This window comes from Rhinoraja longicauda, chromosome 24, assembly GCF_053455715.1.
Source record: "Rhinoraja longicauda isolate Sanriku21f chromosome 24, sRhiLon1.1, whole genome shotgun sequence".
NCBI classification, from domain to species: Eukaryota; Metazoa; Chordata; class Chondrichthyes; order Rajiformes; family Arhynchobatidae; genus Rhinoraja; species Rhinoraja longicauda.
In genome coordinates, this window is record NC_135976.1 from 5,472,042 (window position 1) to 5,528,486 (window position 56,445).

Sequence of the window (56,445 nt, forward strand, 5' to 3'; positions counted from 1 at the left end):
TGCAGAAGAAAATCTAAGGAAGAAATGTTCCATCATTGGCGCTCCTGGTGCGAAGCTCTATGTCAGTGGTTCGCTCCTGGTCAGTGTTTAGCCCAGAGTTCAGATAAAACAATGGATGATTCCAGTTGTTGATTGTGCAGCTGATGACAGAGCCTGTTTAAACAATTAGAGCCTTTGGATAACCACTATATTACATTTGTAGGTCTTCTTTCACTCTCATAATCCCAGCTATTTACAATTTATAGCACATAGAGACAAAGGGCTTTGAGAGTCAAAGGTCAGTTCTTTGTTAATCTCTTGACAGCTGGGTTAAAAAAAAAAGATTTAAATCCAGGATGGTTTTGTCTCCAGGACTGGACAGGAAAAAAAGGATTTATATATCGGAGAGAGCCAGAATCCACTGTTGGACATGCATCGATTAGACAATGCATGTCCGTTGACAAGTTGAGCCCTGACTTTTATCCAAAGCCAGTCAAAAGCTGAGGATGCACTTGCATTATTCCATCTCTCCCACTGTGACGCCCTGTCCATCGGATGCTCTGATTATTCTGCACAATACAGGGATGGAAGTCTCAAATTCACTCCCTCTGAAGGCTGCAAAAGCTGGGATCCACTGAAAATTGCCATGACTTAGTTTAATAGCTGTTTGCAAATACAGGGAATTGAGGGGAAATGGTGTTGGGTTGTTATTGCACTGCGTACCGAGAATACAAAGACAATCTTTGATGTGTGTGTTATCCAGGCAAATCAAACCACACGTAAATATATCAGGTAATGAAAGTATCAGGTAAATATATCAGGTAAAGAAATAATGGAGTGTAGGAGATATTGTTACAAGTACAGAGAAAATGCAGACGAACAAAAGTGCAAGTACTGTTGCAATTTGTTAATTGGAAGCTCAGGAATTCATCCTTAGCATATTGGGTTAGGAGGAGAGATAGATCAGCCATGATTGAATGGTGGACTAGACTTGATAGGCCAAATGGCCTAATTCTACTCCTATTTTTTATGACCTTATGAGCACATGGCAGATCTATTTGATAACAGCAGAAAAGAAGCTGATTTAGTTTTAGTTTCGTATCACTAAGGAAGATACAAGCAATCTGCCTGATGTTCTAGTGGCCAGAGATGAAGGAAATTACGGAAATCCACATTAGGCAGGAAATGGTGTTGGGTAGACTGATGGGACTGAAGGCTGATAAATCCCCAGGGCCTGATGGTCTGCATCCCAGAGTACTTAAGGAGGTGGCGCTAGAAATTGTGGACGCATTGGTAATCATTTTCCAATGTTCTATAGATTCAGGATCAGTTCTGTGGATTGGAGGGTAGCTAATGTTGTCCCACTTTTTAAGAATGGAGGGAGAGAGAAAACGGGAAATTATAGACCAGTTAGTCTGACATCAGTGGTGGGGAAGATGCTGGAGTCAATTATAAAAGATGAACTTGCGGAGCATTTGGATAGTAGTAACAGGATTGTTCCGAGTCAGCACGGATTTACGAAGGGGAAATCATCTTGACTAATCTTCTGGAATTCTTTGAGGATGTAACTAGGAAAATTGACAGGGGAGAGCCGGTGGATGTGGTGTACCTTGACTTTCAGAAAGCTTTTGACAAGGTTCCACATAGGAGATTAGTGGGCAAAAGTAGAGCACATGGTATTGGAGGTAGGGTACTGACATGGATAGAAAATTGGTTGACAGACAGAAAGCAAAGAGTGGGGATAAATGGGTCCCTTTCAGAATGGCAGGCAGTAACTAGTGGGGTACCGCAAGGCTCGGTGATGGGACCGCAGCTATTTACAATATACATTAATGACTTGGATGAAGGGATTAAAAGTACCATTAGCAAATTTGCAGATGATACAAAGCTGGGTGGTAGTGTGAATGTGAGGAAGATGCTATGAGGTTGCAGGGTGACTTGGATAGGTTGTGTGAGTGGGCGGATGCATGGCAGATGCAGTTTAATGTGGATAAGTGTGAGGTTATCCACTTTGGTGGTAAGAATAGGAAGGCAGATTATTATCTGAATGGTGTCAAGTTAGGAACAAGGGACGTACAACGAGATCTGGGTGTCCTAGTGCATCAGTCACTGAAAGGAAGCATGCAAGTACAGCAGGCAGTGAAGTATAGGAGCACAGAGGTCCTTCTGCAGTTGTACAGGGCCCTAGTGAGACCGCACCTGGAGTACTGTGTGCAGTTTTGGTCTCCAAATTTGAGGAAGGATATTCTTGCTATTGAGGGTGTGCAGCGTAGGTTTACTAGGTTAATTCCCGGAATGGCGGGACTATCATATGTTGAAAGACTGGAGCGACTAGGCTTGTATACACTGGAATTTAGAAGGATGAGAGGAGATCTTATCGAAACGTATAAGATTATTAAGGGGTTGGACACGTTAGAGGCAGGAAACATGTTCCCAATGTTGGGGGAGTCCAGAACAAGGGGCCACAGTTTAAGAATAAGGGGTAGGCCATTTAGAACTGAGATGTGGAAAAACTTTTTCAGTCAGAGAGTTGTGAATCTGTGGAATTCTCTGCCTCAGAAGGCAGTGGAGGCCAATTCTCTGAATGCATTTAAGAGAGAGCTAGATAGAGCTCTTAAGGATAGCGGAGTCAGGGGGTATGGGGAGAAGGCAGGAACGGGGTACTGATTGAGAATGATCAGCCATGATCACATTGAATGGCGGTGCTGGCTCGAAGGGCCGAATGGCCTCCTCCTGCACCTATTGTCTATTGTCTATTGTTTTAGAGGCACAGCCCTTCAGCCTCCTGAGTCCGCGTCAACCTGCAAACACTCATATCTAGTTCTATCCTACACACTAGGGACAATTTACACAAGCCAATTAACCTACAAACCTTCACGTCTTTGAAATGAGGGAGGAAACCGGAGCACCCGCAGAAAACCCACGCGGTCACAGGGAGAACGTACAAACTCCATACAGATCGCAGCTGCAGACAGGATCAATCCCGGGTCTCTGGCGCTGTAAGGCAGCAACTCTACCGCTGCGCCACTGTGTGCGTTCTTGAATCAGATGGTACGGGTGTTTTAAGCTTTTGCACCTTCTGCCCAACGGGAAAGGGGATAGGTCAGAATGGTGGAGAGCTGAATGGTCCTCGGTTGTGTTGGTCGTTTTCCCAAGGCAGTGTGAAGTTTCGATGGAGTCGATGGGGGGGATGTGGGTTGGGGGGTCGACCGAGACTGATTTGCACGATGGACTGCAGTATGTTCACAACTCACTGCAATTTCCAGCAGCCTTGGCCAGAGCAGTTATAGTACGTGATGCACCCTGATAGAGTGCGTTCTGTGGAATAGATTAGGGCTTTGACCGTTGCACCAGATGAATGAACAATTATCTAATGATTTGGTGGAACATTTCCACGAGGCTGAATAGCCTCTCTCTGTTTCTCTGATTTTTTTGATTATAGGTCAGGGACGAGCTACTGCTTTTATTTAATCTGTCTTTGCTGAAAGATGGACGTCTCCACAAGAGGATCTGTGTGGCTGATGAGATTTCAGATTAGAGAGAGGGCACTTCTTGTCTGAGATGTCTGCTTAATTCCTGCACAGGCCATGTGGGGAAGGCAGGCAGTGTCAGCGAGGACCTGCAGTTCATTAATCCCCTGCCAGGGAGGGGAGCTGGGGCAGAGTTCAAGAATAATCACTCTCTTTGGAGATTTGCAGTAACCTCTAGACCTGTTCAGTCCTCCATACAGCTCTTCAGGGATCTAATCAGCCATTGCCACCTGACACCATGTTGATTTTAACCCACACTCTGCTGAACAAACATGAATTGGCACTGTTACCTTTTAGCTTAGTTTAGAGATACAGCGTGGAAACAGGCCCTTCGGCCCACCGAGTCCGCGCCGACCAGCGATCCCCGCACATTAACACTATCCTACACGCACTAGGGACAATTTACATTTATACCAAGCCGATTAACCTACAAACCCCTACGTCTTTGGAGTGTGGAAGGAAACCGAAGATCTCGGAGAAACCCACGCAGATCACGGGGAGAGAGTGCAAACTCCGTGCAGATAGCACCCGTAGTCAGGATCGAACCTGGGTCTCAGGAGCTACAGACTCTACCGCTGCGCCACCCCGTACCTCATGACATGAGTAACTCAGGCGTTGCTGAATAAACAGCAACTCTGCAACTACACAGGGAAGAGATATCCTTTACCGCAGCAAATAAATAAACGCTGCGCAGTTAAACTCCTATAGTCCATTTTCCAATCATTCGGAAATCCCAATGGGAGTCGGCACCTGGCTCATTGTTTGCTGATACATGTTCCCTTCCACTCACAAGGGTCTCCGTTCCCATGCTTCTTCCCACAAACTGGGCTCCGCGTTCCCACCAGAGATAGACCCAAAAAGCTGGAGTAACTAAGCGGGACAGGCAGCATCTCTGGAGAGAAGGAATGGGTGACGTTTCGGGTCAAGACCTGTTCCCACACTCCCACCAGGATCTCACTTCCCATATTCCCTTTAAACTAACCTGGCTCTGCTTCCTGTGATCCTTTGAAACTTCCCAGAGCCTTCTTCCGCGTGCTCCCGATAAACCTCGTGGTTGACTGGAACATTTTGTTATTCATCTGAAATGAAGGTGTGTCGGGCAGTTAGTGGGCTATGCAGTGGTGTATAAATCCAAGTCTCGCACTACCAGAGGCCCAAGATGGACACATTGACAGTGTTGTACTGGACTTCGTGTGTCAAGTCACCATTCGTTATCGGCTTAGCAACAATAGTTCGGTCATGTGAAGCCTTACATGTACATATACAATCCGGTACGGTTTAGGGTTGCCAACTTCCTCGCTCGCAAATAAGGGACAAAGGATGACGTCACCGCCCCGCGCGCCCCACATGACCTCACCCAGCCAGAGGCCACGTGCTCCCGCTCCACCAATGGCTGCCGCCATTGGTGGAGCGGGAGCACGTGGCCGCTGGCTGGGTGAGGTCACGTGGGGCGGTGACGTCACCCTTTGCGCCTTATTTGGGAGTGAGGAAGTTGGCAACCCTACTAATACGGGACAAGGGCGGTCCTGTGCGGGACAAACCAATTTAGCCCAATACGTCCCAGATGCCCCGGCTAATAAGGGACAGTTGGCAACCCCAATACAGTTACACTGCATTGCTGTGTGGCTCATCGGCAGGGAGACATCCATAGATTTACAGTGGCGGTAAAATTGCTGCAAGTTATCTCCAGTACCACCAGGGGCATAAAATACTTGCATGCAATTATGAAAACAACTGTTGCTGTATGATTGGAAATCTAGTCACATCCAGAGTGCAGCAAATTTGCGCCCAGTTGGGTCTTGGTGGCCAGCAGGAAATTTGGCCCCTGACCCTTCATTTGCATTTTTCATTTGCATTTATTTGCATTTGCCCCAGTGTTAAGTTGCCTCTAATTTTTGTAATTTTTACAAAATTTAGTTTATTTGTCATTCCACTCCTTACAGATCATGCAACGAATGGGACAAAACAGAGTCCCATAGTGGGGCCATAGTGCAAAACAAATGAATGAATGAATGAATGAATGAATAAGTTTATTGGCCAAGTATGTGCATATACAAGGAATGTGCCTTGCACATGCAAAACGTAGACAACGTTTACAAACATATAGAAACGTATTACACAAATGCAGAACGTATAGACAGGGGATGACAGTGCAGTACAATGCGAGACAGTACAATACAGTTAGACAGTGCCATACAATATAACACATATAGACAGGGGATTAAAGCATGTAAACGGTAAAAGGTAAAGCATTTAACCTGGAGTTTAAAGCATGTAAACAGTGAATTTAAAACCATCAATGGGAGCAGGTAAATGATTGATTGCACATTAAATGAGATTATAAAGTGCAGAGTGCTAGGTGAGGTGCTACCCCCTCCCCTCTCCCCCCCTCTCCCCCCCCCTCTACCCCCCCCCCCCCCCCCCCGAGTCAGGTGGAGCAGTTCAGTAGACGAACAGCCTGAAGGAAAAAGCTGTTCCTGAACCTGGTGGTTCTGCAGCTAATGCCCGTCAGCGTTCTTCCGGAAGGCAGCGGGTCAAACAGACCTTGGAAGGGGTGAGAGGAGTCCCTCATGATGCTGCAGGCTTGGGCATGGATGTGGATGCAGCAGACAAAATTTACCTCCAGAGAGAGTTTCGACCTTCATTGACCTGATAAATGATCGATGTATAACTTCAAAAACAATCCGATTTAACCAGTCCCTTCCACCTGCGGGGTTAACATTCTGTATCCTCACTGTGACCTATGAGCTCAAGTCCCTCATCAGGCTGCAAAGGTAAAATGCTAGAGGGCATTGCTAGAAGGCGAGAGGGAGATAGTTTAAAGGAGCCATTCGGGGTAAGTCTTGACACAGAGTGCGGTGTGCGCCTGGAACTTGCTGCCTGGGGTGGTGGTGAAAGCAGATGTGATAGTGGTGTTTGAAAGACGTTTAGATGGGCACATGGATATTCAGGGATTAGGGGATATGGATGACATGCAGCAGAAGCGATTACCTTGAGTAGGCATCATGTCCAGCATGGACATGTTGGGCTGAAGGGCCTGTTCCTTTGCTGTATGGTTCTGTGTCCTGTTTTATTAGATGTAAAGCATTTGTTTGATTATTGAAAGCAACAAAAACCCTGTCCCAACTCCAGCAGTCCGTACTCTGACCTCACGTGTCTTTTCTTCCCCCAGATTCGACTTCACAGCGCGAGGCATCGTGATACACAGACTGAAGATCTCCATGAAGGGCTGACCATTGGGCGTTCCCTCCCCCCGCCCCCCCCTCCCCGTCCCGCGGCCGGCTGGACGTTCGGAGCATGGAGCTGAAGGTGTGGGTGGATGGGGTTCAGCGAGTGGTCTGTGGCGTCAGTGAGAAGACCACGTGCCAGGAGGTGGTGATTGCTCTGGCTCAGGCCATGGGTAAGGAGAACGTACACCCAGCTGCTACTGTGAGATAACTGTGAGATAAGGAGCACGGTTGTGCAGCGGTAGAGTTGCTGCCTTACAGCGCTTGCAGCGTCGGAGACCCGGGTTCAAACCCGACCACGGGTGCTTGTCTGTACTGAGTTTGTACGTTCCTCCTGTGACCTGCGTGGGTTTTCCACGACGTCTTCGGTTGCCTCCCACACTCCAAAGACGTACAGGTTTGTATGTTAATTGGCTTGGCATAAATGTAAAAATTGTCCCGTGTATGTAGGATAGTGTTAATATGCGGGGATCACTGGTCGCCATGGACCCGGTGGGCCGAAGGGCCTGTTTCCGCGCTGTATCTCTAAACTAAACTACATTAAACTAAACAAACAAGAAGCTGAACAGCAAACATATAGGGTCGCCTTCATCAGGAGAGGCGACAGGCGGGTGGCATGGGAAGTGTAGCTGGGGGTTAATTGTAGCCAGAAATGATGGTGCTGCTGTAATTGTTCACTGTGGATTTAACTCGTGTCTGCATTGAGCTACGCATGAGGTGGGATCGATCATGGTATACAGTCCAGGGTGAGGCACAGAGTATACTTAGTCTGCACCAAACATTAATCACCATGATTCCATTTTCTGCTCTGCACGTTCACATCCACTCCCCCCCTCCCACATTCATCCACTCACCTACACACTTAAAGCAATTTACAGTAAAACAATTACCATGCGAGACATGGTATAATCAGCACACAAGAGTCAATTCAAGAAGCAGGAGTGTTTGTTTAATTGTGATATGTACCAGCAATGGAACAATGAAATTCTTACTAGCTCAATAGACGTCATATTTTGCTTGGGCAGCTTACAACCAGTGGTATGAGTTTTGCTTTCTCTAATTTGAAGTAACCCTTGCATCCCCTCTGTCTCCGTCCCTCCCCCACCCTCAGCGGCCTGCTGCTTTCATTGTTCGTAACCCTTCGTTATCATCTCATCCACAGCCAAATGTGGACCATTGTGTATCATTGGTGCTGGCACTGATTTGTTCTGTATCTTTCCTGACCTCTAGTTTTCCCTCTCCCCTGAGTCTAAGTCTGAAGAAGGGTCTCGACCCGAAACGCACCCATTCCTTCTCTCCATAGATGCTGCCTGACCCGCTGAGTTACTCCAGTATTTTGTTTCTCTTTGACCCCTTACCCACCCCTCTTTCTTCCCCGGCCCCTCCTCTGTGCCCCACCTGCATTCGTACCCATTTCTCCCCTCCCCCTCTCCCTACATTCCTTCCTCTGGCTTCACAACTCCCAAATACACAATCCTTTTGTCTCACATCCCGGTTTTTTTCTAGTCTGGCCTGATGGAAATGTCAGCTATCCATTTCTCCAGAGATGCTGCCTGACCCGTTGAATTGCACCAGCACTTTGTGTCTTTTTTTTTGCAAACCAGCATCTGCAGTTCCCTGTTTATACATTTCTAGTCATTTTGCTGGAAAAATCAAATGGCCATTTACCAGAACGTATTAAATGTGGTGTCTTGATCCTTCTCAGCTAGACCTACGTATAAGCAGGTTCTCTTGGGCTGTAGAATGGTTCTGCAGAGCCAAAACAGTCGTGGACTATGTTTAAAATGGCACGTATCCCATGTGCACTTACATGGTACACAACTCTCTGTACGTTGTTTCTTTTCTTTTTTTTTCCTAATCAGATGTGCAGCACTTTGGTCAACGTGGGTTGTTTTTAAATGTGCTATACAAATAAAATTGACTGGACTTGACTTGACTCTCAGAAATAAGGACAGTAAGTACTGGAAACACCCAGCGGGTCAGACAGCATCTTAAGTGGAAAAATGGCAATTAACGTTTCAGGTTGAATGAGGTCTGGATGTTGGGTCTTCTGCATGAAATGTCATCTCTTCCTCTCCTTCCCACAGCTGCTGCCTGATCTGTTGAACAGAAATGTCTGTTCCTGACATTTTCAGTTTTTATTTAGATTAGACCCAGAGCCTACGGTATTTTTGAGTTTAACTGCGGCCAATTTGTGGCTGTGGAGTTAGTATGTTTGAGGGAAAGGAGTTTTTCACACAACCAGTGTGAATTGATTTCTCTAACATATATTTCCCCGGTGTGGGACGAATAAAGGAATATATTAAATATATGTGTTACCCATACGTGAGAGCATTGGCTGTGAGGTTATGTTGAGGAGCATTCTAAACATGATGATGATGAGACTTTATTCTCATTTGTACCCAGCGAGGTGCACTGACAATAGACAATAGACAATAGACAATAGGTGCAGGAGTAGGCCATTCAGCCCTTCGAGCCAGCACCGCCATTCAATGCGATCATGGCTGATCACTCAATCAGTACCCCGTTCCTGCCTTCTCCCCATACCCCCTCACTCCGCTATCCTCAAGAGCTCTATCCAGCTCTCTCTTGAAAGCATCCAACGAACTGGCCTCCACTGCCTTCTGAGGCAGAGAATTCCACACCTTCACCACCCTCTGACTGAAAAAGTTCTTCCTCATCTCCGTTCTAAATGGCCTACCCCTTATTCTCAAACTGTGGCCCCTTGTTCTGGACTCCCCTAACATTGGGAACATGTTATCTGCCTCTAATGTGTCCAATCCCCTAATTATCTTATATGTTTCAATAAGATCCCCCCTCATCCTTCTAAATTCCAGTGTATACAAGCCCAATCGCTCCAGCCTTTCAACATACGACAGTCCCGCCATTCCGGGAATTAACCTAGTGAACCTACGCTGCACGCCCTCCATAGCAAGAATATCCTTCCTCAAATTTGGACACCAAAACTGCACACAGTACTCCAGGTGCGGTCTCACCAGGGCCCGGTACAACTGTAGAAGGACCTCTTTGCTCCTATACTCAACTCCTCTTGTTACGAAGGCCAACATTCCATTGGCTTTCTTCACTGCCTGCTGTACCTGCATGCTTCCTTTCATTGACTGATGCACTAGGACACCCAGATCTCGTTGAACTCCCCCTCCTTCTAACTTGACACCATTCAGATAATAATCTGCCTTTCTATTCTTACTTCCAAAGTGAATAACCTCACACTTATCTACATTAAACTGCATCTGCCATGTATCCGCCCACTCACACAACCTGTCCAAGTCACCCTGCAGCCTTATTGCATCTTCCTCACAATTCACACTACCCCCCAACTTAGTATCATCTGCAAATTTGCTAATGGTACTTTTAATCCCTTCGTCTAAGTCATTAATGTATATCGTAAATAGCTGGGGTCCCAGCACCGAACCTTGCGGTACCCCACTGGTCACTGCCTGCCATTCCGAAAGGGACCCATTTATCCCCACTCTTTGCTTTCTGTCTGTCAACCAATTTTCTATCCATGTCAGTACCCTACCCCCAATACCATGTGCCCTAATTTTGCCCACTAATCTCCTATGTGGGACCTTGTCGAAGGCTTTCTGAAAGTCGAGGTACACCACATCCACTGACTCTCCCTTGTCAATTTTCCTAGTTACATCCTCAAAAAATTCCAGTAGATTTGTCAAGCATGATTTCCCCTTCGTAAATCCATGCTGACTCGGAACGATCCCGTTACTGCTATCCAAATGCTCAGCAATTTCGTCTTTTATAATTGACTCCAGCATCTTCCCCACCACTGATGTCAGACTAACTGGTCTATAATTCCCCGTTTTCTCTCTCCCTCCTTTCTTAAAAAGTGGGATAACATTTGCTATCCTCCAATCCACAGGAACTGATCCTGAATCTATAGAACATTGAAAAATGATCTCCAATGCTTCCACTATTTCTAGAGCCACCTCCTTAAGTACTCTGGGATGCAGACCATCAGGCCCTGGGGATTTATCAGCCTTCAGTCCCATCAGTCTACCCAAAACCATTTCCTGCCTAATGTGGATTTCCTTCAGTTCCTCCATCACCCTAGGTTCTCCGGCCCCTAGAACATTTGGGAGATTGTGTGTATCTTCCTCAGTGAAGACAGATCCAAAGTAACGGTTTAACTCGTCTGCCATTTCTTTGTTCCCCATAATAAATTCCCCTGCTTCTGTCTTCAAGGGACCCACATTTGCCTTGACTATTTTTTTCCTCTTCACGTACCTAAAAAAACTTTTGCTATCCTCCTTTATATTATTGGCTAGTTTACCCTCGTACCTCATCTTTTCTCCCCGTATTGCCTTTTTAGTTAACTTTTGTTGCTCTTTAAAAGAGTCCCAATCCTCTGTCTTCCCACTCTTCTTTGCTATGTTATACTTCCTCTCCTTAATTTTTATGCTGTCCCTGACTTCCCTCGTCAGCCACAGGTGTCTCTTACTCCCCTTAGAGTCTTTCCACCTCTTTGGAATAAATTGATCCTGCAACCTCTGCATTATTCCCAGGAATACCTGCCATTGCTGTTCTACCGTCTTCCCTGCTAGGGCCTCCTTCCAATCAATTTTGGCCAGCTCCCGCCTCATGCCTCTGTAATCCCCTTTGCTATACTGTAATACCGACACTTCCGATTTTCCCTTCTGCCTTTCCATTTGCAGAGTAAAACTTATCATGTTGTGATCACTGCCTCCTAATGGCTCTTTTACCTCTAGTCCCCTTATCAGATCAGGATCATTACACAACACTAAATCCAGAATTGCCTTCTCCCTGGTAGGCTCCAGTACAAGCTGTTCTAAGAATCCATCTCGAAGGCACTCTACAAACTCTCTTTCCTGGGGTCCATTTCCAACCTGATTTTCCCAGTCTACCTGCATGTTGAAATCTCCCATAACCACAGTAGCATTACATTCTTTCTTTTTGCATATAAAGTACAAGAAAGAGTCGCCACAAAGGCACTGACAAAGAAACAAAAAGTATATCCCTCCTTTATCCCCCACAACGGGTCTCCCATTGTTCTTGGCGACTAGGGTTGCCAACTTTCTCAATCCCAAATAAGGGACAAAAGGTGACATCACCACCCCGCACCCCATGTGACCTCACCCAGCCAGTGGCCACGTGCTCTCGCTCCAACAACGGCGGCCGCCCGGGCCGGGAGGCGGGTTGCTCCGCAACCTCCGTCAGGCAGCACCTGGGCCTCCGGGCCTACACTGTCCGGGCCTACAGCGGCCCCCGGGCCTACAGTGTCCGGGCCTACAGTGTCCGGGCCCGGACACCGTATGCCTGAACACTGTAGGCTACAGTGTCGAGACTCTTCTTCAGACTCTGACGTTTCGGGTCGAGACCCTTCTTCAGACTCAAGAAGGGTCTGAAGAAGGGTCTCTACCCGAAACGTCACCCATTCCTTCTCTCCTGAGATGCTGCCTGACCTGCTGAGTTACTCCAGCATTTTGTGAATAAACTTCTCCCCTAATTAGCACCATTAAAGTGGCTCCACGTTTAGGAATAGGAATACTTTATTGTCACATACTTTATTATCCGCACAGTGAGGTTCTTTGCTTGCGTACACAATGTATACAAATGCACTGCTGGAATATGTGGGTTGTTAGGTTCATTGGCAAGTGTAAATTACCTGTTAGTGAAGGATCAAGAGCTGATGGCCAAGTGCAAAAGAGAATATTAAACAAAACACAAGGTGCTGGAGTCACTCAGCGGGTCATTCAACTTCTCTGCAGTACAAGGAGAAATGACAATACGAGCCAAGACCCTTTGTCAGGCTGGTTGTAGTAGGGGGAAGGAGAGAGCTGGAAAAGAGATGGGGCAAGTGAATGGTGCATTCAGAGAGGGGTTTTGTTGAGCAGATGAGTAGACAACGCCCGGAGATAAAGATAAAAGGTATGGTAAGGAGAGAAGTGAAATGTGAAGCCAGGGGAAGGGATGTAGGTGGAGTGAGATAGAGGGGAAGGTGAAAGGCGGCCATGAAAGGTGAGCACCTGGGTGCGGAACAGGGAACAGAGGGGGGGAAAGGGGGGGATGGGGGGCAGAATTGGGAGCATTCAATGGTCATACCATTGGATCATATTCCCAAATGGAATATGAAGTGCTATTCCTCCAGTTTGCATGTGGCCTCACTCTGATAATGGAGCAGGCAAGAGAGAATATGTTGTTGGTACAGAGGGATGCAAGGGGGAATGGGATTGTTGGGTTTGCTCTCCTTTCACCTGCCCTGAAATTCTTTGAGGAGTTTGACTTTATTAGAAGGTAAAACTGAAGTAGGTCACTTAGGGTTGCCAACTTTCTAACTCCCAAATAAGGGACAAAAGGTGATGTCACCGCCCGATCCCCACGTGACCTCGCCCAGCCAGCGGCCACGTGCTCCGGCTCCACCAATGCCGGCCGCCCGCAACCCCCGTTAGGCGAACACACTCGGCCCCGCTCCCCGAACACACTCCGTTAGCCTACACTGTCCGGGCCTACAGTGTCTGGGCCTACAGCGCCCCCCCCCCCCCCCCCCCCCGGGCCTAATACGGGGCAAGGGCGGTCTCTTACAGGATAAACAAATTTAGCCCAAAATACGGGATGTCCCAGCTAATACGGGACAGTTGGCAACCCTAAGTGGGTGTATCATTAGCAGCAGATCTAATCTGTTCCTCTAGTTGAGGGGACATCTTGGAGCCTCACGCTCTTAAACATGCCTCCACTTGCTGGCAGATAGAGATGGTACATCGGCAAAACATGAAGAGGGAACAACGCCATGTTGCCAATCTAATGTTGCTGTGACTGGATAAGGTGGCATGGGCTCCCTCTGCTGGAACCAACAGCCACTGCAACTCAAGCAATCACTAGAGCATCTGGGAGTGGTCACTCATTAGGAAATTAATTGTTCATATCACCACTTATCACAAATTCCTGTCAGCATTAATGGGGAACAGAAAGGTTTGTGGGCCATTATGGCATTCTGTTGACCATTTTAATGCCAGTGTTGAGGCATTTGTTTTGAATGGGACCTTTCATCAGCTAATATGAAGGACCAAGGTGAATCTTATATCTGCCTGCAGTGTTTGCCTTTTAGGTTATTCCTAAAATATTGTGTGGCAGAGCTGGAAATTCATAAAGGAAATGTTCAGAATAGCAATCAAATCGATTAGGCCCAAATGTCTAACTGTCGTATCTGATATATATAAACATAGCACAAAAAGTAAGGAAATTTGTGTTTGGTAGATTATTTCTTTGTTGTAACAATGCTTCTTGGCAATAAATCTTATACCGTTGGAAAGCCTGTTTATTTCCCTTTTAAATGGTGCCACATTTGTAAGGAACATGCATTTGTGGGATGAGCAGCAGAGCTGAGTATATGGGTTGCGCCCATGAAAAATTTACCAAATCTTCTCTGCCAATGCCAAACAGCTTATTCTGCTGTTGCTATTGACTCTTGTTTTGAGCTTCTGGTACCCCCAGGTGCTGACAATCAGGTGCCTGATTGGCACCTGATTGGCAGCATCTGTGAGCATGGGCCCTGCTACAGTGGTCAGTAGGTGTCTGCTCCAAGAATCGGCATGCCACGTTTGACTGATCTGGATAGGGCCCGTGCGATAGGGCAACTTCAAGCTGGTGTTCCGCAAAACCAAGTTGCGGCATTATTTGGAGTGAGCCCTAGTACCATCTCCAAAGTGAAGGCCGTTCCATATAACGGGGGATGTCAGAGACAGGCCGCGAAGTGGGCGTCCCAAGAAGACGACACCCGAAGAATACCGTTTCCTCACCCTGTCAGCACTTAGGAACCGTAGGCTGTCTTCTACAGATTTGCAGTCAAGGTTTGCAGGACGATATGGCCGACGGCTCTCTGCCCAGACAATTCGGAACAGACTGCACGCAGCCGATCTCCGGTCTCATATGGCTGCCAGGAGGCCTGCCATGACTGCCCTTCATCGTCAGGCCCGTTTGCGCTGGTGTCGGCAACACGTGCACTGGAACCTGAACATGTGGAGGAACGTTATGTTCAGCGATGAGTCCAGATTCTGCCTACGGCAGTTGGATCATAGGGTCAAAGTGAGGAGAAGACGCGGAGAACGCTATGCTGATTGCTGCACCGATGGAGTAACATCTTTTGGTGCAGGCAGTGTGATGGTGTGGGGCGGCATCTCCCTCACTGGAAAAACGAGGCTTGTCATCATTGGAGGCAATCTCAATGCAGAGAGATATCGAGATGAGATTCTGCAACCAGTGGCAATCCCATATCTCCACAGTCTGGGACCGAACTCTATCCTCCAAGATGACAATGCTCGCCCCCACAGAGCAGGGTTTCTCAGAGACTACCTCCAGAATTTGGGAGTGGAGAAGATGGAATGGCCTGCCAGCAGTCCTGACCTCAACCCCATTGAACACTTGTGGGATCAGCTTGGGCGTGCTGTTCATGCCAGAGTGACCAACACAACCACGTTGGCTGACTTGCGACAAATGCTGGTTGAAGAATGGGATGCCATCCCACAACAGTGTGTGACCAGGCTGGTGACCAGCATGAGGAGGAGGTGCCAGGCTGTTGTGGCTGTGTATGGTTCTTCCACACACTACTGAGGCTCCTGTTTATTAAATTAATAAATTGTTAAATTGCCAATATGTCTTGTTTCTTCAGCAATCATGCAATCCACCAAACAACACTGAACAAGAGTCAATGGCAGAATAAGCGGTTTGGCATTGGCAGAGAAGATTTGGCAGATTTTTCATGGGCGCAACCCACATACTCAGCTCTGCTGCTCATCCCACAAATGCATGTTCCTTACAAATGTGGCACCATTTAAAAGGGAAATAAACAGGCTTTCCAACGGTATAAGATTTATTGCCAAGAAGCATTGTTACAACAAAGAAATAATCTACCAAACACAAATTTCCTTACTTTTTGTGCTATGTTTATATAAATGACTTGGACGTAAACGCAGATGGGTTGTTTAGCAAGTTTGCAGATGATACCAAGATTGCTGGGGTTGCGAACAATGAGGAAGGTTTTCAAAGCGACTACAGAAATGGGCAGAGAAATAGAAGATGATGTTTAATCCGAGAAAGTGTGAGGTGTTGCGTTTTGGGAGGTCAACTGTAAAGGGAAAATAAACAATTGATGGCATGACCCTTATCAGCATTGATGTCTAGAGGGATCTTGCGGTCCTTAAATCCTGGAAAGTGACGACACAAGTCAATAGAGTGGTAAATAAGGCATGTAGGAAAGGCATAATGTAAATAAGGCATAATGTATGTGTGGCTTCAGTGGTTGGAGCATTGAGTATGAGAGTCTCAGGAAGTCGTGTTGCAGCTTTATAGGACTTTGGTTAGGCTACATTTGGAGTGTTGTGTGCAGTTGTGGTCACCACATTACAGGAAGGATGTGGAGACATGGGAAAGGGGGCAGAGGAGGCTTTCCAGAATGATGCCTGGATTAGGATGTTTTGGCTGCAGGGGATAGGTTGGACAGATTTAGATTGTTTTCTCTGGAACGTTGGAGGTTAAACGTGGAGAGACCTGATAGGAGTATGTCAAATTATGAGGGACGGAGATGGGATAGACAGTCAGAGCCTAATCCCAGGATGGAAATGTCAACTGCTCCAGGGCACAGCTTTAAGGTGAGAGGGAAAAAGTGTAAAGGAGATGCTGAGAGCGAGTTTTGCTTTACGGAGGATGGTGTGTACCTGGAACGTGCTGTTGGGGTGATGGTGCAGGCCAATACGATAATGGCGGCAGATAATATAGTGGCATTTAAGGGAAGTTTGGATTGGTCTTCGCATCCTGTTCAGCACAGACACTGTGGGACAAAGGGCCTGTTTTGTGCTGTATTTTTCTATGTTTTAAGGCTAGGCTCCTAAACAATGAGAGCACATAAAAACAGGGACATTCACTGACTTAAACAAGGTTAGATTCACTGGTGTTTTTGTTTCATTGAGATATAACAGATCCCATATTATAATTTTACACACAAAGAGTGCTCTGAATGCCACCATCAATCAACCCGTTCCCGAACCAGCACCGTTAAACTTCCTGACCTAGATAATTATTTATTTCTCTGAGTTTCACAGGTGTGAGTTCATGACTCTCCTCGGACATAATAAAAAAACTGCAGATGGTGGAAACAGAAATAAAACAGAACATTTTTTAAATACTCAGCAGATCTGGTGAAATAAAGTTAACGCTTCAGGTTGAAGGATCTTTGCTAGAACATGTGCAGGGAGGAACTACAGATGCTGGTTTACACCAAAGGTAGACACAAAATGCTGGAGTAACTCAACGGCTCAGGCAGCATCTCTGGAGAGAAGGAATGGATGATATTTCGGGTCGAGACCCTCCTTCAGACCATGTCAGAACATTCCGTCTGATGAGAACACTGAGCTCTGATGAGAGGGAGGTTTTTTAGATTTTTTTTAGATTTAGAGATACAGCGCAGAAACAGGCCCTTCGGCCCACTGGGTCCGCGCCGCCCAGCGATCCCCGCACACTAACACTATCCTACACACACTAGGAACAATTTTTACATTTGCCCAGCCAATTAACCTACATACCTGTACGTCTTTGGAGTGTGGGAAGAAACCGAAGATCTCGGAGAAAACCCACGCAGGTCACGGGGAGAACGTACAAACTCCGTACAGACGCCGCCTGTCCTGCTGAGTATCTCTAGCATTTTCTGACTTTACCAGCCCAGAGGCAACGCTCTCTGCTGATGCTTGACACAGGGTACTGAGGGCAAACTGCACTCCACCCGGATGGAATGTTAAATAAGATCCCAACCACTCCCTCTGGTGACCATAACCATTGCCATGGCATCTTATTGAATTTTGATTATTATACTTTTGTGTTTACAGGCCTGTTATGCTGCTGCAAGTAAGAATTTAGTTGTTCCACCCTTATGACCATTAAACACTCATGACCCTTTGAGGAAAAACAGCCGTAGTTTTCTCTGATATCTTGGTCAATGCTTCCCCTTCACTAGATCATAGACCAGATAATTGGTCATTTATCTCGCTGCTGTCGCCAGGGTCTTGCATTATAGGGAAAAAGTAACTTTCGAAGCAAAGCACATTTCCACAGTGCCTCACTTTCCCTGAACCGTATTGGGTCATCTCAGCGTTGCAAAAGGTGCTTCAACAGTAAAACTCCAATAATCTACTATCCGGTTGTTCGGACCCTGATGATTCAGCGACTACCCACCCTGCTTCTCATCCTACCACAGTGCTGAGCTACTATCTACCTCTTTGGTGACCCTCGGACTATCCTTGATTGGACTTTGCTGGCTTTACCTTGCACTAAACGTTATTCCCTTATCATGTTTCTGTACACTGTAAATGGATCGACTGTGATCATGTATTGTCTTTCTGCTGATTGGTTAACACACAACAAAAGCTTTTCACTGTACTTCGGTACACGTGACAATAAACTAAACTCAACTTTCCCTCAAAAGCCACCTGGTTTTGTTTTCCACACCTCCTTGAGAATTTCCTGGCTTTCTGTCCCCCATTCCATTGAAGCTTACCAGACCCACTGGAAATGTTATTATTCTGCCACTGAATCTATATACTAAAACTCTCGTTTGTTTGTTTATCTGTGATCGAACTACAGCCAAAACGGTACATGATAGCGCGGCAATTTTAGGCCCACCTTACTCACCGTCATCACTTTAATGGTAAAGCAAGTAGTTTTATTGAAATCGTGTTATATTTTTAAAGTTATTCACATTTTAAAGTTTAAATCTATCTCCTAGGGAGGGAGGGAGGAGGGAGGGAGAGGGAGGTGGGGGGGGGAGGGGGTGAGGGAGGGAGGGGGTGGAGGGTGGATAAGGGGTGGAGGGTGGATAAGGGGGGTTGAGGGGATGGAGAGGGGGAAGGGGAAGTGGGGAGGGGAGGGGGGTAGGAGGGGTGCTGCACCAATGCAGGAGAGATTTCGGCCCAACGGGTCCACTTGGTCTAGTATCTTTTAAAAGAGTGTTGGAATTGGAATAACATCCTATAGTGCAGAAAATCTGCTGGTTCAGCAACACTAAATGCTGAGCGTGCTGGATGAATGGAGTTTTACTGTGAATGCAACAATACTCTTCCCCTCTGGGAAGGGTACTCCATGGTTCTCTCTTCTTCGTATTGTTTAATTTTAATTTTAATTTTCTTATTTTATATATATATATATTTTTTAAATATTATTTTTATTTATTATCTACATACGAAAACTCTCGTTTGTTTGTTTGTTTGTTCCTGAACTACAGCCAAAACGGTACACGATAGCGCGACAATTTTAGGCCCACCTTACTCACCGTCCTTACGCACCATTTGGTGCTAATGGAAGAAGTTTCATTGAAATCAGTGTAATATTTTTAAAGTTATTCACATTTTAAAGTTTAAATCTATCTCCTAGGGAGGGGGGGGAGAGGGGGGGGGGAGAGGGAGGGAGGGAAGAGGAGGGATAAGGGAGGTTGAGGGGAGTGGAGTGGGGGTGAGGGGAAGGTGGGAGGGGAAGAGGGGAGATGCAGGGGAGGGCGAGGGGGTGAGGAGAGGGTGCTGCACCAATGCAGGAGAGGTTTGGGCTCAACGGATCCACTTGGTCTAGTTATATTTAAAAACCAAAATGCTTTTATTCCATGGTTCTCTGGGAGCTGCCTGCCCCTTTTCTGGGGCTACGTCCGCGCCTGGGTGGTTTTAGAGAGGGACTACACGCTGTCCATGGGCACCCTGGGGGAATTCTGGGACTGCTGGGCACCACAGGTGATGGCATGCATCCTTAATAAGGGTGGGGAAATAGTTTAATAGTATATTTGCTATTGAAGAATATTTGTTTTGCTTGTATTATGGTGGTGGGTTCTGGTTTTGAATTATTTCGTATTGTAAAACGTTTAGTTTAGAGATACAGCGCAGAAACAGGCCCTTTGGCCCACCGGGTCCACGCCGATCAGCGATCCCCGCACACTAACACTATCGTGCACCCACTAGGGACAATTTACAATTAAACCAACCCAATTAGCCTACAATCCTATATGTCTTTGGAGTGCGGGAAGAAACCGAGAAGATTACAGAGAAAACCCACGCAGGTCACGGGGAGAACGTACAAATTCCGTACAGTACAGCACCCGTAGTCAGGATCAAACCCAGGTCTCCGGCGCTGCACTCGCTGTAAGGCAGCAACTCTACCGTTGTGCCACTGTGCTGCCCATAGTATTGTAAATACGAATAAATTTAATTTTGGTTAAAAATAGTATTTCTAAATACTTGAATAAATCTAATTTTGGCTAAAAAAAAAAAGGTCCTCGGGAGGGGTATCCCATGATCCTCGGGGAGGGGTATCCCATGATCCTCTGGGAGGGACATCCCACCATGATACCAACAGTTTTCCACTCTTATAAACAGGTCGCACTGGACGATACATACTGAAGGAAAAGTGGAAAGACGTGGAAAGACATTTGACGCCAGATGAGAAGCTCTTGCCATCGCTCAGTAAGTGGGGCCAGCAGGCCAAGGATGTCCAGCTGATTCTTAATCGCACAGGCCCCTCTCTCGGCCTGCGACCCGCTCCAGAGAAGGTCCAAGGGACCGAGAGAAACATCCACCGCCAGAGCCTCCCGCCGCTGGCAAAGCTGTGGAATAAAAGTGACAGAAGCAGCCACTTGAAAGAAGCCAAGAGAAAGTCACTGAACTTCGCTGAAGGGGCCCGAGAGTGGCTGGAGTCCTTCGGGAAGGGCAAGGAAACCAAGGCCAACATTAAAGATGCGGAGACTGGGAAGGAGGCCTCAGGTGTTGCTCAGTCCCCTGGAGAGGACTTGAATCAGCTGCTCCACGTTCAAAAGGAGAAGCTGCAGAGCCTCCAAGCTGAGCTAGAGTCAATTGAGGCAGAGATCAGGCACCTGGCCGAGGATGGCCATTCCGAGGTGAACAAGCAGATCACCAGACTCCAGGATCTGGTCAGCACGAGGAACACCGAGGCAGAGGAAGTGGAATTCTGGGAGAACGAGCTAAAAGCTGAGCAGCTCCATGGGGAAGAGCTGAAGGAGCAGATGGAGGAGGTGAGGAAGAAGCTGGCGGAATGCGAGGAGAAACTGAGGGACTGCCTGCTGGAGGCAAGGGTCCTGGAGGCCGGCACTCTGACTGCCTGGTCCCAGAGGGAATGGCAACAGGTCACATCCTGCCCTGGCCTGAGGGATGAGGTTGTGAAAGTGAAGGAGGAGATAACGGCAAAATGCCAGGAGGCCGATCAGTTGGAGGAGAACGCGAGGCTGGTGGAGGCGGCCACTGGGAAGGTGGAAGATGAAATTCAGGTCAGTCTGTGCAAGGCTGTGGGGCAAGGACAGTGCCAGTGGCCTGCCTGTGTTTGTGTGGCTAACTCGGCCATAGCAATTCCATAAAGAACCATGGCAGGGATTTCGTCTGGCCGGACTTTCCCTTTTATCTTCGTGCAGTATTACAGGGAGGACCCTCCCTCAGTATATTCTCCATGGTAACAGTGTTAGAGAATTCTTGCTTGCTTCTCCTAAAGACGTCTATGTTCCTAGATACCAGGTCCTTGTTATCAGTGAGGTATGGACTTCCTGCAGATAACAAAACAGCATGGCTGCCACTAAGGTCCTCAACTTTGTACCCTGACATATCCCACAAATATGTCCTATAGAGCTTTAAAAGCTTTAACTGTCATCAGTAAACACAATTAATAAACTTTATCATAGCTAACAATCTACTTCCATTGAATATATTGAACTTGCACTGAAATGTAGAAAATAGGTGCAGGAGTAGGCCATACCACCATTCAATATGATCATGGCTGATCATCCAGAATCAGTACCCCGTTCCTGCTTTCTCCCCATATCCCTTGATTCCGTTAGCCCCAAGAGCCACATCCAACTCTCTCTTGAATACATCCAGTGAATTGGCCTCCACTGCCTGCTGTGGCTGGGAATTCCACAGATTCACAACTCTCTGGGTGAAAAAGGTTTTTCCTCATCTCAGTCCTAAATGGCCTACCCCATATTCTTAAACTGTGACCCCTGGTTCTGGACTCCCCCAACATGAGGAACATTTTTCCTGCATCTATCCTGTCCAATCCCTTAATAATTTGATACGTTCCTATAAGATCCCCTCTCATCCTTCTAAATTCTAGTGAATATAAATCCAGTCTACCCATTCTTTTACAAGCAGGGTTGGGTTTTGAAACTACAAAGTGATGCCGTGCCAACAATGACCACCCTTCATTAGAAATGAACAGAGGAGGGAGCTACATAACACAGGCGGTCTGGAAACTGATCACATTTATACAGACATTGGCTAGATGCTCATTGTGTACGTGTATGGAAACATACTTGTGGGAAAAGATGGGACATGGGGCTAATCATGGGGCAAGTGTGCTTGTTCAGTGGGTTTCCCACCACACCCTCAAGATGTGCAGGTTGCCTAGTTAATTGGCCACTATAAATTAGAAACATAGAAACATAGACATATAAACATAGAAAATAGGCGCAGGAGGCCATTCGGCCCTTCGAGCCAGCACCGCCATTCAATGTGATCATGGCTGATCATTCTCAATCAGTACCCCGTTCCTGCCTTCTCCCCATACCCCCTGACTCCGCTATCCTTAAGAGCTCTATCTAGCTCTCTCTTAAATGCATTCAGAGAATTGGCCTCCACTGCCTTCTGAGGCAGAGAATTCCACAGATTCACAACTCTCTGACTGAAAAAGTTTTTCCTCATCTCAGTTCTAAATGGCCTACCCCTTATTCTTAAACTGTGGCCCCTTGTTCTGGACTCCCCCAACATTGGGAACATGTTTCCTGCCTCTAACGTGTCCAACCCCTTAATAATCTTATACGTTTCGATAAGATCTCCTCTCATCCTTCTAAATTCCAGTGTATACAAACCTAGTCGCTCCAGTCTTTCAACATATGATAGTCCCGCCATTCCGGGAATTAACCTAGTAAACCTACGCTGCACGCCCTCAATAGCAAGAATATCCTTCCTCAAATTTGGAGACCAAAACTGCACACAGTACTCCAGGTGCGGTCTCACTAGGGCCCTGTACAACTGCAGAAGGACCTCTTTGCTCCTATACTCAACTCCTCTTGCTATGAAGGCCAACATTCCATTGGCTTTCTTCACTGCCTGCTGTACCTGCATGCGATCATGGCTGATTGTCCCCAATCAATACCCCGTGCCTGCCTTCTCCCCATATCCCTTGATTCCACTAGCCCCTAGAGCTCTATCTAACTCTCTCTTAAATCCATCCAGTGATTTGGCTTCCACTGCCCTCTGTGGCAGAGAATTCTGCAAATTCACAACTCTCTGGGTGAAAAAGTTTTTTCTCACCTCAGTTTTAAATGGCCTCCCCTTTATTTTAAGACTGTGGCCCCTTGTTCTGGACTCGCCCAACATTGGGAACATTTTTCCTGCATCCAGCTTGTCCAGTCCTTTTGTAATTTTATATGTCTCTATAAGATCCCCTCTCATCCTTCTAAACCCCAGTGAATACAAGCCTAGTCTTTTCAATCTTTCCTCATATGACAGTCCCGCCATCCCAGGGATCAATCTCCGAGTGCACAGGAGCGTGGTAGAATCTGGGGGAATTGTTGGGAATGTGGGGGGAATAAATATAATTAGTGCTAGTGTGGTCTAAATAGGCACAGAGCCAGTGGATTAATGATCGTTTCTGTGCTGTCTGACTCTAAACCAATTGGATCGGTAATGTGCAGTAAATACAAACCAGTTCACCCCTGGTGCCTTCGTGTCCCCCCTTCAGTTCAGGTCCCTGGGACTGATTCCGTTGCCATTTGATTTCCCGTCCACCCCTCACTGGCCCAGAAGTGGCCACACCTCTGCCCCCAATGCAGGACAACCAGCTCAGGGTGATTGATGACTGAGACTGCAGCCACACCCCTCTCTCTGGCTACATAAACTCTGCCCACTTCTACAGGCAAAGTCCCAGGTGAGGTGTATATCTTTCTGTAGTCTAGTTATCCAGTGCAATGAAATGTAGACTATTTTGTTCTCTGGATGCTATTCCTAGTGCTTTGTATGCTGTAATATGGTTGTGGACTAAGTTTAAACGTCACTCTATTTCCCTTCCAAACTCCTGACCCTATAAACAGGCACCTATGGCTGTTTTCAAAACTGGACCTGTGTACTTCAAACTGATACACAATTACTCCACAGTAATTATGAGCTTGTATAATATAACCATTGATTTTGCGACAGTCTGTATTACGCTTCGTTTATGGCAAGTTTCTTGCTAATGATCCTTTAAGTTTTAATAAAGCGGTGTTCCATTTTTAAAACCATCAAAACATCAATTCCTTCCATTTAAAATTCAAAATCTTTCAAGATGTTATTGCTTAGATTGGATCCTCTCTTGCAGGTTCTCCACTAATAAAAGAAATAGGGGCTTCTATGTTTCACAGAGGGAATCTTCTTCTGTTCATGTTGTGACTGTGCCCTATTCTGGCATTTCCAGGCACGATCCAAGGTGTTTATTCCTTCTGCAGCAGTCTGCTTATTGTGCCTAATGGGGCGTCAAGACCAAGCCTGCTTCATCCATCCTCCCATAAATGCTCTTCATCAAATTGGAAGCCCTTATTTTCTCCCTCCTTGTCTTAATTTCGTGTTTCGCCTTCCATTTTCCTCTGTTCTGCTCTTTCTACATCTCGCCCTTCAGGGCAGGTTAGTGACGAAGCAACCACCTTCCTCATCAATGCAGTTTGAGAGATGCCATGGGGGATCCACATTTAGACAAAGGGATCACTGTCTCAAAGTAAGGGAGTCACCCATTTAAGACATGTGATGAAGCACACAAGTTTCTCCGAAGGGTTGTGGAACGTTGAAACTCTTTTGCACAAAGGTGCTGAATACAGTTATTTAATATTTTTGAAGCAGAAGCGGCTAAGCAAGGGGGTGAAAAATGGGAATGCAGAATTGAAAATATAATCAGATTAATCATGTTCTTACCAAATGTCAAGAGCAGTCACAAGAGGCCAAATAAGAAACATCTGCCCCTATAGAGTCAGAGCGTTGTACAGCACCTTCCACCCAACTCCTGCATGCCCAATCAAGGTGTGTACCTGAGCTATCCCATCTGCCCACATTTGACCCCTAGAAACCTTTACTGTCCATAAGTCCATAAATGGTGATAGAGAGATGCACCTTGGACAGGTCATCAAGTCCACACCAACCATCATCACTAGCTTACCCTAATCCCATATTACTCCCATTTTTAATTCCACCACATCCTCATCAACTCCCCTCAGGATCGACCGCTGATCTACAGCAGGGGCAAGTTACAGAGGCCAACGGGAAAGGGAATGGCCATTGGAATTCTCTAATCAGGCAGATGTGGCCGCAGGTTAACATGCCGTTCAAAGGAGCAAGGAATAGGAAGTGAAGTGCATCCATATCTGAGTGCGGGAAGGAATGAAAATAGAATGAGTATGGAAGTTGAGAGGTCATGTTGCAGTTGTATAAGACGTTGGTGAGACCGCATTTAGAATATTGTGTTCAGTTCTGGGCACCATGTTATAGGAAAGATGTTGTCAAGCTTCAAAGGGTTCGTAGAAGATTTATGGGGATGTTGCCAAGACTAGAGGGATAGGGAGAGGTTGAGTAGGACGGCCCTCTATTCCTTCGAGCGCAGGAGGGTGAGGGGTGATCTTATTGAGGTGTATAAAATCATGAGAGGAATAAATCGGGTAGATAGTAGGGGGATCCAGAGGACATGGGTTCAAGGTGAAGGGGGAAAGATTTAATAGGAATCTCAGGGGTAACTTTTTCACACAAAGGGTGGTGGGTGTATGGAACAAGCTGCCAGAGGGGATAGTTGAGGCTGGGACTATCCCAGCGTTTAAGAAACAGTTAGACAGGTACATGGATAGGACGAGTTTGGAGGGATATGGAACATTCAAACTCCTCCCAGGTGAAAATTCAGGTAAGCATATATTAAAACATAAATAACAATTGCCGTGAAAACTTGGGAGCGTCTGTGGAAAATGAAAGAGTGTGAAGGTTTCAGGTTGAAGACCCTACATCCGAACTGGGATAATGAGCAAAAAAGTCAGTTATAAGTGAAGATAAAAAGGTGATTTTAAGTCTATATTTTATCTGATTGGTTTGCACCTGGCTGATGGCCCACTAGATAGTTCTTGCTTCCAGTGTTTGCAGTGATTTTTCTCAAAGGTTTCTCAGACCATCAATTCTGATGTGCAAGTCACAAAATGCCTTCTTCATGTGCTGCATTTTTTAATGTTATTTACCAATGTGCTTGGCAGCACACACCAGTTGTGCAGATGAATATCTCTTGTTCCATATTTTACATTTAGAAAACGCAGCCAGTTTCTCAACCCACACCTCTAATAATGCACCAGGTACTCCCAGTAAGGGCTGGACAAGTTCTCTTGAATACCAAGGAGTTGTAAAACAGGACTTAAACCCAAATCTTTGCACCTCAGAAGTGAAACACAACTAACCTGAAACTTAGTGTGCAGGAAGGAACTACAGATGCTGGTTTAAACCGAAGATAGACACAAAAAGCTGGAGTAACTCAGCAGGACAGACAGCATTTCTGGAGAGAAGGAATGGGTGACGTTTCAGGTCTGCAGAAGGGTCTCGACCCAAAATGTCACCCATTCCTTCTCTCCAGAGATGCTGCCTGTCCCGCAGAGTTACTCCAGCATTTTGTGTCTATCTAAGCTGACACTTAAGCAAACCACCAAAAGTCAGATCCTGCCATTCAATGCAACTTGTGGTTTTTGAACATTTACAAATTCAAAGCTGTCCTGAAAATCCCAGAAAATGAGACTTCTTTTTGCAGCACACATTTATTGATCACAAAATTCCCATATTGTCTACTTTAATACATCCTAAAAATAGTAAGAAATGATTCTGGTGCAGAAGGCATCCATGGACTGTACTCAGCACTGATATGAAAATTTTGTTTAAGATCGCCTTTTGTCATCGTCCACTCTCTGTTCAGTTTTATCTTCATGTGCTGTAGATTGATTGCTTCACAATATTCTCATATTTCTCACAATGTTGGAGTAGGCTATTTAGTCCAACAAGTATATGCCCCCCCTTTGTTATGGACGTTTGGGTAACAAAAAATTGCCCTTATAGAATTCACAAATCAGTAACCAAAATTTTAAAATATGAGATGAAATTTGTTCTTATGGAATTTGTGGGAAAAAAAAGTAAATGAATAAATACAAAATATATATTTTCAACGAACATGCACAGATTATGTAGCTTCACGTTAAAGTAAAATAACAAAATGGACTATTTTCTAGGAATGCAACCACATACCCCCACAACCCCCTAACACTTGCACAGTCAGAGAGCCATGCTCCAGTTGAAATATGTGTCGTTACCTGTCTTTTTATTGAGGTTGATGGCAAAGCTAATTTTGGACTATCTAATGTTGATGAGGAGCTGAAGGAGCAGTCTTGGAGTCCTGGAGCTGTGTGCCAAGCTTCCTCCAAAGCCAAATGAACCGGCCATTCTTATGGTGCAACAGTACATTGGCTGCCTAACAGTGCCAGAGACCCGGGTTCGATCCTGACTATTGGTGCTGTCTTTCTGGAGTTTGTATGTTCTCCCCGTAACCTGCGTGGGTTTTCTCCAGGATCTCCGGTTTCCTTCCATGCTCCAAAGATGTATAGATTTGTAGGTTAATTAGCTTGGCATAAATGTAAGTTGTCCCTGATGTGTGTAGGACAGTGTTAGTGTGTGTGGATCGCTGGTCAACGTTAGGAGTGCCAACTATCTCATTCCCAAATAAGGGACAAGGTATGTCACTGCCCCACGTGACCTCACCCAGCCAGTGGCCACATGCTCCTGCTCCACCAATGGTGGCTGCCCAGGCCGGGAGGTGGGTTGCTATGCAACCTCCATTAGGTGGTGCCCGGGCCTCCGGACCGACACTGTCCGGGCCTACACAGTCCGGGCCTACACTGTCCGGGCCTACACTGTCCGGGCCTACACTGTCCGGGCCTACAGCGTCCGGGCCTACAGCGTCCGGGCCTACAGCGTCCGGGCCTACAGCGCCCCCGGGGCCTAATACGGGACAAGGGCGGTCCCGTATGGGACAAACCAATTTAGCCCAAAATACGGGATGTCCCGGCTAATACGGGACAGTTGGCAACCCTTGTCAACGTGGACTAAGTGGGCCGAGGGACCTGTTTCCATGCCATATCTGTAAACTAAACTCATGTTGTTGGTGACTCGTGCGCAAGTTGGCTGCATTTGCCAACGTTAGGACAGCTTCTGTTCTTCAAAGTGGCACATTGGCTGTGAGCGTTGTGGTGTCAGCTACTCTTAGACGATACTGCCTAAACGTGTAATTACTTTCATCAGATTCAGTACAAATAGTTGTGATGTACAAGCTCACACTGCTTTCCCCATCTTTCACAAACTTGCACCATTTCCAAACAAACTGCACGAGATAACCACTTATGAGGTGTTTGCACAGTAATCAACCAGAATCAGAAGACCGTCAGTCATCCAGCCATTCCAAATCTTGGTTCTCCTTCCCCGTCAGGAGATGAAGTGAACACAATGTCCTGTAGATCTCTGTACTCTCTACCTGACTGGAATAATATTATTAATCAGCTACCTGATGTCAGAATAAATGAGTCGGCACTGAATGTTCATTATGCACAGCCTTTCAAAATGAAGGATTACATTAAAGGTTTCTTCCACGTTATAAGGAGCCCAGTAACGGACCTGTCATTAGCCCATGAAATTAGATTCTTTAGTATTGTATATTTAAACATCGTAACGGGTGAGCGTTAACTTTCAGATCCAATGCATGATTTACAAAGGAGATTAAAGGACTCAGCTGATTAGATCTGAGCTGGTATTCAGGTCCTCATTACGTTAAAGACCCTATTCACATCGGTGATCTCTGGAATTTAGGGCCATTTTCACAGTGGGTTAAATAATAATGTAATCAGACCATTATTATCAACATGATGAACAATCACTGTGCAACAATTGAGGCCAAGGCTTCGTTCTGAATTCAGATAAAGCCGTACGCACTTTCTGGCCCCTTTCTCTTCTATCATCAATGCTTCTCTGAACTCTACTATTCAGATATTTTGTAATACCCTGTGTAGGATGGAGCTACAGATGCTGATTTACACCGAATATAGACACAAAATGCTGGAGTAACTCAGCGGGCCAGGCAGCATCTCTCGAGAAAAGGAATAGGTGACGTTTTGGGTCGAGACTCTTCTTCGGAAATACTCTGCTCCACTGGTACAACTCCACTGGGCAGCACGGTGGCACAGCGGTAGAGTTGCTGCCTTCCAGCGCCAAAGACCCGGGTCCAATCCTGACTATGGGTGCTTGTCTTTATGGAGTTTGTACCTTCTCCCTGTGACCTGCATGGGTTTTCTCCGGGACCTCCGGTGTCATTCCACACTCCAAAGGTACAAGTTATGTGGGTTAATTGGGTTGTATAATTGTAAATTGTCCATCGTGTGTGCAGGATAGCATTAGTGTGCGGGGATTGCTGGTCGGCGCGGACTCGGTGGGCCGAAGGGCCTATGTCTGTGCTGTATCTCTAAACTAAACTAAACTAAACTCATCTCATCAGCAGCCTACATTTGCCATGCAATGCCTGCGAGCCCAGAATGAATGCAGATGGACAAACATAGCCCATCCCCACCAAAGATTTCCTTCAAGTCGAGGGGCCTCCCAACAATGCCTTCAATGGCATCTCCTGATACACTGCTTCAGTGTGCTCTGAAGGTCTTTGACTGTTTGCATAAGAATAAAGTAAAATAAAATAACTCAAATTCTTGCTTTTCATTTTACCCAGAGTGGAGATTGTAGTGGGTCTGGACGCGTTCGGAATCAGGCAAGACGCCAGGTAAGTATTAACAGTAATATAATGCAGCAACAGAACATCCACTCTCTTCAGTCTAACGCACGAGTTATCTCTCTAGCCCCTACGGGCAAACCCCGTAGCATTAGACCCTCCCCCAGCCCTGTCCACTCAGTACCGAGGGGGATGATCCAGGGAGTGGCCTAATCCCCTAATCGCCACAGGACCCCCCCCCCCCCCAAGAACCAGAGGCACGATACGGACAGGGGGACGTATGAGACGACCAGCCCGTGTGCGCACCACGGTGGTCGCAGGAACCGGAACCACACTGCCAGGCGAAGAAAGCCGCGGGGACGCTGAGGGTAAGGGCCAGGACGGAGGACGACCCCGAGGGCGAGGCCGTGCCAGTAGGACCGGCTGGCTAACGTCCACGTGCGCGGGCTTCAGCCGCGCAATAGAGACCGTCTCAGGACGACCCCCCCAAGTCCAACATGAAGGTGGCAGAGCCACGCTCAAGCACCTTGAATGGCCCTTCATACAGACGCTGAAGGGGCGTCCGGTGTGCATCCCGGCGCAGGAAAACAAACGGACAGTCCTGCAGAGCGGAAAGGACATGCGACTGAACCGAACCGTGGCGAGACGTCGGCACCGGTGCCAGCTTGCCCACCGTCTCCCGAAGGCGTTGCAGGGCGGCCGATGGTTGTTCCGCCTGACCCTGGACTGATGGAATAAACTCACCGGGCACTGTCAGCGGAGCCCTGTACACCAATCCAGCCGAGGAGGTGGCCAAGTCCTCTTTGGGCGCAGTGCGGACGCCCAGTAAAACCCACGGCAACGCGTCGACCCAGTCCGGGTCAACAAGCCGGGCCTTCAGGGCAGCCTTGAGCTGGTGGTGGAAGCACTCCACCAGGCCGTTCGCCTGCGGATGGTACGCTGTGGTGCGGTGCAGGTTAACCCCCAGTAGCTGAGCCATGGCCGACCACAGTTCAGAGGTGAACTGCACCCCCCGGTCGGACGTAATGTCGAGCGGCACCCCAAATCTGGCAATCCAGTGAGCCGCCAAAGCAAGGGCACAAGTAGAGGCAGAAGTGTCCGGCAGTGGAACTGCCTCCGGCCACCGCGTGAAACGGTCAACCACGGTCAGGAGGTGGGTGAAGCCCCGAGAAGGCGGCAACGGCCCCACGATGTCCACATGGATGTGGTCGAACTGCTGGCGAGGGACGATGAACTCCTGGAGCGGCGCTCGCACATGCCGCTGTACTTTGGCAGTTTGGCACGGGATGCAGGTGCGCGCCCAATGCCCAACCTGTTTACGCAACCCGTGCCACCCGAAACGGGAAGCCACGAGGGTCATCGTCGCCCGAATGGAAGAGTGGGCCAGCCCGTGGAGCACCTCGAACACTCTGCGCCGCCAGGCAACGGGAACGATGGGCCGTGGCTGCCCGGTGGATACATTGCACAGCAGCGTCGCGCCCCCAGTGCCACAGAGAACGTCCTCCAACCGCAGATCCGAAACAGCGGTACGATAGGCGGACATCTTATCATCCGTCAACTGGGCCGCCGCCAGGGCTGAGTAGTTGATGCCATCGGCCACTTGCAGGACGGCGTGGACCACGGTTCGAGACAAGGCGTCGGCCACTCTGTTGTCTTTGCCCCCGATGAAACGGATGGAGGTAGTGTACTCCGAGACGAAAGCTAACTGCCGCTGCTGGCGAACTGACCACAGGTCGGACACCTTGGCAAACGCAAAGGTGAGGGGCTTGTGGTCCGTGTACGCGGTGAAGGTTCGCCCCTCAAGGAAGTAGCGGAAGTGGCGGACGGCAAGGTAAAGGGCCAGGAGCTCATGGTCAAAGGCACTGTAGTTCCGCTGTGCGCCGCTGAGGTGCCTGCTGAAGAAAGCGAGAGGCTTCCAACACCCATCAATCTGCTGTTCCAGCTCAGCCCCAACCGCCACATCCGAAGCGTCAACCGTCAGGCTGGTTGGTGCATCCGCCCGTGGGTGCACGAGCATCGTGGCCGCAGCCAGGGCGTCCTTGGCGTGTTGGAACGCCGCCACCGCATCGTCAGTCCATTCAACCTCCTTGCGCTTGCCCGCCATGAGGTGGAACAGTGGGCAAGTTGGTTGCAGATCCTGTCCGCAGACGGCACAAATCGGTGGTAAAAGGCCACCATTCCAACGAACTCCTGGAGGCACCTCACGGTGGTCGGGCGTGGAAACTGGCGCACCGCGTCCACCTTGTCCGGGAGCGGCAGTGCCCCATGCGGAGTCAAGGAGTCACGGAGAAACGGCATTTGGCGATGTTGATGGCCAGCCCGTGATCGCTGAGGCGCTGGCATAGCTGGCGGAGATGGGTAGCATGCTCCTGTCTCGAGTGGCTTGCCACCAAAATGTCATCGAGGTAAACGAAAACAAAGTCCAGGCCACGGCACACACAGTCCAAAAGCCGCTGAAAGGCTTGCGCCACGTTCTTAAATCTGAACGGCATACGGAGGAACTCGAAAAGGCCAAATGGCGTCACGATGGCCGTCTTGGGGACGTCGTCTGGGTGGACGGGAATTTGGTTGTAGTCACGCACCAGATCGACCTTGGAAAACACTGTGACCCCAGCCAGGTGTGCGTTAAAGTCCTGAATGTGGGGGACCGGATACCTGTCAGCGATGGTAGCATCGTTAAGCCGACGGTAGTCTCCGCAAGAGTATTGTCTGCCTTGGGGACCATATGGAGCGGGGACGCCCATGGGCTGTCTGTGCGGCGCACAATACCCAGCGACTCCATAAGGTGGAACTCCTCCTGAGTGAGTCGGAGCTTGTCCGGTGGAAGACGCCGCGCCCGGGCGTGCAGGGGCGGGCCAGTGGTGGGAATGTGATGCTCCACCCCGTGCTTCGGGGCGGAGGAGCGGAACTGGGGGTCAAGGATTTCGGGGAACTCAGACATGAATTCTCGAGAAGGTAGCGTCCACGGACGACAGGGGCCCATCAGGCAGCACGACCGGGTCGCCCACGCGGAGGGAAACAGGCCGCAAGGTGACGGAGTGCTGCAACCGCCGCTGCTTGACATCTACGAGCAGGGAATGTGCCTGTAGAAAGTCCGCACCCAGCAACGGCTGGGACACATCTGCAATAACAAATGGCCACGAGAAGCGGCCATCTCCGAAGTTGAGGGAGAGCATGCGCTATGAGCGGATTGGTGTCCTGCTTGCCTCGGTGAGGAAGGGCCCGCGTTTACCATAGCGGATGTCATCATTCGAAGGGGGAAGAACGCTCACCTCAGCCCCTGTGTGCACAAGGAAACGAGCACCGGTGCGGCGATCCCACGCAAAAACGCGATGAATCTGGCCGGCCGCTGAAGCAATCACTGACGGTCGGCCCCTGCGTTTCCCAGGAATGAGCAGGGCTGCCGGCATTGACGAGCTGAAGGTCCCCAGCGGCGGTGAAAGTAGCACCAGCCCCCTCTGCTGGCGTCTGAGGAAACGGGCGGCTGTGCGGGCTGATCCGACCACCAGTGACCTCTGGTGGCGTGCGGAGGAACTGACGGCAGGCTGCACGGGAAAGACGCGCTGGCGGCCGGAGGGCCATGGCAGTCGGATCCCGCCGCGAAGGGCGTCGAGGCACCGACCTGCTGATCGCCGTCTGTCATCGGTGAAACGTCCAGCGCGTCCAGGGCCAGCTAACGTGCCATCCAGAGTTCATCAGCGCGCTCGCCCACCGCCTGCATGTCGGTAAACGGGTTGCCAGTGAGCTGCTGGCGGAGATCCGACGGCAGCTGCTGCAGGTAGCGTGCTTAAATATAAAGCAGGGCCAGTCATCCGTAAGATCTGGGTCGCCCGCTCGGCCTCGCCGAGACGGAACTTCGGTAGGAGAAGGGCCTTGAGGCCCTCATACTTATTATCCGCCGGGGGGGTGCGGAGGAAAGGTCTGACCCATCGCGCAGTGGCCTGGTCGAGGGCGCTGATAATGTAAAAGTATTTGGTTGCGTCGGCTGTCACTGCCCGCAGTGCAAACTGCGCCTCGGCCTGGTCAAACCAGAAATCAGGCTCGTCGGTCCAAAGGGGAGGCAGCTTCAACGCCACGGCGTAGAGAGCAGCGCAGTCGATAGGGTCCAAGGGGTGGGGTCCGGCAGGGTCCAGAGGCGGCTGACCAGCAGGATCCAGAGGCGGCTGACCAGCAGGGTCGAGGCGGCTGACCGGCAGGGTCCAGAGGCGGCTGACCAGCAGGATCCAGAGGCGGCTGACCAGCAGGGTCCAGAGGCGGTTGACCGGCAGGGTCCAGAGGCGGCTGACCAGCAGGATCCAGAGGCGGCTGACCGGCAGGGTCGAGGCGGCTGACCGGCAGGGTCCAGAGGCGGCTGACCGGCAGGATCCAGAGGCGGCTGACCAGCAGGGTCCAGAGGCGGCTGACCGGCAGGGTCCAGAGGCGGCTGACCAGCAGGATCCAGAGGCGGCTGACCGGCAGGGTCCAGAGGTATTTGACCGGCAGGGTCCAGGGGCAGTTGACCGAGTAGTGCGTGTTGAGGAACGTTCAGGTCCATCGCGACTTGCGAGGGAATGTCGAGGGTCACCAGTGTAGTGGATCTGGACGCGGTCGAATTCAGGCAAGACGCCAGGTAAGTATTAACAGTAATTTAATCCAGCAACAGAACATCCACACTCTTCAGTCTAACGCACGAGTTCTCTCTCTAGCCCCTTCAGGCAAACCCCATAGCACTAGTCTCTCCCCCAGCCCTGTCCAACCCGTGCCGAGGGGGATGATCCAGGGAGTGGCCTAATCCCCGGGTACCGCCACAAGATCACAGATTGAAATGTGTGGTGCTGTTGTCAATAACAAGCCCTCATCTGAGGGGCAGGATATGGAATTAGGTTGTACAGTAGGGTTGCCAACTGTCCCGTATTAGCCGGGACATCCCGAACATTGGGCTAAATTGGTTTGTCCCGTACGGGACCGCCCTTGTCCCGTATTAGGCCTGGACAGTGTAGGCCCGGACAGTGTAGGCCCGGACAGTATAGGCCCGGAGGCTGCCTAACGGAGGTTGCTTAGCAACCCGCCTCCCGGCCTGGGCAGCTGCCATTGGTTGAGCGGGGGCACGTGGCCTCGGGCTGGGTGAGGTCACGTGGGGCGCGGGGCGGTGACGTCACCTTTTGTCCCTTATATGGGAGTGAGAAAGTTGGCAACCCTATTGCTAGTCTACACTACATGTCAAAGACGTACAGGTTTGTAGGCTAATTGGTTTTGGGAAAAGATTGTAAATTGTCCCAAGGATGGTGTTAGTGTGCGGGGATTGCTGGTCGGTGCGGACTCGGTGGGCCGAAGGGCCTGTTTCCACACTGTATCTCGAAACTAAACGAAATGTGGGATAAATTTTGTTAAAGGAACTAACAAAACTAACAAATCAATTCTATGGCTGACAATATGATCTATCAGGAGGTTGTTTCTCATCATTTCTCAGGGCACTAAACAACTTCCTGGTGTATGAAACCTTGGAGGTTAATTGTTGACTTGTTTGTGGACCGCTAGCACATTAGCACTCTGGAATTGTTCTGGATTCCTTGGGAATTAAAGATCAACTTCCCAGATATTGCTGGCTGCAACTCAGAGAGGAATATTTTGCAAACATATATATTTTTGGATCCTGGTGTTTTTTACACAAATATTGAAGATAGGAAAAAAGGTCATTTGATTGGGTTTATTTGAAGGCTGAAGGTCATTGAGATGACAACTCAATAGAGAATTCTGTCATTGAGTCTGAATTACACAATGACGCCTCAGTAAAAAAATCTGCTATAGACAATAGGTGCAGGAGCAGGCCATTCGGCCCTTCGAGCCAGCACCGCCATTCAATGTGATCATGGCTGATCATTCTCAATCAGTACCCCGTTCCTGCTTTCTCCCCATACCCCCTGACTCCGCTATCCTTAAGAGCTCTATCTAGCTCTCTCTTGAATGTATTCAGAGAATTGGCCTCCACTGCCCTCTGAGGCAGAGAATTCCACAGATTCACAACTCTCTGACTGAAAAGCTATGTGGTGTCTCATCGATATTTAGCCAGATTAGTACCTTTAAAAGCTCAGTGGTGTCATTACTTGCTGTGCTAGTCATTATAAATACTCCACCATACGAGTCCATCCAGGTATCTCAATGAGTAGCATGTGCTGTGGTGAGATTGCTTGCAGAGAATTAAAAAGCCTGGCATTTGGAAGTCAGTGCACCAGTCTCCCATAGCAGCTGACAACCCCCACCCCCCCCCCCCCCCCCCACGACCAAACTTATTAAAAGTGCATATTTAGGGATACGTATATCCTGATTTCCATGGAAAGGAAAATCAGCTGGTGTAAAGCAGCCTGGCAATTTGGCCAATTGCATTCCCATTAACAATGTAATAACATGCATTTGCAGATGCTGGCTTACCAAAGAAGGACACAGTGTGCTGGAGTAACTCAGCGGGTCAAGCAGCATCTCTGGAGAACATGGGTAGGTGATGTTTTGGGTCGGGGCCCTTCTTCCTCTTGCTGAAGACTGAAGAAGGGTCCCCTCCCGAGACCTCGCCTATCCATGTTCTCCAGAGTGACCCACTGAACTACTCCAGCGATTTGAGGCATTCCCATTGATTCTGGATAAATCATGATTGCCTTCACTACCCTATCGCCAGGAGTTTTCACCATAAGAAAATTCCAAGGCCAATGGAAAACTAGATTGGACAGAATCAAGTATCGTCCTTTCAGTTCTGTAAATGTAGAAACAAAACCAGTAGGGTATGGAGCCTCTCGAGCGGACTTACCAACCAACAACCACATTCACATTCTTTGTTCCAAATGTCGCGACTTCTTCAATCTTATTCGGTTTCTAAGCTCCAAGTAGCCTTGATATTCAGAGCTCTGTGGAGGGAGTCCTACTTTTCCACTGATCTTTATATGAAGAAGTACAGTGCAATTTTCCTTCTGAGTGGCCTTCCTCTAATATGACTTTATTCTCTTGTCCCTGATTTAAGAAATGTGCCAGGTTTAGCTCGGTGGAAGCACTCTCACGTTTTTGCAGAACCTTGTGAATACAAGCTCGCCATGATGGCATGAGCAAATTTGGTTTAAAACTGAGGAAGTTCTGCATTACTGGAGGAGCAGATTTTTGTGGGGAAGTGGAAGGGAAGCGGGGGGAAGGGATGGAGGAAAAGAGGAAGGGGAAAGGGGAGGGGGAGGGGATAGAAGGAAAGTGGAGGCGGAAAGGGATGGGGAAGAGATGGGGAAGAGGGGGAGGGGACAGAAACGAGAAGGGGAAGAGGAAAAAGGTTTAGAATGAAATCCGGTGTGCTGATGTAGAATTAATAGCACATACATCCTATATATTTCCGAGGTGCAGGCAATTCTCTCAATATCCTGAGCAATATTTATAACTCAGTCAGCTTCGGTCATTGTTAGTGTGAGTTTGCTGTATAAAACGGGCCGTTTTGTTTCTTACGTTACAGTAATGTTCATACTTTAGCTGAACAGAAGTTTGTGAAGGCTAGGAGATTGTGCGAGAGCCACACAAGACTTCCTTTCATTTACTTTCCCAGCAAACAAAATAATTTTCCCACATCTGCTCTAACAGATCTTTTAACACTGTGTACAATTCAACCAAAATACTCTTTACATTTGAAAAATGATAAGGAATTAAATTATCTGTTCTCTTTGTGTAAAACACTGGGTCCTGCTACCATTCTGGTGATGAGAGACTTTGCTCACCCCTATTCATTCTGGCACAGTGGCCCAGTGGTAGAGCTACTGCCTGACAGTGCCAGAGACCCGGGTTCCATCCTGGCCATGGGTGCTGTCTGCATGGAGTTTGTACACTCTGCGTGGGTTTTCTCTGAGATCTTCGGTTTCCTCCCACACTCCAAAGATGCACAAGTTTGTAGGTTGTGTAGGAAAATAACTGCAGATGCTGGTACAAATCGAAGGTAACACAAAAAGCTGGAGTAACTCAGCGGGTCATGCAGCATCTCAGGAGAGAAGGAATGGGTGACGTTTCGGGTCTTCAGTCTGAAGAAGGGTCTCGACCCAAAACGTCACCCATTCCTTCTCTCCTGTGATACCAGGTTGGTAGGTTAATTGGCTTGGTATAAATGCAAAATTGTCCCTAGTGTGTGAGCGGCAATCGCAGGTCCGTGTGGACTCGATGAGCCAAAGGGCCTGTTTCCTCGCTGTATCACTCAACTAAACTAAAGTAAACCAACAATTTATTTTCCCCTCATGCAGAGGAAGCGCTGTGAACTGGAAGATCTGACCAAAGAGCTCCGCCAGGCAAACCTCCTCCAGTTCATTCAGAGGACAGGCACTAGGATCAGCATCCTCCCTGCACAGGAGGCATGTACTGAGGCCATAGGTGAGTGAGAACAAGAGAAACTGGATCAAGAGGACGCCTCACTGACTGTCAAACTGACCCACCATTTAATAATCCTGCCTCATCCTCTGCCTCAGCCATTTTTGTTCCCAAATGGTGTACCCACCAATTTATGGAAAGGGCAAAATCTAATCTCTCAGTCTTGAAAATACTCAACAGCTAAACGTCCATTCTCCTTGAAATAGAGAATTCCGCAGATTTACCAACCTGTGAGGTGAGGTGAGCACCTAGAGAGGGTGTTCTCCTCATCTCACTGTTAAATGGCAGTTCTTTAAAAATCTATCCCCCCCTATCTTTTGCGGGACAAGTTTATTTATGCGATGAGTGTTGGGTGCCTGGAACATGCTGCTGGGGATGATGGTGCAAGCAGCTACAATGCTGGAGTTTGAGAGACTTTTCAATACATGCATTGATTAGACAGGGAATGGATCATCAGCAGGCAGAAGGGATTGGCTTAGTTTGGTGTCCTGTTTGGCACAGGCATTGTGGGCCAAAGGGCCTGTTCTTGTGCTGTACCGTTCTATGTTCTAGTTTTGAATTCTTCAGCTAGAGGGAAACAGCCTGTCAATTCCTCTCAGAATCTCGTGCGTCTCATTGAAACCACATTTGCTAGGAGCACACCTCCTCTCATCAGCCACTGATCCACCTGGTCTGAGATGCACTCACATCGATGTCAGTAAATCCTTCCACAGAGATGGAGATCAAAGTTGTAGGCTTATTGAAATCCTATACAATTTCACCAAGGCTTCCTCACTTTTATATCCAAAACACCTTGCAATAAAAGCTCTTCTGTCCCAAACATTTCCATTTGTCTTCCTAATTTCTTGCAAATTAACATTCTGCGAACTAGATTACCAAGATCATCCTGTGGGACATTTATAAGTGTCCCACCATTTAAGAAATAAATTCTTTCAACCAGATTCATTTTTCACACACTATACCAGATGCTCATTCACGTTAGCCACACACATTATCGTGCAGGCTCTTTTTTTTTCAGTCAGTTTCAGTCAGTTTAGTTTATTGTCACGTGTACCGAGGCACAGCGAAAAGTTTTTGCTGTGTGCGGTCCAGTCAGCAGAAAGACAATACATGATTGCAATCGAGCCGTTTACAGTGTATAGATACATGATAAGGGAATAACGTTCAGTGCAAGGTAAAGCCAGCAAAGTCTAATCAAGGATTATCCGAGGGTCACCAAAGAGGTAGATAGTCGTTCAGCACTGCTCTCTGGTTGTGGTAGGATGATTCATTGCCTGATAAATTGCTGGGAAGAAACTGTCTCTGAATGGGAAAGGGGAGAAAAGGGTGCCTTTGTATTCTCCTCTCAGTTCAAATGTTCCACATAGCTTTGTGTTATCAGCAAACTTGGAATTGTTATACTCTGTCCTTTCCCATGTATGTTGTGAATAAATGAGTACTTCGGAATGGTCCTTATAGCATTCCACCAATCACTCTGCCAACCTGAAACCAACCCATTTACTCCTATTTTATTTCCTAGTCCTTTAGCCAAACCCTTACCTGTTCTCATAGGTTACTGCTTCCCAATCCAGTAAGCACTAACTTTAGCCAACAACCACTGTGTAGAGTTTGCACATTTTATCCACGATCATGTGGGTTTCTTCCAAGTGCAATGTTTTTTTCTCGCGTCCCAAAGACGGGCACAGTGGCGCAGCGGTAGAGTTGCTGCCTTACAGCGAATGCAGCGCCGGAGACCTGGGTTCGATTCCGACTACGGGTGCTGTCTGTACGGAGTTTGTACGTTCTCCCCGTGATCTGCGTGGTCTCCGAGATCTTCGGTTTTCTCCGAGATCTTCGGTTTCCTCCCACACTCCAAAGACGTACAGGTTTGTAGGTTAATTGGCTTGGTAAATGTCCCTAGTGTGTGAGGGATAGTGTTAATGTGCGGGGATCGCTGGTCGGCGCGGACCCGTTGTGCCGAAGGGCCTGTTTCTGCGCTGTATCTCTAAACTAAAAACATGTGCATTGGTAGGTTAACAAACCTGTACTTCTTTGGAGTGTGGAGTTTCTTCTTTGGAAACCAAAGATCTCGGAGAAAACCCACACGGTCTGGGGGAGAACGTACAAACTCCGTACAGATAACACCCGTAAGCAGCAACTCTCCCCCTGTGCCACTGTGCAGAGGCACAACATTTCCCACCCTCCAGTCTTCTGGCATCTCACCTGTATTTAATGACTCATAAGTTTCAGCCAGGGCACCTGCAATTGCCTCTGTAGCTTCCCACAATGTTCTCGCATATATCTGATCAGGCCCAGGAGATTTATCTACCTTCATACACGTTAGGACCTTCCGCACCTCCTCGGCCCTAATACTGACTGACATCAAGACACTCCCATTGACTGCCCCAGGTCCCCTAAAGGTGATCGAAATGTTACACCAGAATGAGAGGATTTCAGCAAGGTATTTGACCAGGTTCTACATGGGAGGCTGCTCTGGAAGGTTGGGTCACCAGGGATCCAAAGAGAGCAAGCCGTCTGGATAGAAAATTAGCTTCATGGAATGAAGCAGTAGGTGTATTGATTGTCATGAAGACAGTTAGTACATGTTCATTCCAATTAAATTACTGTTTTGTCATTGTGATGAGTTTTATCATTATTGAATTACCTTAATTTCACATGCCTCAGTCCTTTACGTTTTAGTTGCTGTTGGAGATTTTTTCTTAAAGTAAATCATTTAACTTTTGGTCTTCTTTATCTTTCTATAAACCAATTTTTTATTCACTCTCTGATTTATTTAATGACTCTGATTTGACTGAACTAATGGCTTAATTGGCACTTCCTGGTAATATGTTTTTCATTAATTATTATTCTATCTAATTGGTCTGGGATCCACGCGTTTGTTTGCATTGGTCACTTGGGTCCCAAATCTCCCGAAGATGACATTGTGCATTTGGAAGTCCTGCAGATAGCACGTTTCCACACAAATCCTGATATGAAGTTCATGGGAAAATAAAAGCCTGTGAAATGTGATTTCCACTTACAGTAAAACCTGGCCTGTTGTGACAGTGCATTATTAGAGGTCGCACTTCTTTGGGCTGCAACAGATTTCTAGTATCCCAGACAAATCTTTATTTTACATCATTAAACCTCGACACATGATCCAATATTCCTGAAGTTCAGCCTCTTTGATGTACATGCCAGGCTAATGCATCAGGAGTTTTGTACAAAGAAGTATAAGTAAGTACAATGGGAGTTCAAAAAGGACATGGACACATTTCTATCTCCATGGTGATTTGAAGAGTATTTATTCTTGGACCCGGCTGTAATGATCCAATCAATAAGGTCGGTTTTAAATAGCTATTTAAAGTTGACTTTCGTCCAAATTCCAGTTCAGAATTAAGGAAATTACTGACATTACTGACTGAAATTATAGAGTTATAGAGTGATACAGTGTGGAAACAGGCCCTTCAGCCTAACTTGCCCACAACGGCCAACATGTCCCAGCTACACTAGTCCCACCTGTCCGCGTTTGGTCCATATCCCTCCAAATCTGTCCTATCCATGTACCAGTCTAACTGTTTCTTAAATGTTGGGATAGTCACTGCCTCAACTACCTCCCCTGGCAGCTTGTTCGATACACCTACCACCCTTTATGTGAAAAAGTTACCCTTCAGATTCCTGTTAAATCTTTTCCCCCTCACCTTAAACCTATGTCCTCTGGTCCTCGATTCACTTACTCTGGGCAAGAGACTCTGTGCCTACCTGATCTATTCCTCTCATGATTTTATGTATGATTAGATTAGATTAGAGATTAGAGATCTCAATAATATCACCCCTCATCCTCCTGCGCTCTAAAGAATAGCGTCCCAGCCTGCTCAACCTCTCCCTGTAGCTCAGACCCTCTAGCCCTGGCAACATCCTTGTAAATATTCTCTGTACCCTTTCTCTTTTAATTCTTTGATGACTCATTCCTTGTATGAATGTAAGATGTATTTTTAGCTATCTTTGTTCTCTTCTTCCACAGATCCTCATTTCCATCTTGACTCCCTCAAGCATGAAATGCTTCCTGCCAAAGCCAAGGATCTTCGGAGCTCATTGATCTCCACTTTTAACCAAGAAGGGATTTATGTATAACTCCTTCATCTTACAATGATTTTGATTCTTTTACGTACAACAGGGAGTCACTCCGACATGCATGCCTTGTTCTAACAGCTTTAGCGCTAATGATGTTAATTGGTGTTAGATAAGAAGAAAACATCACTGAAGCACTGAATGTTTGTGAAAGGGACTTGCTTTGGTCTGAGTATGAAACGCGCTTCAAGGCTCGCATCACAAGAAGGCAACCTGTATCCAGCTGTATCACGGATTTTGATCTGGGACATAGATTTACAACTGAAATTCTGACAATAATACATATACAGCACCATCATAGGGTTTTATCACATAGATATGATGCTGAAAATGATGCTGAACATAGCATGTAGATATTGAAACCTTCCCATTGCGAAACACAGCAAGACTATACGAATCGTGCACTGAGATGAACTATTTGTGTACACCATGCTGAACAATTCATTGAATACCTATGGCACAGCAGGTGGCAGGGTACACATCATTCTGACACCAGTTTATAATTCATAAAGTTCTGGACATGAAGTATACTTGGTTCACTCCTGTGCACTTGAATATGTATTTGGAACCAAGAACAGCATTATATTGTTGTGGTAACAATATATTCAGTAGCTGTTTATATAGAGATCTGATATCGAGGCGGTGACTAATAGGATGCATATTATACTTGAATGTCCATAGTTCTGACGATGTTATTAACAAACAAATTGTCAAATCCACTGCAGTGCAATGAGATCTTGTTTATGTATATGGATCAGTGCTGAGGTTGCATCAAATAGTTTTATTCAGCACAGTAGATGTAGCATTGAAAATACTTTAAGTAAATTTAGAAAATGTTACAAATACGGGAGTGTTGAGTGATTACAGTTAAAGCATTTATTTTTTCATAAATAAATTCCTAAGTTTTCCAACAGCAGGAGAGCGCTTAGTGTTATTGGCCCAGAAAGTACACGAATGAGCTGGTGAACATATAGAAAGAAACTCTATCATTACCACTGACAGGATTCTACCATAATGAATGTTCATGTGATAGGAGCAGAATTAGGCCATTTGGCCCATCAAGTCTACTCTGCCATTCAATCACGGCTGATCTATCTCTCCCTCTTAACCCCATTCTCCTGCCTTCTCCCCATAACCCCTGACGCCTGTACTAATCAAAAAATTATCTATCTCTCCCATAAAAATATCCATTGACTTGGCCTCCACTTTGGCAATGAATTCCACAGATTCACCACCCTCAGACTAAAGAAATTCCTCTTCATCTCCTTCCTAAAGGAACGTCCCTTAATTCTAAGGTTATGATCTCTGGTCCTAGACTCTCCCACTAGTGGAAACTAGTGGAATAGGATGAGAAAATACAGCTTTAGGTCAGCCAGTACCACAGATTATATACAGCTCACTTCCATATATCCAACTGATTGTCCAGTTGACAGTCTGATCCTTAAAACTAGTGCACTATATTATCAATCTAGGCTGCATCTGTGGAGCGAAATTTACAGCCAATGTTTTGGGTCAAGACCCTTTGTCTAGACTGAAAGAGTAGAGGGAAAATATAAAGAGGTGGATGGAGGGAGGGGGGGGGGGGGGTGGAAGGGGAGGGAGCAGGCAAGCTATAATAGGTTAATACAGGTGAGGAGGGTTTGATTGGCAAATAGCAGTTAGGTGGAATGACCAGTATACAAAGGATAGACATAAATGCTGGAGTAACTCAGCGGGTCTTCTGACGAAGGGTCTCGACCCGAAATGTCACCCATTCCTTCTCTCCAGAGATGCTGCCTGTCCCACTGCGTTATTCCAGCATTTTGTGTCTATCTTCGGTGTAAGCCAGCATCTGCAGTTTCTTCCTATACAGTTTACAGAGGACCCTCCTCCAACTGACCGTTATCATTGTTATCTCCACCCTTCCCTCCCCCACCTGCCAAACAGGAGTCAGCAATCCCACGGACTAATCTACTCCAAACATTCATCAGCATCTCTATGAAGTGGTTAGATCTGATCTACCTTTCCACTCACTCTCCGCACAGCCTCGCTGTTAATGCAGGGATGCACCTTGAAAGATTCCCTGCAATGTCCAATGTGGGTCAAGAGTTAAAAGTCAAGAGTGTTTAATTGTCATACTTACCAAAAACTAAACAATGAAATTCCTATTTGCAGCAGCATCACAATTCTATGAACACAGTTCTTATAGATAACATAATAAGTTCAATAAATTAAAAAAAACCAATATTAGTGGTGTTTAAGAGGCTTTTAGATAGGCACATGGAAGTGCAGGGAATGGAGGGATATAGATCATGTACAGACAGATGAGATCAGATACTGCATCTCCCCAATCTTCGAAGGAAGTAGAGGCATTGATAGGGTCTCCTTATCATTGCTTCAGTCTGCTGGACCAAGGATAGATCTTCAGAGATATGCACACCTTGGAACTTGAAGATATTGATTCTCTCCACTGCCTACCTGTCAATGAAGACAAGTTCATGGATCATCGGCCTCACTCTTCTAAAGACAACATTGGTTTTACTAATGTTAGGAGCAATGTGGTTGGTCTAGCACTATCCAATCAGACTACCGATCTCTCTCCTATACTCTGATTCATCATTATCCATCATTTGTTTAACAACGATTGTGTCATCAGTGAATTAAAAGGTGGCGTGTTTCTGCACTCCGGTATTTTTTACAGTAATACACCAATACCACCTTTCACTTGGAGATGCAAGTAACTGGAATCTTGAGCAACAATAAAGGAAAATTAACAGATGTTTTGGGCCGGGGTCATTCTTCAGACTCAAAATATCGTCTATCCACTTCCCTCCACAGATGTTGCCTAACCCACTAAATTTCTCTAACATTGTGTTTTTTGCTCCACCTATACTTGTCCCACACCATCCCCTCACCTTCTTCTACGAGCTGTCTCTCCTCTACTCTAAAGATAGACACAAAAAGCTGGAGGAACTCAGTGGGTCAGACAGCATCTCTGGAGAAAAGGAACAGGTGACATTTCGGGTCGAGACCCTTCTTTGGACTCCACAGAAGGGGAGCAGCGAGAGAGGATGTTGCAGAACTCTCATCGGAGAGAGGAGAACTTCGTCAAGGAGGTGAGGCGCAAACTAAATAAAGAAAATAAAACCCGATAAACACAGCGGAGTAGGTCCGAGTTGACTCTGACACCATGTAACAAAGTACTTAAGTACACGCTAAGATACAACGCATCCTCAACGCTTCGGGCTTATGGGGGAGAGATCCTGCACCCACTTGGGAAAGCTAATTTAAAGTGCACTGTTGATGAGCAGACCGGCACCCTGCCGTATTTAAGAGATTACTGCTTCCCATGCTGTTCCTGTCCCCTTCAGCCCACGCCAGCAACATAACGTTAATCTTACATACTCATCCATCCGCATCTGCATCAATCCCAGAGATCTTAATACTGCTATCGAGCGCCCTCACTACCCTATGTGAACCACAGACGATGTCGCTGCACAGATTGGTAACGCAGCAGTGTTTTCCGTCCTGGATGCCAAAAGCTCCTTTTGGCAGATCCCACTCCTGACATCATGTAACAAAGTACTTAAGTACACACTAAGATACAACGCATCATTTTATTGAAGCACTTACAGCATAGGACATTACAGCTCCGAACTGCTACATCTACTGCCTGACGTAGGCAAACTCTTAATATTATAAAGCATGTACTAGGCGGGACTACTACTAACAAGCACTTCGATTGGCTAGCATGCAATAGCCCATCTACAGTAGGAATATCTTGAGATTTCATCCCTGTCCCATAGCAGTCTGTAGATTAAGCACCCAGAGACATTGGCATAACTTAGCCACATTCATAGTCTCCTCGTGACTATTACGTGCATCCCACAAGCATTCCGAATACAGTAAAAAAGATAGTCACAATGAATCCTGAATGGTGCATAGATTATTTTGATGCTCAGAACAGTACAAAGCACAGGGATGAAAATTACATAGAGCCCCCTTAGCTGGTCACATCAGTGCAGGTGCAGAGATGTCAACACATGCTCAGTTGATAATTGTAAGTAGCATTCAAAACCAGTGATGGCCCTCGATCTTTGCTGAATGGCAACCTGCTGCTGTTCAGTTTCAGTGAAATGCATTGTGCACCCTCATTTGCAGTTCTTCAAAGGCATACACTCATTTGGGACACGGCTGATTGACAGACTGCTGCATAGGAGTCTGGATCACTGGAGTCTACTGAAAGCTGGTGGAGTTAACATTTGTGACAGTACTGCCTTTCATTGACAGCAGAGAGGCAGGAGTTGGATTCAATGAAACTGTTGTCCAAGCCTCAAAACACAGCAATGTTCAAATGTTTTAAAAAAAAATCTTATCTGAAAAACCATTTGTTTCTAAGAATGACAGTTTACTTTGGGAAAACTGCAGTATGTGTTTACCAGAATATTCACCATGGCAGAAAGTTAAATTAATGGGTCAGGTTGCACAGGCTAGGCATATTTTTATTTGACTCTCGTCTAAAAGGGCTGCTCTATTTGAGGTTTTCTGCAGATCCAATTTGATAAGGTAAATAAATAGAAGACAAAATTGGGATTTATAATTTTTTGTTGGTCACGGACATTAAAGTTTATAGAGAATTGGGACTTAAATGCCGTTGAAAGAAATCAACCCATGATTTAAAAGGATGTTGGAACACAGTGAAAGAGCTCAAAGCTTATTCCCATTTCAGCATTGCTGCCTCAGTTCTATTCTACCCTTCTTTCCCTGCAGCACTGGATTCTTATTGTTCTCTATTGGCTATTAGCTTTGCCACCTTCCAGATAAAAAATGTTCTCCTGTAAGTCATTTAAAATATTCATCTCCACATCCGTGCCTGAATTCAGTCGTACTATCATTCAAACCTGTGTCTGAAATAAACTAGTGGGATGCAACATACGGAGTAAGCGGATAGCCAAAGCATAAACGTTTTTTTTTTCAAAAGAGATTAAAATAATTCCTGCAAGCGAACTGTCTGAGTTGAATTGAAACCTTCCTTTTGAGCTTCAGCCTCCAGAATGCCTGCTAATGGCGTGGCCTTATTCTTGCTGTAAGCTGCAGAGAAGACTATAAGTTCTTACTCTCTGCAGCTAATTAGAGACAGGAAAGGACCCGAAGGTTGCCAAAACCTGACATGAAATTGACAGTGCACTCGGTGCATGTCTGCTGGGATCAATTTGAAGCAATCCAATGCAAATTGACGGTCAAAGTTTCACTGAATATGCCCTGAATCACTATGTCTGGCAGACATTCTGATCCTAGCAGCACACAATGTCATATAGTCCACAATAAAAAATATCCTCTGGGTTCTGGGAATTCCTTTCCCTAGAGGTAGCCGTGCAAATGAGGCATTCAATTGTATCCCACGTTGTGAATTTGAACCAAGAAAAAGATATGACATGATGCACATGCTTTGAGTACTGAATAGCAACAGTACTAGGCCAGCACTAGGTTAACCCAGAAACACGCACACATATGTCCAGCTTCTCATATCTGCCTCTTATCACTTCATGATTTGTAATTTATTATTTACTAAATTTAATATTTCTTTCTGCCTTCTGCTTGCATTATGTGTGTTAAATAGGACATGATTTAACATGACTATTGCACCATCACCCTTGATGCCACTCAGCTGTTCATTGAACCAGTGTGGGGAGGAGTATGTCCCCTCATCAAGGCTGCTACAGATCCCTTTCTCAACCAACACTCCCAATTATTTTTCTGTTGTCCGCACAGTAAAAGGAAGAAGGTCTGAACCCTGGCTGGTTACTTTGTTTTTTAGCCCAGCAGTGCTCTTACTGAGATAGAAGATTCTGGAATCAAGTTTTTGATTTCAGAAACATACTTTATTCATAACATTCTCAGAACATAACCAGTCTACGTATATTACATCAGCGTGACAACGATTTTCCTGCACATTCCCGAGTAAATTCAAAACACATTTTTGTTATATTTGTTAACAATAATTGTTAAGCAACTTTACACATGTCCCTGCCCCTTTGTGTATGCTGATGGTAGCACCTTAAATTGGGCTCTTAAGGAGGGTGTACTAAGTTTCAGCAACCCAGCACATGCTCAGCCAGGCTGATTGTAGCCATCTTTAGCTTATGCATGTTTTGGGGGCTAGTCCCCTTCAGTTTTCTCTTCAGCATATACAAGACATGCTCAATTGTGTTCAGATCGAGTGATTGACTTGGCCACTCAAGAATTGACCATTTTTTAGCTTTGAAAAACACCATTGTTGCTTTAGCAGTATATTTGGGATCATCATCTTGCTGTAGAATGAACTGCCGGCCAATGAGTTCCGAGGCATTTGCTTGAACTTGAGCAGATAGGATGTGCCTATACACTTCAGAATTCATTATGCTACCACCATCAGCAGTTGTATCATCAATGAAGATAAGTGAGCCAGTACCTTCAGCAGCCATACATGCCCAGGCCATAACACCCCCACCACTGTGTTTCACAGATGAGGTGGTATGCTTTGGTTCTTGGGCAGTTCCTTCTCTCCTCCATACTTTGCTCTTGCCATCACTCTGATATAAGTTAATCTTCATCTCATCTGTCCACAAGACCTTTTTTCCAGAACTGTGGTTGCTCTTTTAAGTACTTCTTGGCAAACTGTAACCTGGCCCTCTTATTTTTGTGGCTGACCAGTGATTTGCATCTTGCAGTGTAGCCTCTGTATTTCTGTTTGTGAAGTCTTCTGCGGACAGTGGTCATTGACAAATCCACACCTGACTCCTAAAGACTGTTTCTGATCTGTCGGACAGGTGTTTGGTGTTTTTTCTTTATTGTAGAGAATTCTTCTGTCATCAGCTGTGGAGGTCTTCCTTGGCCTGCCAGTACCTTTGCAATTAGTAAGCTCACCAGTGCTCTCTTTCTTCTTTATGATGTTCCAAACAGTTGATTTTGAGCAGCCTAAGGATTGGCTAATGTCTCTAACAGTTTTATTCTTGTTTCTCAGTCTCATAATGGCTTCTTTGACTTTCATTGGCACAACTTTAGTCCTCATGTTGATAAACAGCAATAAGTTTCCAAAGGTGATGGAAAGACTGGAGGAAAGACTAGGTGCTGGGAACTCTCTTGTACCTGCATTAAGGAGGCAATTAAACACACCTGAGCAATTACAAACGCCTGTGAAGCCATGTGTCCCAAACATTATGGTGCCCTGAAATGAGGGGACTATGTACAAACACTGCTGTGTATATGGTGAAATCAAAATGTGTAAAAAAAACCTTTAATAAAATCTGACAATGTGCACAATGTGTGATTTTTGTCTATTACAAATCTCAAATTGTGGAGAACAGAGGCAAATAAATAAATGATGGGTCTTTGTCCCAAATATTATGGAGGGCAGGCACGATATTTAGTTTTGAGATGCAGCATAGAAACGAGCCCTTTGGCCCACCCACCAAGTCTGCACAAGCAACAATCAAAAAGCTTAGGAAGTTCGGCGTGTCATCTTGGTGTCGTTGTTAAATCAAATTCTTTACCTTCAGTCTGAATAATCACACGTGATACTGGATTAGCACATCAGATTTATTCCACCATGGGGTTCTTCCCGAGATCTCCAGACACAACCTTCTAATCAAATCAAACTTCAAAATATAATCAAACCAAACTTCTAATCAAATCAAACTTCAAAATATAATCAAATCAAACTTCTAATCAAATCAAACTTCAAATCAAATCAAACTTCTAATCAAACCAAACTTCAAAATATAATCAAATCAAACTTCTAATCAAATCAAACTTCAAAATATAATCAAACCAAACTTCTAATCAAATCAAACTTCAAAATATAATCAAATCAAACTTCTAATCAAATCAAACTTCAAAATATAATCAAATCAAACTTCTAATCAAATCAAACTTCAAAATATAATCAAATCAAACTTCTAATCATATCAAACTTCAAATCAAATCAAACTTCTAATCAAACCAAACTTCAAAATATAATCAAATCAAACTTCGCCAAGGAGCTGACAAGTCTCGGAGGCAGAGAGAGGAATTGGGCCCCCGATGCAAGTGGTTTGTTTTACTGCATCGGTTTCCTCTGATCTGTCTAAACTTCTAATCAAATCAAACTTCAAAATATAATCAAATCAAACTTCTAATCAAATCAAACTGCAAATCAAATCAAACTTCTAATCAAACCAAACTTCAAAATATAATCAAATCAAACTTCTAATCAAATCAAACTTCTAATTAAACCAAACTTCAAAATATAATCAAATCAAACTTCTAATCAAATCAAACGTCAAAATATAATCAAATCAAACTTCTAATCAAATCAAACTTCAAAATATAATTAAATCAAACTTCTAATCAAATCAAACTTCAAATCAAATCAAACTTCTAATCAAACCAAACTTCAAAATATAATCAAATCAAACTTCGCCAAGGCCTATTTCTGCACCTATCACCTATGAACGAAAGAAAGCGCAAGAACTCGCCAAGGAGCTGAGAAGTCTCGGAGGCAGAGAGAGGAATTGGGCCCCCGATGCAAGTGGTTTGTTTTACTGCATCGGTTTCCTCTGATCTGTCGTCTGATGACGAATTGGCCATTCGCGAACTCGTGGTAATTGTCTTTTGAAATCCCACCGCTGCCACCAAATGTTAAATCAATTACAGGAGGGGGAGTGGCTAAATCAGCCGGAGTGTTAAAGAAGGAATGTGCTCATGAGAAACATTTGAGACAGAAGTCTGGTAAGACCCTGATGGGGTCTGGGGATATGGATGTAAAGGATTACGTAGTCCAATGGCTGGCTTTCCCCGAACACCAGCTAATAGCATAGATTCTTCTGTCTCAAACGTTTCTCATGAGCACATTCCTTCTTTAACCCCTGGAAAACGTACATATTGCACACAGTTATCAGCTTGTAACCAAGAGACTAGGAGACGAAGGATGGTCAGCGTGGGGGAAGCATGGAATGTAAAAGCCGAAGGCAAAGCAAGTTTATTTATATGGCACATTCCAGCAACAAGGCAATTTAAAGTGTTTTACATAAAACATTAAAGAGCAGGAAGCTGAAATAGAATAAGACAGGTATAAAATACCAGAATAAAGGTTACAGTGCAATGTTAGAATGAATAATTATTTGATTTAATAAGAGGCAGCGTCAAACAGAAGTCTTCAGCCTCGATTTAAAGGAACGTTCAGGTTTCAGTCCTGAAAGCGTGGGTTACAGTCGCTGTAAGATTGGGTCCGATTGTGTGTATGAAAGTGTTGTGAGGTGTGTGAACTTGTGTACTGGATTAGCACATCAGATTTATTCCACCATGGGGTTCTTCCCGAGAAGATCTCCAGACACAACCATTGTGCATCTCTGCCACCTCTTTCTTTCATCATCTGGGTAAAAGGGGACGTATAGTTTCCTACCACCACATGCGTTCTATTGCATACTCCAGACTAGTTGGATTCCCAAAGTGTCGTTTTGTGATAACAGGACATGTCAGGTCAAAGACGGCCAAGGGAAATGTAAACGTCACCACTATACCTGTGTTCCTCTTGCTTTGGGAATCCAACGAAACGCGAGGCTGAGAACCAGCAGGAAATTAAAAAGACTAAAAAGATAATGCTACTGAGAGCAATGCCAAATCCATTAGCAGGACAGAATGGGGCGCAGGCTGTGATGCATGTATACACCCCATGGAAGTTGCAGGAAATGATGAACATTTCTAGGAATGCCCCTGACTGCATTTGGATTATTAGATTAGGAGGTAAGAGTGAAGGGGAAGATGAAGTGGTTTTGAGGATGAGCAACATAATAGAATAGGTGTAGGGCAGGCACGATATTTAGTTTTGAGATGCAGCTTAGAAACGAGCCCTTTGGCCCACCCACCAAGTCTGCACAAGCAACAATCAAAAAGCTTAGGAAGTTCGGCGTGTCATCTTGGTGTCGTCTGCAAACTTTCTAACCAATCCGACTGTGTGTATGTCCAGGTAATTTAGTTTAGAGAACCCGGGTCTCTGGTGCTTTAAGGCAGCAACTTTGTGCTGTGTCTGTGCTGCAATCCACTGTGCAGCCCATTTCAGAAGGTGGCAAATGGCGATTACAGCTAAGAAGATTTAAAACCAAAACCCCTTGGAACTCAGTTCTTTTGAAATTCAACGGGCTTCATGAATGTTTTCTGGTATAAATTATCTTCATTCTTCTGGAGTTTCTTCTTTCCTCTTTTAAGGATCTCTTTAAAAAATATCTATATGATCAATAATGGTCAAACCCTTCACAATGCCTCTGTGTTTGGCACCAAGTCTACTTTGTTTGATTACACTTCTGCTAAACATAATACAGCACAGCACAGTGGCTCACAATGCTTGTGCAATTATCTGCAATTATTAAAAGAAGCAGAAGGCATTTGTATTAAAACAGCCCAAACACAGTGATGACATCATAGGGCATTTTCTACATTAAAGGTCTATTAAAATGAATTCTTGTTGTAAACTGAATCTGTCTTTCAATTATTTGTTATTGTTGTGCAATATGAAAATTATATTATATAACAAAAAATAACATAGAAGTTGGAAATGTGGAATAAAAATGAACATTCTGACAGGTGCTGGTTTGGAAAGTACATTGTGTAACTTCATCCAATAAGCTTAATATCTATTTCTAATTCTATTTATGTCTCTTCCTCAGATAGTCAAACAGTTCAATCACCTGGTACAAAGCTGCAATCGAACCCACACATCTAGTATAATGTAACATTATATTTCATTCCTGACACAATACATTGATGCTCAAGTGGAAATGCTCAAATGTACAAATAATTTATGCATTTATTTGTAAATAGACCAAGTGGACCCGTTGGTAATCTATGGAACTCTGCCACAGAGGGCTGTGGAGGCCGTCAGTGGATGTTTTTAAGGCAGAGATAGATAAATTGTTGATTAGAATGGATGTCAAGGGTTATGGGGAGAAGGTAGGAAAATGAGGCCGAGATCAACCATGATTGAATGGCGGATTAGACACAATGGGCCAAATGGCCTAATTCTACTCCTATCACTTAACAACTGCAGGATGCAGGGGTAAATAGCAGCACCCAGGTGAAACTCTTGAGTTTCTTGCAGAGTCACTTGCCCAGAGTAAGGGAATCGAGGACCAGAGGACATAGATTCAAGGTAAAGGGGAAAAGATTTAATAGGAATCTGAGGGGTAACCTTTTCACACTGTATCACACTGTGGGTGTATGGAACAAGCTGCCAGAGGATGTAATTGAGGCTGGGACTATCCCAACGTTTAAGAAACAGTTAGACAGGTACATGGATAGGACAGGTTTGGAGAGATATGGATCAAGCGCAGGCAGATGGGGCATGTTGGCCGGTGTAGGCAAGTTGGGCCGAAGGGCCTGTTTTCCACACTGTATCACTCTAAGTCACATGTCGAACATATAAATTCCAGAGACAGCACTCGAGGTCAGGATTGAGCCTAGGTATCTGGCTCATTGAGGCAGCAGCTCAATTAGCCTGACCACTATAAATATTCGACAGAAAATGTCTGTAGTGATTAAGAATTTAGTCTCCCAGAAAATTTGTGAAAGATATCATGAAAACACTTTGGCAAAGTGGTTGCGACTGCCGCATGCCTTACACGTGTGTCCGTAGGCTGGACACTGCTGTTCGTCATGCTCCTTGCCACAATACTTGCACGCTTTCGCCTCCTGATTGTGCTTGCCTTGGTTTTTCTTTGGCGTAACAACATCTTCTTGCTGCCCTGATCTGTCCATACAGGCCCATAGCTTTAGCAAGTACTAGACCAAGTGGACGCGTTGGGCCCAAACCTCTCCTGCATTGATGCAGCACCCTGTCCTCCCCCCCCCCACTTCCCCCCTCTCCTCAACCTCCCCTCCCCTCTCTCCTCAACCCCCCTCCCCTCTCCCTTCTCCCCCTTCCCCCTCCCTCCCTCCTCCCCTCCCCCTCCCCTCCTTTTAAACTTAAAAATGTGAATAACTTTAAAAATATAACACCGATTTCAATCAAACTACTTGCATTATCACTAATGTGACAATGGTGAGTAAGGTGGACCTAAAATTGTCGCGCTATCGCGTACCATTTTGGCTGAAGTTCAGTCACAAACAAGATAACAAACGAGAGTTTTAGTATATAGATACTATCAAAAGTCCAAGGAAACGAATTCTGCTGAATAGATTGAATGAGTTTGTTCAATCCACAGATAACCAGTTTGGTTTTAAAGTTAAACATGGCACCGACTTGTGCAATTATGCCTTAAAGGAAATTGTAAACAAATATAAAAATTCATTAGTCCTTATATGATTTATTGATGCCTCCAAAGACTGTGATCGTGTTAATCATAGAAAGTTGTTTGTTAAATTGAGTCAAAGGGGGGTGCCCAAATACATCGTGAGAATTCTGGCTTACTGGTATGCCCACCAGACTATGCAAGTAAAATGGGGCAATATGGTCTCAGGCCCATTTGGGGTTAGCAATGGTGTCAGACAAGGGGGAATCTTGTCCCCAGTTCTCTTCAATCTCTATATTGATGATCTGTCCAAGCAATTGAAAGCCTGTAATACTGGGTGCATGATTGGTAACACTTTAGTGAACCATATTATGTATGCAGATGATCTTGTGGTCCTTAGTCCATCTAGCGTTGGTTTACGGCAGCTCCTTGCTATATGTTCTGTATTTGGTGTGGAATATGATATCAAATATAATGCAGTAAGATTGTTGTTATGATCTGTAGAACCAAAGAGGACAAATGCCTAAAATTTCCCGATTTTAAATTGACTGATAATAATCTTAGTGTATGTAATAAGGTAAAATATTTTGGACATTTTATTACAGAACAAATGACAGATGATGAGGATATTTATAGGCAACGCCGCATGATGTATGCACAAGCAAACATTCTCTTGCGCAAGTTTGGTGCATGTACAGATGGGGTGAAGATGTCGCTGTTCAGAGCATACTGTACACCACTCTACACTGCACACTTGTGGTCAAACTATAAAAAAGCTAGCTTGCAGTCTTCAGGTAGTTTTTAATGATTCCATGAGGATATTACTTAAGAGACCTAGATGGTGTAGTGCAAGTGAAATGCTTGTGGCTGCAGGAGTTAATACCCGACAAGCCGTGCTAAGAAATTTAATGAATACATTTATTTGCCGAATTAATGACTCTGAAAATGAGATCATCTTGGCATTATCACTAATAAGGTTTAGTACTACACGCTACCAATCACAGTTATGGAGACATTGGTATAGTTGTCTCGTTGTTGATCAGTCACATCGCCCTTGTGGCGGCGCTGCGCAGCAGCTGCGGCTCACCTGCAGTCCGTTTGTCTTTTGTGTTTTTTGTTGTTTTTTGTCTTAATTGTAGTGTTTAGATGTGATGTAGTGTTTTTTGTGGTTGTGTATTATGTGTGGGGGGAGGAGAAACTGTAAAATTGTCTCTTCCGAACGGAGAACCGACCTTTTTTTCTGGGTGGTGTCTCCGTTCCCGCTGCGGCCCACCATCGGCCAAACACCTGGAGCTGGCGGCCTCCTGCTGGGACCACCTGGGCTCTGGTTCGCAGAGCTCGCGGACAAGACTTACCATCTGCAGAGCCGGCTGCCTTCGGAGGCTGTGGTGGCGCTGCGAGTGCGGCTGCGACTCGCCTTCGGAGGCTCCGGCCGTGGGCCGCGTGGATATTGGAAGCTCGCAGGCCCCTGGGTGGGGGCCGACATTGGGAACTTCGGCAGCGGCAGCGTTTTCGCCCGCCCCGAATCACGGGGCTATGGTCGGCCCGCTGCGAACCTTTCATCGTCCAGCGTAGCCTAAAACAGGCCGTGGGATTTTCTGCGCCAGGCGGGGGCTTCAATGTCGGGAGCCCCGACCGCCCCGACATGGCAACTTCAACAGCCAGACCGTGGGAGAAGACGGCAGGGGAAGAGAAAAGACATTCTGGCCTTCCATCACAGTGAGGAGGTGTCTGGAGGAGACACACTGTGATGGATGTTTCTTTTTTTTGTTTTGTGTTGGTTTGTGATTGTGTTATTGCTTATTTTTATTGCTCTTATTGTTGGACTGTGGGTAACTGAATTTCGTCCAAAAGACTTGTTTTTTTGGATGACAATAAAGGTTATTCTGATTCTGATGGCTGATGCTTTAAACCATGCATTGTGCTTGTATGTAATTTATTGTGCTTTTGTTAGTAATTTGATGGTAACTTACTGTGCTTTTGTATGTAACTTATTGTGCTTCTGTATGTTTATTATATGTAATGTCGGCTTTTATCTGGACCTTGAGTCTGTAATAAAGTATTGATTGATTGATTGTCCCAACCTCAAAACCCCACACTAATGTAGACACCACATTGTAGATCAACCAATCTGTCTATATAACCTTCACCACATATCCTATGCATGATACACATTCCACTTTGTAATCCAGTCCA

At 46.1% G+C, this 56,445-nt stretch overlaps 1 protein-coding gene across 1 annotated transcript; it reads left to right on the forward strand.

Annotated features, from left to right (window-relative positions):
- Positions 1 to 6,803: 6,803 nt before the first annotated feature.
- LOC144605205 (ras association domain-containing protein 8-like) lies at positions 6,804 to 42,083 on the forward strand. The gene is made up of 4 exons (XM_078420302.1): positions 6,804 to 6,909; positions 20,131 to 21,035; positions 37,795 to 37,921; positions 41,922 to 42,083. Exons 1-4 carry the CDS (start codon positions 6,807 to 6,809, stop codon positions 42,029 to 42,031), a joined length of 1,245 nt encoding a protein of 414 aa, XP_078276428.1. The 5' UTR covers positions 6,804 to 6,806; the 3' UTR covers positions 42,032 to 42,083.
- Positions 42,084 to 56,445: the final 14,362 nt, after the last annotated feature.

Bases quoted from the DNA above. Each gene is read 5' to 3' on its own strand.
- LOC144605205 (XM_078420302.1), top strand. From the start codon at position 6,807: ATGGAGCTGAAGGTGTGGGTGGATGGGGTTCAGCGAGTGGTCTGTGGC. The intron at 6,910-20,130 runs GTAAGGAGAACG...TCTTATAAACAG, and splicing joins TGCTCTGGCTCAGGCCATGG to GTCGCACTGGACGATACATA. The intron at 37,922-41,921 runs GTGAGTGAGAAC...CTTCTTCCACAG, and splicing joins GGCATGTACTGAGGCCATAG to ATCCTCATTTCCATCTTGAC.